The sequence below is a fragment of the Callorhinus ursinus genome, unplaced genomic scaffold, assembly GCF_003265705.2.
Source record: "Callorhinus ursinus isolate GAN/ISIS: 27379988/994484 unplaced genomic scaffold, GSC_fseal_2.0 scaffold8, whole genome shotgun sequence".
NCBI lineage: Eukaryota > Metazoa > Chordata > Mammalia > Carnivora > Otariidae > Callorhinus > Callorhinus ursinus.
In genome coordinates this window covers 14744675-14816763 of record NW_027397070.1, presented here as the reverse complement: position 1 = coordinate 14816763, position 72089 = coordinate 14744675, and the positions used below count along the sequence as shown (strand labels likewise).

The 72089-nt window shown below is 39.1% G+C and overlaps 1 long non-coding RNA gene across 3 annotated transcripts; it reads right to left on the bottom strand.

Moving 5' to 3' along the window:
* Positions 1–20354: 20354 nt before the first annotated feature.
* On the bottom strand, positions 20355–51562 carry LOC112821859 (uncharacterized). Of its 3 annotated transcripts, XR_003207568.2 has the most exons (5): positions 43326–44756; positions 42228–42360; positions 29104–29178; positions 23248–23323; positions 20355–20717 (listed from the first exon to the last, which is right to left on the bottom strand). It is a non-coding gene; the product is annotated as an uncharacterized lncRNA (long non-coding RNA). The 3 variants fall into 3 exon arrangements; XR_012378972.1 differs by lacking the exons at positions 42228–42360; positions 43326–44756 and adding an exon at positions 51349–51562; XR_012378971.1 differs by lacking the exons at positions 42228–42360; positions 43326–44756 and adding an exon at positions 50485–50513.
* Between the last annotated feature and the right edge of the window lie 20527 nt (positions 51563–72089).

Genomic DNA, 72089 nt, shown 5'->3' with positions numbered 1-72089 from the left:
GATTTCTTTCTTGTTTTCCTTCTTTCCCCTCAAGGAATCACACTCATCAAATGCTTATCTTGGTGCTGGCTAAAGTTCTAGACTACTGCTTTCTAGATATGGCTGGCTTCATGGGCATATTACCTGTGTGCAGAGCCCCTGGCTTCCCCATGGACTTAATGCCTTCCAGTCAGCCATCTTGAAATTTTTAACAATTTTATTTATACATTAAATTATATATTAAACATTAAAATTTTCTATAAGATTTACGTGATAAATTTTATGTATATATTAAATTTTACTATTACATATGAAATTATATTTATATATTAATTTTTATTTATATATTAAATTTCTACATTTATATACTAAATGTAGAATGACATTAAATAATAAGTAAAAAAATAAAACACCACAAGTCAAGATAGAGACTACAGAAGAAAGGAAAAGGTTTTATCTTAAACATGTTTACCAGTACTTTTTTCCTGCTTTTTGAACAAGGGGCCCCACATTTCTGTTTTGCACTGGGCCCACAAATAAGATAGCTGCCCTGTTTCCGGAGTGGATATTCAAAATCTCCTGCCTAGTTGGCCAGTTACCTACAATCATAAAGCAGTGCAAAAGATACGTAGAACTGTAGCGTGTCAGGTGAATATTGGCCTTCCTGCTTTCTGTTGAGTTGACATAGTTTCCCGTAGGAGCATGAAACATTATGGAACCCTTTGACATACACTGAACAACCTCAGGCCTGTGTCATCAATTCTGCTCCTTCTCCCCACACTTATCATCTTCAAAACGTCACACTGAATGAATCATGGAACACTATATCAAAAACTAATGATGTAATGTGTGGTGACTAACATAAAATAATAAAAAAATTATAAAAACAACAACAACAAAAAGTCACACTGCAGGAAATCATTCTTGTTCTGGACTTGAAAGTCAAATAAAAATACATCGTTTCCAAACAAAACGTAAAGTAAAAGTTCTACTAGAAACTTACAAAAGTCCTGGAAATCAGTAGCGGATTTCCCATTTCCCATAGAGACCATACCAATGTCAGACCTGTTGCATTTTCGTTTCTTAACTTCATGCCTTGAAGGATTTTTGGTTGAAGATTCTTGGGACACCAGATGCTTTTCTAAAGACAAGAGGCAGGGTGGGTAAAGGTTATAAATTTTTCATCTGGTTATAAATTTTTCATCTATCAGTCCTCTGATGAAGGCCATGGAGTTCTGCCTTCCAGAGGCACTGATCTCTGTTGGTATTCTTGCATGTATAGATTTAGGGATGTTCAATTAAAAAGCAATCACAACTCTGATTCTTTGTCTTTCTGAAGTGAGAAAAATAAATTTTTCCACTGCTCACCCTCCATAGAGGTCAAATATAATCTCAGCCTCCAATGCCATTCCTCACTTACATAAGTACTGACTCATTCGTCAGCCCTGATTCCATTCTGGCCCTGCCCAGGTCCCAGAGCTACAATCACACAGAAAAGTCACATTCTCATCACTCTCTATGTGTGTCTCAACAGTGACATTTCCTCACACTAATATCCCTCTTCCTAAAATATCTCCCCTCTCTCTTCTTCTTTAAGGTTTGAGTTCAAGTTCCCTTTCCCTGTGAAATTTTTCTCCTCTGTACTACAAAGTTTCCTGCATTACTCTTTTCAAACTTTCCATTTTAAAGCCATATATCTCAACGTCTTAATAAGACCCAATTTACCTGTTTCACAGCATCCATATGCAGCGAAAGCAGATTAGAAATTTTCTAGTTAGGTACATCTATGAAAAATTGAAATCTTCTAAATGTGACAAAAAGAACATTGGTTCTGAGCTCAAATTCTGCCTTTCCTACTTTGTAGTATGTGGTCTTTGAAAATCCATTCACCTCTGTGAACGTGTATGTGGAAAGATAACACCCACCTGATAAGGGTGTTATAAGCATGAAATTCTCCTTTCACTTATGACAATCAACTAGTATAATACCTGACACAGAGCAGGCACTTACTAAATAATAGCTACCAATATTAGAAAGGACTCCACCACTACTCACTTGATAATTCATCATTTCAATTCAAGTCAGTACTAAAAATAGGTAGTATTTTCTACCACCAATCAATTTTATGAAAGATATCTATTTATATATCTATAGATAAATATATATATTTAGTTTTTGATGCCTCAGAAGGTTGTTGAAGACAATAATATTTGTTAGTGAAACAGAGAATATGTTAGTGAGAACTAAAATGAAAACAACTGCCAAGAGATCAGAAGCGGATGTGTGGGCATGTTAAGCAAAGTCCAATATGTGCTAGGGTATCAAGAGTGACCTCATGGATTCTTGGTCTTGGTCCCTATAGCAAGATAGATATAAAATAATTTACATTTCTTCTGAGGATTCCTTGAGGACTATCTTGACTGCCCCATTCCTGTTGGCCAGATATTTTAAATCCCTACTGACCTGGAGCAGGTTAAAAATTATAGGACACAGATAAGATTTATGTGACAGCCTCATACATCATTTTCCTCACCTCAGTGACCTTAGTCCCCAGAATGCCATTTTTTTGTAAAGTGCATCAACACTCAAGAATTTAACAGGTTGTCTTCATTTTGCTTATTTCTCCAAAATCCGGCTCTACAAACTTTTTGGCCTTTCAGCTACAGAAATTATATCTCAGGGATACATAAAAGTGTCAATGTTACCAGGCAGTCTGATGATGCATGGCATACTTCCTGCTAGAGCAAAGGCAATGGAGAAGGTATTGCCTTGAATCAAACACTGACACAGGGCCAAAAATCGTGGCCGGTAATACATTCTCCGATGGAATAGGTTACAAATGTGCAGCGAGTTGTAATGACGCATGCATGAGATGCACACCACACACCAGAAAGGCCAGGCTGAGCTTTAAGATGAGAATTTGGAAGAATCTCTCAGAATTGTTCTCATGTCAGCTAAGTTAGAATCTGGAACTAAAATGCATTGCATCTATGTTTGAGGCACTCAGGGGCAAGAATAAGGAAACATGCTCCTCCATCATTTGGCTAATTCTTTATCCTTCAGAGCTCAATGCACCAATTATCCTCTTCAAGAAGCTTTTTGTGATTCCCCGCTGCATCCTTAACACCACCACCCAGCACAGCGACCACCGGCATCATTTTTGCCTCTGTCACTACAGCCACTGCCACCACTGCAGCCTGGTCTGCATGGGTATCCTGGGCATGACTCCAATGAGGCAATATCACACAATTTTTAACTGTCACTTGCCACTCCCTTCTAGCCTTATTTTTTGGTGTCAGGAACTGCTTTTGTTCATCTTGTCTCCCCAGTGCCTAACAAAGAGAGTTAGGAAGAGGAAAATGGGAAAGTTTTAAAATACATATGTTTATAAACCCAACATCACATCACTCATTACTGCGAAAAACCAGAGTAACTTTGGAGTCCATACATTTTAGTAATACAAAACTCACTTGCTCTCTCTGGTTCTAATTCTGCCACTAACTATGTGAAATTAAGGATGTGACTTCGACCTTCTGCTCCTTTTCCATAAATTTGGAGGACTAGTGTTGTTTACCCAAAGGTCCCTTCGTGTTCTGTGATTTTATAAATTTATACAAATAAGTACCCAAATATTCCACTTTCTTATTTCTCTGTTTGTCTCTCAGTTAGAAAACCAAAGGTCTGTGTAAAGGAGAAAAGCATTACAAATAAGCACCTACCCGGGGATCTCAGAGGTTTGTTCGGCTTTTGTTCACTCACACTGTGAAAGCGAAGTTGCTTTATTCTGCTGCCAAGCTCAAGGAGAGTTATAGGCACAATAACCTTGTTTGAATTTTAAGTGCTTTATCAATCAAATTCCCCCAGGGTTGATCTCATTCTAATAACTCACACCTTCCAACAAAAAGAAAATAAGAAAGACAAACAGACAGCATTACATGGCTCTCCTGGCTGTATCGTCACATATTCCTTGAGTCGGTGTGTTCCCAGAAAAGGGATAAATACAGTCCAGGAAATATATAAAATATGTGTGATAATAAAATAATAAAATATGTGCAAGTCTCACCTATCCATTTATTTGCCATCCAGCATTCTACCAAGGGGGGAGACTCTAGCCAGTCCTCACTGCAGCCCTTTCCTCAAATCAGAGAACAAACATATAGGAAGGTGAGGAGGAAAACAAAGGATGATATTGCTTTTCTGCTAAGCGTTATGTACAATGTGTCACCATCATTTTCTAATTTTTTTTCACTTTATTTTTGCTTTTATAATTAATGTTATTAGTAAAAGTTATTTCTTTTAAAGTTCCAGCCTATTTCACCTGGCAGATCCACTTGCCCTCACTGAAGAACCAAGACCAGCAGTGCATCTCAGAAGTTAGGAGCACAGGGGACGACTCCGGAAACTGTGCTGAAGACCCGTAGATCTCGGACAGTGAAGAAGTCAGCCCCTACATTGGGACTGATTGTGCTTTTCTCACGTGGGTATTCCTTTACAGATCTGCTCCTTCAAAGCTGATTTTCTGCAATATATTAAATAACTTAAAAATCCTACATGTAAAACTTTTTATGCATTCAGTTCCCTTATTTAAAATTGTATCAATAGTAGAATAAAAGTGATGGAATTAGGAAAATATCAGAGCTGTGAGACTTAATAAACTCTTCTATTGGTACTTGTATCATTCTCCATAATTTTTTGAAATGGAAAAATATGAATACGTTTCTGATAATAATGAGGCTTTAAATTTTTTATTATCTCATAAGACGGGGTGTTTATCATCCTATCTCCCAAAATAAGCAAAGGATCCTGCATGAAAATAATCCAGCAATACACCAGTGGTATGCTGGTCTACCCCTCTCTGATTTGTAGTATTTGCTGTAAATACTTCTACCATGACTAATTTAAAGCTAGCAATATTCTAATGAACAGCTTGCAAATACTTTGTTATTTGAAAATCAACTCTGCAAGTCGGCGAGAGCCGATACAAGCCAACTCCCACACACCAGTGTCACATAATTAAACAACCTAATAGTTCTTTTCAGAAAGTAAGCCATTTGTTCAAATAACGTCAATAAGTCAATCAGACTTTCAGTTGTCTGAATTGTTTCAGAATTTCTTACTTCTAGATTGTCAAATACTGACTTCCTGAAAATGTCCCCAAAACAACCTGTTGAAAGAGCAACATTGAGGGTATTCCTTACTGCAGTGCGGGAGATCGCTTCTTTAAACAATTTTTAGTAGCATTTCAGAGGGAGGAGAGCAAAGATAGGCCACGTAATGAAGCTTTAGGGGACTGGTTTAGGCAGGTTTTTTATACAGGTAGACAGAGGGGAACTTGATTAGGATAGATCAAGTTTTTGACATAAAAGTTTAGGATTGGTGAACACAGCAAGGCAAGGGTTTCAAAGTAAATCTTGAAGAATAAAGTCATTTGATGTTATCTAACATCCTGAAAAGAGATATATATATATATATATATATATATATATATATATATATATATACACACACACATATACACTCAATTTAGCCTCATCCCAATATATATATTATATATTAGATAAACATATATAAATATATATATTTATCTCCCCACACTCCGCCAATATATATATTGGGATGAGGGTAAATTGAGTGGTCTAGTGTTCAGACTAATTTGGATTTGGGGAATGTTCCTGAAACAAACAACAAAGTTATTTGCAATTTTATCTTCCTGGGCAAGAGTTTCGTGGATTCTTAAAAATCATGCTGTTGAGTTTGATCAAATAGGAAAATGATTTTCATGAACACAGCCAAATAATAAAGTTCTGTGTGGTTGCATCCCCAGCATCAAAGGTCCATGAGTCTGGAGGTTTCTCTGCAAGCAACTGGTGATTTTCCTGTCAAGATTAGGAAGGGGCCATTGGTTCTCCCCACACTCCACCCCCCACAGGTCATGGGAATACAAACAGCTGATGAATGCTTTGAAGACACCCACAGAAACCTGGCAAGTATTCTAGAGCTCCAAAATATAAAAGAACAGCAGAGTATAGGAAGGTTAGGTATTTGCCAGCCCGATGGAATTAGAGGATTTAAAAGTAGTCCTTCCACAGAAGTGTTGCAAAATATCTACCACTGCCCTTTCTCCTCTTTGTGATATATACTAATCTTTAAAATACAAATTTCTCAGCGCAGAGTCCTAATATTTTAGTGTGAATGAATCATTTTTTCATTTTGGTTCAATCTATATATCACTCAGTGAAAAAATAAAGTGCCTATTAACTTTCAGACTGTAGCAAGCATGCCGTCACCAAGATCAACACAATTTTTTTTAATACCTCAGCTAAGAGGGAAAAACGGGGGGTACAGAATATTATTCTCACGAGTTACAGAATCTCCACTATTTGTGAACTTCCAATTTTAAAACTTTTTCATACATATGAAAAAGGGAGGGCGCCTGGGTGGCTCAGTCAGTTAAGCCTCTGCCTTCGGCTCAGGTCATGATCCTGGAGTCCCGGGATCTAGTTCAGCATCAGGCTCCCTGCTCAGCGGGGAGTCTGCTTCTCCCTCTGACCCTTCCCGCTCTCATTCTCTCTCTCTCACTCTCTCTCTCAAATAAATAAAAGCTTTAAAAAAAAACGAAAAAGAAAAAGGGAAAAGCATGTCAACCTTGCCCTCCCTTACACAGTGGGCGTACACATTTATTTCAGAATAGGATATTGCATTATTCATTAGCCGCAGTTGCTTCCTTTTGATCAACAGGATGATCTATCAATACAAGTTTTTATGTAGACCTTGTTAAAATTGTATTGTATAACTTCAAATTCTTTTTAATTTTATAGGATTACATCAGAGAATATAACTTCTAAGATGTCTACTAAATCTTTACTTTTTTGAATTTTTAAATACTTTCCTTGTAGCCAAATACATGATCAATTTTTGTAATTGTTCCATAGATGAAAAAGTGATGCTTTTTCTCTGAAATGAGGATGCTTATTAATTGTATTCTTGAATTCTCTGTGTTCTTATTTCTGTAATAGGTGTATTGAAGTTTTCCACCCAAACAGTGTTTGGGTTTTTATTTTCTCGAATTTCTAATAGTTTTACTTGCTGCATAGAAGTTTTTGAGAGCTATGTCTTCCACATAAACTGCCTTTTATCATAGCAGTTTCCTATTTTTAGGTTTAGTGCCTTTAACATTAAATTCCACCTCTTTTGTTGTTAATATTCCAGTTCTGCTTCTTTTTCTTTGCATTTGCCTGATTTTCTGCTTATTCTTTTATGTTTAACACTCATTTTGCCTTAAGGATATGTCTTATAAGAATCATGTGGCCATGTTTTGGGTTTTAATTCAGTCTGATAGTCTCTCTTTTAGTGATAGAACACAGTGCATTTATACTCAGTCAAATGGCTGATATTTTGATCTTACCTCTTCCAACTTTCTTTATGCTCATTACTAATTTTTCATTGACGTTACATCCTTTTCTCATTTTTTTCTGATAAAATCTAATTATTACTCATTCTACTTTTTCTTTATTAATTTGAGATGCCTTCCATTTACCTGCTTTCGTAATTAGATGCATTTGTCTCTACTGATATTTGAAATATGATACCAAATGTTATCCCCACAAACATGTTCTCCAGCCAAATAAGAGTATACTTTTACACCACTTCCTGTGCCCTCCCCTTGCCCCATGAGATATTTGGTATGCTTTTACTCTGCCCCCTCCAACCCAATTCTTGCTTTTACTGAGATAGTTTGCTACATTTTAGTACTTTTTGTTCTAGACCATTGTTTGAATTTTCCTTGTAGTAGGTTCCTCCCATTGCAGGAGGCCTGTTTAAGCTCTTAACATGTTTCCAGACAACCTATCATTTTCTATTTAATGGATAATTTAAATTGGTTCTCACTGTATTTTCTCTTCATCTTCCCTTATTTTACTTTCAGATGTGGTTCATTTCTTGATTGGAGTCTTTTACCAGGTGATTTTCTGAGAAGGAACACATGGCAGATAACATAGTCGTTTTATATAAAACCAAACCTTGTTTATGAAAGGTAGGCATGTCATACCTGATGGAATGAGGTTTATTCTCAGATATGACACTGCATGTATGGACTCAGTTGCACAATCAATTTGCCCAATATTATTCTGGTAAAAAGAAGGACATATTTACTGAACCTATGCAAATAATTTTATTGTTATTGAAGTGTGTTTAGTGTTGAATATGAAATAGAAGTATTTCCGAATTTTGAGGGTCAATGAAAACCAGATACCATTAAAATATTTATTTCATCTAAAAAAACCAAAGTTTACTAAATTGAGAGCTACTAATAATTTATGAACAAATTGTTCATATATCCATTAAAAAATGGAACAGAAAAAATAATGTAAATGACATTTCAAATAATCACAATTTAACTTTCCTTATCAGTTTATTTAGTCCCATGTAATTTATTCTTGTTTCACTGGACCTTGGACCAAAGAGTCTGCCTTCCTCATGCTTATCTGCTTCAGGACTAGAAAGAGTCCTGAATTCCTTACTCAGTCCATTGGTAAACTCTGAAAATTGTCTAAGCCATGAAAGCTCAGAAGTTTATATCTGTTCTTTAAAGTATCCACAGAGTACCTGGTATGTCTACCCCATGAGGCTCTGAAACTGTTTTTCTTTGTTGAAATACATTTTACTAACTGGTAGCTTATAGAAGAGCCTTCAAGAAAATATCTAAAGGAAGCTGAAATTTGCTCAATAATGAAGTTGGATGGCAAGGGTCGACTGATTACAGTGACCAATAGTATCAGGATGGAGGAAAATAATATTCTTTAATGGGGTACAGTACAAAACTGTTTTTGTAAGAGTTTGATCAATGCTTTTCCTAAGAATAAAAATAATGTAAATCTCAAGTGTTTTCTCATAAAATGTACAATTTCTGAAAATTTTATATTAGAAACATTTTACCTATACAACCTTAACAAAGGAAGATGGAGCATGTCTTCTGATTTGACAATTACTCCCATGTAGTTCTTACAATAGCATCAAAACTAATTGTGAAATATGGAACATAGCAAACACTCCTAATTATTTCTACCATTCTTCTTTATAACGTAAGATAATAAATCTTTTTAATTTTCCAGGGTCCTCTGGTTTTCTCAAAGGTAATTTTAGGTGCAAAAGACATACTGATTTTATTTTTCTGTTTTTGGGGTCTGAACTTGAGAAGGGAAAATCAAAAGAGTTATTAGAGGAGATTTCATCACTTCATGAAGATAGCATCATGGATGCTGAGACTAGTACTTGGTTATCTAATAATCAAAGTCTCAATAAGGTATTTTAAGATACCATTCAACAAGGTAACATGATTGTAAGAAATTTTAACTCTTTCACAACTGAGAAAACTTTGTTCTTTATCTTTGCTTTTCTAAAAAATTATTAAGGACATTATAAAAGTACAGAGAAGAGAAAATTATTCTAATGAGATATGGAGTCTCTACTATCTGAATAGATTTCACAGAGGGTGCAGAATAATATTTTACTACCCCTTAATAGGAGTTCTTAGACTAATTTATCATTTTAACAGGAAGAAAGCTAAATTCTAGTTTTCCATTAATATGATATTTGGCAGTAAAAACTTCACAAGCTCCTTTTTGTTTCTTAAATTATCATGAATAAATTCTTCAAAACAGGAAAATCTTTGCCAAAATTTTAATACGTTTCATAGCTTCTTTTCAGACTTAGTTATTATAATTCAAAGCAAATAAAATTCTCTTTCCTTAAATTCTCTACAACTTGTTATACACACTCAGATTTTATCCTTCACTATTTTCTCTTATATTCTGGGACAAACTAACATTTAATTTAGGATAAATCACTTTCTTTTTTTCTTGAAAAACAAAAGTACATAGTTTTGTACTTTTGTACAACACAGTTGTATTTCTCTCTCAAGGCTTCTACTATAGTTTCAAGCAACCGTATTAATTATAACTTCTAACTAAAATAACTTGTATTTCACAGAGCAAACTAGAAGATAGAAAATTGAGAAATGTATAATACTTAAAGAATTTATCAGTCTACAAAATTAATGAATACTGGTAACAAAACTTTCTCCAGCTATACATACCCTTCACACCTTCAGAAAGTGGCAAAAATAAAACATTCATTAACATGAAGATCACAAAGATATAGTCACTTTTTGGTGTATCAAAATCAGATACAAAAGGATATGAACTTGAAATTATGTTTAACAATCAAGGTTTCAGTATCAATAATACTTACAAATTATCTGTATATCCATTGATTATCTTCTGGTTAATGCAATTTTTTTAAATTCCAAGGTTTTAAGTTGCCTACAGATCTTGGAAATGATGTTCAGACTGACATACTACAAAAATAATTACTGTAATAAAAATGTCCTCAGAGTTATGAAGACAAATTTATATTTTTATAATCTTAAGCATTATTACACCTGCAATGTTAGTTTATTTGGTTAGTAAGCCAAAGCAGGAAGTTTAGGAACTTCATATTATTCACATTAAACTAGTCTCCTCATGAGAAAACGTATCCAAATCATGTTTTTTATACATATGCTGTATTACACTGAACACTGATAAAGAAAATTAACCTAGTCTAACTTGTCAAGAGTCACCTTCATTATGTGAACTTGGATTCTTAATATGTCCTGAGCTAGCAGTTTCTGAAAGAAGGATTTTTTTTCCTCAAAAGCCTAGTACATTTACAATAGTAAAAGATTAGTCTCAAGGCCTGAGTCCTTTGTTTCATATTCACCATGGTTCTCAAATTTTTGAGAATTCTAAGTACTTGTTTTATGCAGGTTATATCTATTGCTATTCACCATATTAGCAGTTAAAGCAGCAATTTAAAAAATTCATTTAAGGGGTGCCAGGGTGACTCAGTGGTTAAGCATCTGCCTTCGGCTCAGGTCATGATCCCAAGGTCCCGGGATTGAGCCCTGCATCAGGCTCCCTGCTCAGCGGGGAGCCTGCTTCTCCCTCTCTCACTGCCCCCACTTGTGTTCCTCTCTTGCTGTGTCTCTCTCTGTCAAATAAATAAATAAAATCTTTAAAAAATAAATAAATAAAAAATAAAAAATTCATTTAAAAATAATAAACAGGTTAACATAAATAGCATTTAAAATTTTAAATGACTCTATTTTTTATATGTTTTCTAAAACCAAAAAATTAGAAGAGTGGAATTGTTTTACAGTTTTGAAAATATCTGGCTTAATTTTTTTTTTTTTAATTTTAAAAATATCTGGCTTTGAGAATGCCTGGCTTAAAAGAAGACAGCTGAACTCTCATACCTGCTTCTACATTCAATCTGTTGAGAAATGTTTTGGTTGACACATATGAAGAAAATCTGGCCTATACAGATCAGGAAAGAGAGGACCTCTCAGACCTCCCTAAGGGTCTTCCTCAGACCACTCTGACAACTGTAGCTTTAGAACATATATCTTAGGCATCATCATTTTTCCATCCTAATCTAGTACACATTTCATATATAAAACAAATAAATATTTCACAGAACAATACTTCCCTAAGGAAAAACAAGATTCATTTTTTTCATTTTCTATGAATTCTGGGAATATTCAGTTTGTATTAGCACTTTATGTATGTCTAAAAACCAATCAGAGCAGAGTTCCTTTAATTTAATAGACCTTGCAATCTAATGTTTTAATACCCTCCAGAAGAAAGAAGATATTTCATATTCACCCACAAGAGGTAAAGGTTTTTCTGAATCACAAACACACAAACACATAGCTTTTGGCCCAGTTGTATGACTTCAGCTGCAGTTCAAAAGTAAACCCAGAAACACAAAAACTCACCAGTTTAGATCTGAAAACTGCTGCCCTTCCCAATGGTCACACAGTGCTTTTCAATTGATCTGAGCTTACAAGGAGGCAAACAGAAAAAGATTAACAGATCAAATCTCTCATATCTCACCCTTCAGAGACTGGATCTCCATCATCCATTTGACAGAGATCACCAGTGGTCAGACCATAAAACCAAATTCCCAGCCATCGCCACCACCAATGGGGAATGATTTTATTGACCATGTTGGAACCAGAAAAAAGCAAAACCACAAAATCAATACAGGGAGGGAGAAAGAAAAAAAGAACGAGAGACAGAGCATCAGCCAAGTTAAACTTCTATTGCTGCTTGGCATTTACTCCAGGGGGCCAAGAAAAGACGGGCATGAGTAAGCATAAGCAGCTCATGAGGTGACTTTTCCAGCAAAGCAGGTCTTCCGGTGTGTGCACTTGGGCATTTCAGTGGTTGATCTCCAAAATTGTCACAAGGATCATTTTCAAGAAGGTAAAACCATGATTCTTGCACAATTTAACATGAACATTTGTCAGTGATTTTTTTTTAAACTCCTTAAATAAGGAGAAAACCACCAAAATATGTTTTTTAAAGGTTCAATGAGAATTCAAGAAGGTAACTATCTACAGGTAATTTAATAAAGGAATGTTAAGATAAAATTGCTGGGTAGATTTAAAAAAACCCGTTTAATATCTTACAGTACCCTACACTATATCCTTTGGGGTTATCTGTTGCACCACACAGAAATTACTTTCTCTCTCCCAAAAATCAGCACCTTGACCTCAGCCACTACAGACCTGTAAAATAGCTCAGTTAAAAGAAAGTCAAGCCCAACACTGCATGGAAAAAGCACCCAACAATCTCTTTTACCCATTTTCAACTTTTGGACTATTTTTTTCTGATAGTTGTTACCATGCCTCAATACATCCTTTTTCATGCACCCTACTGGAATCTGGTAAGCCCTTTCAGTGTGCAGAGTTAGCTCTCTTTTTCAAATCTGGGACATTCCGTGCTACTATTTAGTTATTGACGCTCTCTTCAGTTCCTCTTTCTCCTTCTGGAACTCCTACAATGAATATAATGGGTCTTAATGGATCCAACCTTCTTTTCCCTAAGGATTTCCATTTCTTGATATTTTTCCACAAGTTTCTATCTCAAAAATTATCTTCTCCTTCAGATCTGCCATTGAATCAATTCATTTCTACTTATAGGAAGTCTTGTTTGTGCTATACTTGAATCTCCTTAAATGCTCTGAGTTTTTTTCTTGCTTAAGTTATCTTCTGTCTCTTCCTACAACTCTGCTTTGCAAAGCAAGTGTTCTATTTGTACTGACTACTCACCTTTCTTCCACAAAGTCCCTTGGATCAGTTGTTATTTTGTTATTGTTGTTTATTGATTTCACTGGAGCTCATGTCTGATGCTCTCCAAGCCTACTGCCTGGAAAGACTCAGCCCACTCCTTCAGCTGATTCTTGGCCTGTTGTGGGCTGGAATATCTGACATATTTATACAAAGCTAATTTTGATCCTCCTTCTCCCAGTCTGGGGGACACAGACCTCTGCAAGCCAAGCTCTTCCCAAGAGCTTCTGCTTCACCCTAGGGGTCTTTAGTGTCGCTTCCCAAGTGCTTACCCAGCCCATAGAGAAGACAGGCCCCACCCATTCTCCTCACCTGGATTCCCACAGCCCAAGACTTCCCTTGGATCCAGCAACCCATCAGCTCCCCCTACCACGTGGCTCAGGAGAAGCAAATAGATTGGAGTTGGGAGTGGAGGCAAAGGAAGTAGGGTTTCACTCACCATCTTTCAGAATTCTTTACCAGATATAATTTCTAATTCTTCTTCTTCATTGATGTTGCCTGTAGCCCCCTAAACCTGCTGTTTGTGTTAGCCCGTGATGTTGTGTGTAGCCGTGGGGTAGTGGGGAGGAGGAGGTGAGTTGCAGGTTGTTCTCAAAATCAACCAGAAGCATGTAAAAATTAAACTGTGTTGAACTAGGAAGACTAAACTATGTCTTCGTTAAGCTTAAAAGAAGCAGAGTGGTCATGTCTAGACTCCCTACATTGCCAAATCTCAGGCTGGCATTAGAATTGGGTCACCCTCGCTACCAGTTGTGTATCAGTCAGTGCACTTGTTAATCTAGGTTCTTTAGTTATCTTTGTTGAATTTCTACACTTAAGGGGTAAGATATTTAAAGAAAGGGTCAAGTCTAAAGCCATACTGAGCCAGGACAGAGCTTTTGGTGAAATGTAGGAAAGTTAAAACTCAGGCTTGACAGAATGAAGAAGCTGTTCTGGATTTGTTCTACTGGAGTTCTTTTGAATTGCATGACTTTTTCTCATGTGCATCTGTTGCAAAAAATGGACCTGGGGATACATCATAATGGACAGGTCCTCATCCTGGAAGGCCTGGGTCCAGATGCCGTAGACCAGCACTTCTCCAGGCCTTGGAACAAACCCTTCTCGTCTCTGATTTTAGGATAGTCCTACTTGAGTGTCTTTCCTCTTTTTGCCCACTGTGTGCTGAAATCCAGCCAGCTGATTTAGTGTGTGGGCTTAGGGGACAGACACCAATAAGTTCTCTTGGCTATTTTGTCGTGGTCGTTGTGGGCTTTTTGTTTATTATGGTTTATCTCAACCACTGAGGTCTGACTGCTTTGGATTAAAAACATCTTATGATGCATTGTGGTACCATTCAGCATCCAAGGAAACTAGATTTAAGTTTAGAGTTAAACTTCCAGGATTTATAGGCTATCTGTACCTGAATTTCTCTCTTGCATATCACCTTTGCGCTCTGATGCAGTAGGAGACCAATCACTAATGATGCTCTACTTAATATAATAAGCCTCACTTTGTGAAGGGGGAGAATGACATATCCTTTAGGATTACATAAGGCAGCTCTAATGGCCCTAAAAAGATTTTATAGCTCCATAAAGAAGAGACAAATTTGAAGCATTATCAATATGATTAGAACCTAGAAATGGCTTCAGAGACTTTCCTGCCTTGTTCCCATTTGATGTCCACAATTATTCACAGATAAATAAGAAAGCAAACCTGCCTGAATATTTGAAGAGTGCCTTGATTCTGCTTTTTACTTTTATGAACTGAAAACATGGCTTGCTTTCACTTTGATTTGCAGCTTTACCATCTTTTTGCTGTTTATGAAGATACAAAAACAAAGAATATAAAAGTCGCCCATGGTCTCAATAACTAGAGTTAATCGCTGTTAGCATTTGCAGAATTCACTTTTAGACTTACATATACATATATCTAAAGAGCTCATTTATATCTATCTTTTCATTTTCTTTAATTATTTGGGCAACATAGAGATAGCTTTTCATTAACATAATCAAGTTTTTTTTCAAAATCATATGTGAACATATTATTTTCTAATTCTAAAATCCAATAGTGACATAAATATTAATGTTCTTTTACTTCCCATTCTTTTGCCAGTAAAACCCAAGAATATACACCTGAAATATCATGGTATTGTTTTTCATCCTGTCTTCTCTTTTATTTTTTTGTTCTTGTACTTCATTTGGGCACCAATTTAAAACAATTACTTGGGCCCCACTCTACACATGTGTCTGGCCTCAGTGCTCTCATCATGGTCCTTTAGGACAATCTGGCTTTTATATCCTTGCAAGTAACCTGTTTATTTTTCTTGCTTGAAAACTTTAAATTGTTTTTTATATTAGAAATTCACATTTTCACCAGCCTATATGTAGGACTCCTCAACTTAATTTATTCTGCCTGGAACATTTTCCTCAGTCTATAGTGTCAGGTAATTTTTTCAGATCCAGAAACTTTTCTCTATATATCTTTGGTTATACACTTAATTACAGTTTTTACTCTTCTCATTCGTCTCATTCTTAAGGGCACCAATTATTCATAGCTTCATATTCTATCTCCGAATCTATCATTTCTTTCTTATAGTTTTCTTTTTTTCTACATTACATAAAAGATTCTGAATTAACTAACCCCAATACAGATTTTAATTCTACAATGGAGTTTTAATTTCTATGGCTTCTTTTCTTAATTATGGCCATTCTCTTTTGATCTTCATCAAGTCCCCTTCAAATACTCTTTCATAGATTTTTTTTGTCTTTTAATAACTGAAAGCATGTACATCCTAAATTTTCTTCTTTTACTATGATGGTCTTTCATACATTTTTTTATAACAATACAGATTCATTACCCTTCCAGTTTCTGTGGGTTAGAAGTCTGACATGGTCTCATGGAGCTAAAATCAAGGTGTCAGCAGGGCTATGTTCCTCCTGGAGGCTCTAGGGGAGAACCCATTTCCTTGACTTTTCTAGCTTCTAGATGCTGTCTGCAATCCCTGGCTCATGGCTTTTCCATTCAGCTTCAAAACCAACACTGCAGTATCTTCAAACCTCCCTTTCACTATTTCACTGAATCTCCTGTTTCCTTCTTTCTGCTTTTTTTAATTTGAGTAGAGTTGACACACAATGTTACACTAGTTTCAGGTGTATGACACAGTGATTGCACAAGTCTATGCATTATGGTCATCACAAGTGTAGCTACCGTCTGTCCCCATACATCTCTATGACAGTATCATAGGCTACTTCTCATGCTGTGCTTTTTATTCCCTTGACTTATTCATTCGTAACTGGAAGCCTGTATCTCCCACTCCACTTCACCCATTTTGCCCAACCCCCTCTCCTCTCTGGCAACCATCAGTTTGTTCTTTGTATTTATACGTCTGATTCTGCTTTTTACCTGTTTATTCATTTGTTGCTGTTGTTATTATTTTAGATTCCACACACAAGTTAAATTATATGGTATTTGTGTTTCTCAGTCTGACTCAATTTCACTTGGCATAATACCCTCTAGAGTCATCCATGCTGTCTCAAATGGCACAAGCTCATCCTTTTTTATGACTGCCTAATATTCCATTGTGTACATACACCACATCTTCCTTATACATTCATCTATCAATGGACACTTAGGTTGTTTCCATATCTTGGCCATTGTAAATCATGTTGCAACAAATGTAGCGGTGCATGTATTTTTTCAAATTAATGTTTTCCTTTTCTTTGGGTAAATATCCAACAGTGAAATTATTAGATCATATGATATTTCCATTTTAGTTTTTTTGAGAAACCTCCATACTGTTTTCCACAGTGGCTGCACCAGTTTGCATTTCCACCAATAGTGTAGGATTCCTTTTTCTCCACATCTTCACCAAGACTTGTTATTTCTTGTCTTTTTTAATTTAGTCATTCTAACAGATGGAAGATGATGTCTCATCTTGGCTTTGATTTGCATTTCCCTTATGATCAGTGATGTTGAGAATCTTTTCATGTACCTGTTGGCCATCTGGATGTCTTCTCTGGAAAAATGGCCATTCAAGTCCTCTGCCCATTTTTAATTGGACTGTTTGGGGATATTTTTGGTGTTGGGCTATTGAACTTCTTTATGTATTTTGGATATTAACCCCTTATTGGATATATCATCTGCAAGTATCTTCTCTAATTCAGTAGGTTGCCTTTTGGTTTTATTGATGATTTCACACATTTTTTAAAAAGTACTTTGTAGCAGTGGGTCTTATTTACATTACATAGAACTTTTGTAAAGGTTATTTGGTGTTTTTCCCCCTTACTTATACATCTTGAAAGAGAAATTTTATCCAGGTCTGGTGATCGCCAAGCAGCAGGGGCAGTTTTCCCTTTGTTCCCACTCATGTTCCCAACTCTGACAGTGTCTCCCTCTCAGGCCTTCCTCTGAATGTGGATGAACACAGCCTCTCTACATGTTTATCCGAGAGACTCTACAGAACCTCAAATCCTCTAAATAGACTGCATTAATTCCTGAATAATCTGATTCTATGTAGGTCTCTTATGTGCAACCAGAGACAGTGTGTGTGTGTGTGTGTGTGTGTGTGTGTGTGTGTGTGTGTGTAAAACCTATATTGAACAAGTATGTTTCATGATGTACTAAGAAGCCAGCAGCCCCACATTCTCCCCTTTCTTTGGGGCTTGTTCTCCTCTGTTTAATATAAACTTTTAAATTGAAATGTAATATACATAAAATTTACAAATTTTAACAGCAGCTTGATGAATTTTTACATAATGGATATGCCCACATATGCGCCAACTAGATGGAAAATGAAAGCATCATCAGCACACCAGACACCTTCCTTGTGCCCTCTCCCAACCATTAATCCCACCCAAAGGTAATTACTACTCTGACTTATATCATCACAGATTAGTTTCACCTATTTTTGAAATTTACATAAATGGAATTACAGTTTGTGTTCTTTTATATCTAACTTCCTTTGTTCAAGATTATGTTTTTGAGATTCATCCATGTTGTAAGTAGTCAGAATATGTTCAGTCTCATGGCTCTAGTACAGTATTCCATTATACGAACATACCACATTTTATTTACCCCACCTCCTATTGATACACATTTGAGTTGTTTCCAGTTTGGAGATATAAATATGTTTTGGGGTACATATGCTTAGCCATAAGTTTTACATATACAGAGTGTTGGCAAATTCTGCCAAAGAGTTTTTGTAAGCAATGGATGGAAGTTTCAGTTACTCCAAATCCTAACTTTTAGCACTGTCAATTTATTTTTTTATTTTATCTATTCTTATAGGCCTGTAGTGATATTTCACTGTTTCATTTGCTTATTGACCATTTGAATATCTCTTTTATGAAGGATTTATTCAACGACTTTCTATTTTGAGCCTTCTTTTTCTCATTGATATGTAGATACTTTTTATATATTATGATAAAGTTAATAGCCAGACATATGCATTGTAAAATATCTTCTCCTACTCTGTAACTGACTTTTTACTCTCTTAAAGTATTCTATATTGAAATAATTTCTGTCTTCAAAAGAATTGCAAAAACAGAGAGTTCCTGTGTACACCTCATTCAGCATCCCCTAAAGTTAATATGAACATTTAAATAGTTTAATTATAGAAACCAGAATCTTAACATTGATATAATACTATTAACTTATCACAGATCTTCAGCAGAAGTTTACCAAGAGTCCCACTAATGTTCTACTCTAGAATTCACTGCAGAAACCAACATTTAGCTATCATATCTCCTAATCTTCCCTAGTCTGTGAAAGTTCCTCGGTCTGCCTTTTTCTTTCATGATTTGAAACTTTTGGAGAGAGTACCACCAATTGTTTCTCTGAATTTCCCTAAATTTGGGTTTGTCTGATGTTTTCTAATCATTTTTTAAAGATTTTATTTATTTGTCAGAGACAGAGAGGGAGAAAGAGAATGCACAAGCAGGGGAAGCAGTAGGCTCCCCACTGAGCAGGGAGCCCCATGCAGGATTCAATCCCAGGACCCTGGGATCATGACCTGAGACGAAGGCAGACAATTAACCAAAGGAGCCACCCAGGAGTACCAAGGATATGCGTTTTAACCATCTTCTGGAGAGAGACGCAAACTATGCAAATATCCGGCTCTTCATTACACTTTCACCCATTAATTTTAGCATCCATCAATGATTCTTATATGCAACCATTATGATTTATTTCTATATCTGTCCAACTTTGTGTATATACATGTATATTACAAATCATCAGATCATATTAACACCTCTGATATCTCTGATATCCACTATCTCTTTAGCTTTCTCAAATAGGCATGTGGCACAATTCTCTTCATGACTGATCCTCTTGACGCTCCCTCTCTAAGCAAAGCGCCCTGCCATCCCAGAGTAGGGGAGGAACTTATACCATTCTGACACACCAGTTTAGACAGAACTTCAGTGATCCCTTTGCAAAATCCTGTCTGAAGAGTCCAGGAAATGTGGAATGCCTTATAAATCTGTCTCTGAAGAGTTTCCATTTCACACTCACTGTTGCTGCTTGGCATCATGGTATTCAATCAAAAGTGAGGCACAGAAAAGCCCAGACAGATGGTGTATATATATATATATACATATATATATATACACACACATATATATATATCTTGTAGATTTTCCCAAGGTCCTGACTAGAGACAAAGGAATAGCTTCAGCCACATTAGAAAGCAACTGTGATCCAGGACAGAAGGAGTCTCCTGACTGTGACAGTTATTTGAGATAGAACACAGCACATGGGCAGTTGCTTTTTCCTACTACTTCCTTGGTGGTGATACACAGATCAAGGTTCTTTTTTTTTTTTTTTGAAGAGAGCATTGCTCTGTTTATTTTATTCCATTTTATTTTATTTTTTAGTTTAATTTTATTTAAATTCAATTAGTTAACATATAGTGTATTTATTATTAATTTCAGAGGTAGAGTTCAGTGATTCATCAGTTGCATATAACACCCAGTGCTCATTACATCACTTGCCCTCTTTAATGTCCATCACTCAGTGACCCCATTCCCCCACCCACCTCTCCCCCAGCAACCCTCAGTTTGTGATCATCCACACAATAGAGGCAATTCCCCCAGATGTTGCCAAATCAGAAAATCATTTTTATGTTTCCACGACATTTTGCCTCAGCAATGGCATGCACTTTCATAAATATCTCAATGGGAAGGTTAGGAGGTAAATCAAATGTAACTAGTTGATCACCATCACACGTTAAAAATCTCTGTATGTATTTCCCCAAACACACAAAACTTTTTTTAAAGGTTGTTTTAGGTTATTTTTAAGAAACATCCTCAAGATGGAGGAGTATAAAAGGAGATGGAAATAATATCAAAAACATGCATAATTAGCTAACCTTTATTCTCTCCTGGGTAAATTCATCAAACAAAATGTATAACTGTTGGGGTTCCTGGGTGGTTCAGTCCATTGAGTGTCCAACTCTTGATTGCAGCTCAGGTCATGATCTTGGGGTTGTGGGATTGAGCCCTACATCGGGCTCGGCACTCAGTGTGGAGTCTGCCGAAGATTCTTTCTCTCCCTCTTCCTCTGCCCCTCCAACCACTCACCTCTCTCTCTAAATAAAATAAATAAAATTTAAAAAATGTATAACCATTCCACTCTCTGTAAGTGGTTTCTTGTAACTTTTTAAATTAAAATAAAGCCAGTTCACTCAATACTGTACCACAAGTTAGAGGACAAGTCCCAGTGAGTATGGGTAGTCAGTTGAACATTTGGGGGCTGTCAGGATTCATAGAATCTCTGCTTACTGGGACAGTTTATCAACTTTTTGGCTATGATGGAATAAGCCTTCTTCCACACAAGCAACAAAATAGGCTAGCAAACATGGTTACCAGTAACGATTACAAAAGCCAAGAGTAATAAGAAAAACTCTTGTTGATGGGCAGTTTGGTCTTCACCTCTTCCTGATAGACTGAGTTGCTAAAGGATGAGCTCAAACTTCTGTCTCCTTAATTTTTACCTTGATAGACTTTCCATCCTCTCCTCTAAGCAACCCGTCCCTCATTTTCATCATGAGTATGACAGAGGAAAAACATCTTCTTAATTGAACACACACAGAGTAGATTGTATTTCTAACTGTATTCTTATGCACAAGAGCATGACTAAAAAGCATGATGTTCTAAATACAGATGCTAAAGGATTGATGAGCTGTTTACTTTCTCATATCATCAATTATCATGGCCAATAAATCAATTGTACTGATTGGCTCCCTACAGCACTGTGTAGGATGTATTTCTTCATAAATTGATACCTTGCCAGTTATCATTACTCTTTAATTATCATTGCATGGCCACTTTCCAGTGCCCAGTGAATCTGCAATGCTTCAAAAGTGAACTGGAATCAAATTTTCCTGTATCTATTTTTTTATTATTAATTCACTTACTTAACTAACATAATTTCCATTTACTAACCTTTATCCTAAGCACCCTTGTAGGCTTTGTGGTAATTATATCACAGTCCTTGCTTTCATGATAAAACAGAAATAAATATCATTTTAGCTAGTGTTTACAAAATGCTGTACAAGAAGCACGATAAAATGGCCAAGTGATACAGAAGTAGAAATACGTGCTTCCACCCAAGATTAAGAAAAGTTTCATAGAGAACTTAGTATCTGAGCTTATCTGTAAGAGCAAGTAGGTTTTGAAAAGATGATAATGGGAGATGAGAGGACACTACTAGTAAATGGAATAGAATGGAAAAAGATAAGACTATCCAAAGAATGGCAAATGGCATAATTTGACTGAGGGGGGAGGTACTTACAGACAGAAGATGTAATTTTGGAAATGTAGGCTTGAACCAAGTCAAGGAAAGCTTTAAATGCCAGCTAAAAGGTCTAGATTTTCTCTTGCAATCTCTTCAGCAAATAAAATCAACTTTCAAACTTTATTTACTTAAAAAATTCTGACTGAAAATTTCCCAGTTATTATACCTGAAATTAGTTCTTATTGCAAGAAAAAAAATTGTTTTCAAAATCTACGGAGTTCGGGCGCCTGGGTGGCTCAGACGGTTAAGCGTCTGCCTTCGGCTCAGGTCATGATCCCAGAGTCCTGGGATCGAGTCCCACATTGGGCTCCCTGCTCCAAGGGAGCCTGCTTCTCCCTCTGCCTCTCTCTCTCTCTCTCTTTTATTTACTTAAATAAAATCTTTAAAAAAAAAAATCTACAGAGTTCATGTCCTACAATACCAACTGGATGATTTTTTTAAATAAATTGTAATCTTGTAGTTTTACGAAGTACATTATATGTTAGACAGCGACACCTAATGGTAATATGTTATTTTACAGCCAATTCTAGGAATCTGGAAGAACACCCAACAAAAGGCAGAGAATGAAGTCCGGAGCGTCTTCCCAGCAGGAAGACTGCCCGGGACCACAGACAGGAATGTGATGAACTTAGCTAAGTTCAGTGAGAAGAGATACAGGGTGTTTGGGAAGGGCTCAAAATTTCCTGATTACTAAGTTCCCACAGCCCCAGTCTCCATCAGCACCTGGGACTCTCCGTGACCATGTTCCCTGAATCTGCCAGATGATGACCCGCTTAAAGCATTTTTGAGTAAGGATAGTTAAGAAAGTGAAAAATACTGTTTGGTTTTACCAGGTCCCCAGGTATCAATGCATCCATGCCAACAAGACAAACCCCAAAGGTCCAATGTTTGTCTAACACCACACACAACAGAAATTTGTGAGGACTGTCTTACATTCTATTACTGCTGTCTTTCTGAAAAAAGAAATAACGTGGCAAAGTGTCATAAAACGCCTTTGGTCCACTGATGTTACTGTTCTACCACCTTCCAATTCAAAGGCCACTGCAGTATCTGCCTGCAGATGGTCATAGATTTGTGCTGGAAGGACTTCTCTTCTGATTACACCCTTCAAAAAGAGTGGGGAATGATCTCAGCCAGAATAAACTCTCCTGAGTACACGTGCATGACAAATCCAACCTATTAAAGAGGCAGAGTCTGTCACACTCATACATGACTACGATAACACTCAGAGCACACATTCCCTTGCCCACCCTCTAATATTGGCAAACTCAGGAAGTAAATGCTCAGTTTTTTAAAAGAATGGGAACTTAGTTGTCACTTACTCTCTGCCTGTGTTTAATATGAAGATCTGTCATCCCTCTGACTAGAACTCCAGGCTGCAATCCAATGTATCTTAGACTGGAGGAGAAAAAGTAAAAGTTAATGCAAAACCCCTAGGTTATTTTAGGTTTTCAGTTTGTGAACCTCACAGCCTTCTACTCACACTTTCAAGCACTACAAAAAAAGAAACACAAAAGAAGCCTATTTGCTTATATGATTCTAATTGGTACACTTCATTTCAGCTTTTAGCTCAAGTTTTATAATTTTAGCTCACACAACTTTGAATTATTTTTCTAATTAAGATACAGCTTTCTGGATATAATTCATTTCCCTAAATGACATTAATTTAATGCCATGTATTGAATATCTGTTCTGGGGCCATCACAGACTTAGGTCCAAGGAAAAGGCTGACCAAAAACAAGCATACTTTGCTTCCAACATCAAGTGTTTGTTTTTCCTCTGCATTTGCATCCTAAGAAAATACTCTCTTTTTTTCAAGATTTTATCTATTTGTTTGAGAGAGAGAGAGCGAGAGTGAGTGAGTGAGAGAGAGAGAGAGAGCATGAGCAGGGGTAGGAGCAGAGGGAGAGGGAGAAGCAGACTCCCCACTGAGCAGGGAGTCGACACAGAGCTCAATCTGGGGACCCCAGGATCATGACCTGAGTGGAAGGCAGTTGCTTAACTGACTGAGCCACCCAGGCGCCCCTCCTAAGAAAATACTCGTATGCACATCACGTTTACTTAAATTTCTTAGTTCACTTATGATAGATTTATATTACGTAATGGCTAAAGAATACTTCCAAAATTTTCAATTCCTACTGTTGTCTATATTGTAATCTCCCAAGAACATATAAAAGCTGGGGAAACATCAGAGGAAGAGGAGGTTTCATATACTGGGTCTATCCTAAGGCATATGGCCTGAGAATGGACTGGTAACACAAATGGAAATCACATGTTGGGTCTGGAGGGCTCCTAGGAGAGTAATCAGGGTGGATGAGCCTCAACTGCTTCTCCCAGCCCCCAGAGAGATGGCACTAGAGTGGGTAGAAAGATCTGATGTCTCCCAAGGGGGCCCTGCCTTCTAATGGCCCTGCTGGGACAGGCCCCTTGGTGAGCTGTAAGGGGACTGGCAGGCAGGGTAAATTCTCCCAGAGAAGGAGCCTACCAGCTGCCCCCGTCCCCCGCGTTCTTTCCAGCTGGTTGGAAGTCAGCCTCCTCCACAAGACATATTCTAGAGAGACCGATTCTCTGTTTCTCTCTCCTGCTTCCCTCACCTCTGGCACAATAATGTTCCCAGTGAGAATCACAGAAAGATAGTGATGCCTTTTGTTCCCAAGTCTGTTCATTTCCTTTAGCATGAACCCCAAGCCCAATCTGTATTCTACTCTAAAACCACAGCTTCATAACATCCCTCGTAAAATTACATAATAAGCAGCTACATGAAGTCCATACCACATGATCATCCTGCATCTACAAGAACTTTGCAACCTTTCTTGGCCACTGTGTAGTGCATGTATTTCTTATGGAAAACCTATTGTATATTTTTCAACTCATTCTGAACTTTTCTGTCTTTCAATTAATGATTTTAGCTCATTCCCATCTTACATGAAAGGAAATATACATTCTTTGCCCCTTTCATCTAACTTTAGGCTTGTTATTTATTATTTTTGTTGTGGATCCATCTGTCCATAGTGGCTTTCCAGACACACAGTGGAGAGAAGCACCATCCAATAGAACATTCTGTGATGATGGAAATGCTCTATATCTGTGCTACCCAATTCAGTAGCCCCTGGCCCCAAATGACTATCGAGCATTTGAAATGTGATTAGTGCAACTGAGAAACTGGAATTTGTATTTTATCTTAATTTAAATTTAAATGGTCACTGGTGGCCAGCGGCTACCGCATGGGATGGTGCAGCCTTAGAAGCTTTTGTTAGGCTGGGGTTCTGGGAGTAGACACCCATTGAAATGCAGAGGCCTGGAGCATGGGCTGGTGTGGCTGAGTCTGGCCTGCTTTGTTGGCAGCTCCAGAGCAGAGGAGGGTCTCCAGATAGCAGAGAGGAGAAGAAAACTGCCATCTCAAGGAGGCTCAGTGTTAGTTTTCCAGGTGTCCTCTCTGTAGACTCAAGGCATCAAAAGCATTGAAATGTCTCATGTCCAGGACTCTGAAGATTTCCACAGCACCAGAAAGCCCTCTCAGGCTTCAAGGAATCTCTAAGTGTTGTCCTACTGCTGATCCTGGGGAGCCAGGCCCCTTCCTGGTGCATACTTGGCTTCCTGTTCTGGCTCCTAGCCCTACTCAAGTCTCTCAAACTTCAGGAGACAGTAGGATCAGGCTGTTCAACAGGAACAACATATAACAAGTAGATAGGCCAGCTCCCTCTCAAGTAGATCCAGAAGCTTCTACTGGCTTGGCCCTAAAGAAGACACAAAAATCTGTCATTTCACCATAATCTTTGAGGAGAGATGAGTCCTTCTCCATTTCTGTCGTTCAGTTCTTCCCCAGAGCACCACAGGGCCTTCCAAGTTTTCTCGTTCAGTTGTTATAATATTCCAGAAAGGAGTGGGAAGAGAAGCTCTCAAGCCTGTCCTATTCCAAGACTCACCTCCAGCAAATTCTCTGAAAGTGTTGCATCTTTGCAATGACTTTGCAAATGACTGCACCGAATGACTAGGAAGTACTAAATGCTAGGCCATTTTAGCCTGGGTCCCAGAAGTCTTTTCACCCACAGTTGGATGGAACTTTTCTGAAACTTAGCTTTTCTTACATCCCACTTAAGGTTATCTTTCCCACCTCTAACCACAGAACCACAGGTGACCAAACTCTGCCCTCTGTGGCACCTCCCCATCCATCTTCCTCTTTTATTTCGCTTTTTGGAAGATGCCCCATTTATTATGAACATTTTAGAACTACAAGGAGACTAAAGATCTTCTAGTCTAAGCCTCTAACCTTACAGGTGAGGAAAAAGAATCACAGGAAGGACAAACAGAAGACCTGCATGCTGCCACGCTCCCATCCTACACACATGGCAAAAATCACCAATCATTTAAAGAAATTTTTTCTACTAAACCTGGATGAGGCCTTAAAATCTTGCTCAACAGAAGGCTCCGGGCAGTCTCTTCATATTTAATCACAAACATGACTGGCATCACACATTAAGCTTGTTTGTGGATGCACTGTTAAATGATGTCAAAGAAATCTGTGGCAGAACGGAAACTGAGACCTGAACCCATGTCCCCTGTCTCTCAGGCCACTGACCTTTCTGCCACATCACAGTGCTGTCATGCTTTACATTTTCCCAGCAAATATTCCATTTGCGTGTAAATTTCCCAAAAAATATCTCATCGCGTTTTTGGCTTTTAGCTTTTTTTCTTCTTGATTAATACACTTACTGGGCTTAGAAATCAAAGCAATATAAAGGCACACCCTGAGAATTTGTGGTCTCTTCCTGCCTCCATCCACCCCATCCCTCCACTTTTATTAGTTCCTTGTTTATCCTTCCAGGGTTTCTTTGTGCAAATACAAGCAAATTGAATATATATCCTCATTTTCTGCCCTGGTTATACACAAAAGGTAACATATTATATACAATTTTAGCACTTTGTGCATTTTTTAAACTTAATATATTCTGGAAATGGATCTTCCTCGTTTTTGAGCAGGTACATAATCATTTTACCTTTGACATTTAGGTCGTTCGAACAAGATCCAATCTGCAGTACATGTCTTCTTAAGCCCTGCTTTTGTTTCCTCTAGGATTTGATGTCTCTCTCCAGGCAGTTCACATCTAAGTGCCACTTATGGCCAACATTTTTAAAATAAGCTTTATTTAAATCACCCCTCTGTTGAGAAGCTTTTTTTTTTTTATCACAAAGGCACATATACAGTATCATAATGGCGTTGATCAAAGTTGGAGTTGCCAAGTATAAACCTGGAGGCTTTGAAATTAATTTTGAGGACTGGTCCCTGGTTATTGGCCAACCCTGTCTGTTCCACTTTTAGAAAGTCAGGGACCCCTTTGGCTTTTAGGGCCTTGGCAGAGCCCTTTGGATCTGTGACTGCCCTAGAGTTGACCCACTTAGACTGGGCTCTGATTAAATGGACCTCAACATGCTGGCCCACACTCTTCTGTCAATTGCCTTAAGTGAGCAGGCCTGATCTATCAGAGGGAGTGCGGAGTCTGATCTGTGCAGCATCCTTGCACTTGCTGATCTTTTTTACCTTCTATATAGGTACAAATCACCAGTGTGTTTTCTAGTTCCTTTCAATTGCCTGATATTAAAGAATGATCCTCCTCTCCAAGGAAGCCAACATCCCTATAGGGAAACAAATACTGAGGAAATTATATAAAGCAAAGGAACAGATTGGAGGATACATATCCTCATTTCCTTCACAATACTTCCTTGGATGGCAAATTTCATTGGAAAATTTAGAAAACCAATTTAGGCACAGTGTGGATGGAGATGATGAATTGAAGTTTGCTTTATTGATGCCAGAAAGGTGGAGACACCATGTGGAGATTATTGCCTTTTTCCCCACCACTGGACCCTGGAGAGAGACAATCTGGGAGCCCTGTGAGGGGACCACACTGTTAATGTTGCTGTATTTGCATCCTGCAGGGCACCAGGATGAGGCAGGGACCGGTAAGTCCACCTAAATGCTAGACAAGAAAATTAGCCTTAACAGCACTAATCAGTAATTTATTTCTTCCTCATATAGCTGAGCACCTAATGATCCAAATCTTGGGAGGGAGCAGGGTAGCAAGAGTTCCTTGCTGGATGATCCATCTTGACTTTAGAAATTGCTATTGTTTTTACATGACTCTCAAGTATTATCATTAGGTTGTGAGCAAAACCAATTTTCTTAATCATCCCCAATCTCCTCAACCTTCTCCACTAGAATAATATCAACTAGCTGTAAAAGCGGGCATCTGAGACTTAGTTGAATTAGTAACACCTCAAAGTCATTTATAGCTGCAGCAATCAGCCTCCAATTTCATCTAATTAGAGAGCAAGATGATTTCCCTAAATCCTCACTAATATTTTGAGTTGACAAACAATGAAGCAGTCCTGATAAGGAGAATAAATGAGTTTCATAAAGCTGCCTCTCTTTTGCTCCCTTAATAACCTGACCACCATGTCCCATGTGCAAATTTAAGTGGCAAAAACAGAATATATGAGCATCTGTCACAACACTCATTAGCCAAGAAACCTCCAAAGAAACTCCCCTCCAAAGAAACTCCCCTGAATCGTCAGAAACACTTAAGCTCTGGGGCCACCATCCACCAGGAACGTTTCTACTGCTTTTATGCTTAAATTCTTAAACACTCAGGGACAGAGACAAATCTTGCTTGGTCCCTCATCATGAGACTACTTAAGTATTTACCAAAGCTAATTTCTGCCAATAAATTATGGCTCATTCCCCAAAGATGTTGTTTCTCCAAGATGCTATGGAGCATTTAAAAAGAGCGGTCAATAAAATTTTATGGGGAAGTGGTGACCTGACTAAGCCTGCTCTCACTTGGTAAATGACAACTTCTTTCATCTGAGACAACATTTGTAGATATGTCTACTTTGAGCACACATAAGGATATTAAAATAAACATAAAATTGTGGACACAATGTTGGTGAGTGTGCTCCACGGAACAAGATGGGAAATACACTGAATGGCAGGTGGAGAATGGAGACAAGAGCTGACTGAATGCAGAGAGGGATGTGAATGGAAAGAAGACGGAAGAGAAAGGTTAAGGGGGAGAGAAGCTGCTGAGGTTGGCTTGACAAATGGTGCGTGACCACTTACTGCTCCGCAAGGGGACCTGCGAGGTCAGGGCTTGGGGTGACTGAGTGTCCCGTGAATGTACCTGGCTTTGTCCCAAAGCTCTTCTTGCAGTGACCCTGGCAGGGTCCTTCTCCACCTCAGCTTACCTGGCAACATTCTGGAAGGAAAAGGGAGAACCTGTATTAGAGAAGCAGTAAGAAAAGGGGTGTCCAGTGGGATATTGGGAAATGCTGGGTTTCCTCTCCCTTAACAGGAGGCCAGGCAGGGTCCCCTTCACATCTGTCCTCAGCAAAATTAAAACGTGTCACCCACTCCTGCCATTTGCAACAAAAAGAATACAAGAGGCAGGATTTGCAAATTGCTTTCTGGAAACTTAAAAGTGTCCCGTAATTTATCTTAAAGTGAATAGCTCACTTTGAGGTGTGCAAACTTCCATTTCCCAGAAAACTAGAAAAACAACTAACCTCCTTGATTTTCTGAGGGCCAGTAGTGCAGCTTAGGAAGGCAGAGGTTAGCAAAGCAAAGAGGGCCTGTCTGTTGTTTTCTCTCTACCCATAAGTGCCAATAGCGTCCCAGCAGGAGTCTGGAGACCTGTTTGCTTTTCAACCAACAAAGGTGATGGCTCTTAAATGGTGGAGCCACATCTGAGCTCCATTGTGTGGGACTCTCTCCGGTTCCACACTTGTTCCCTGACCTCTAAGCCACACATCAGTCAGTCCTTTGTACTCTGATTAATCACTGAACTCTATTTTTCAAACTTCACAGATACTTGAGAAGTGCCCAGAAGCTAAAGAGCAAGTCAGGGGGTCGTGCCTTCCTCCTGCTGACAGGAGGCTGGTGGGCTGCCTGCCTCCAGTGAAGCCATCCCTAACCTGGGGGAACTGAGGACCCATTTAATAACTAACCTTGATGAAGCACCTTCACTATGTACCAAACAGTGTTCTCAACACTGCATGTGAATCAACTCATTTAGCGTGACTACTCTAGGTAGCTATCCCATTTTACAGACAAGGAAACTGACTGCTAGAGAGGACAAGTGGCTGAAGGCCTCACCACAGATGAGTGGGGGGTGCCTGTGTGTGGACTGTGGTTCCACCTGAACTTCCCTCTGTGACATCAAGCCACCATCTGTCTGACTTCTCTCTCTCCTTTCCTAAGCTTGCTGATAGTTTTAAGGTCATAGCCCCAAATGCTTGGTTAAAAAAATGTTGTAATATCATTGTCATCTTCTACTAAATTTGTACTTTTTCCCAAATGTTATTGTCTTTCCAGTATTTTATTCTTTTTTTACTTAAAAAAAAAAGACTCATGTGGTATACTATAGGATTTCCCTCTTTCCTACCACAGCCTATGCAGATAGACTTAACCCCAGAGACAGCCAGGACTAAAGGTTTGGGGAGGTTGTGTGCACGCTTCTAGGTATTTATCATATTGTATCTGTGTACTATTTGTATTTATTTATTTAAATACACGCATGAATGTGCGCACACACACACACCTTTTTAACATAAAAGGATTATACCCAAGATACAGTTCTGCAACTTGCTATTTTCACTAAACAATAGGTCTTGAAGCTCTTTCAAGTCCTCTGTGTATAGATATGTCGTTTTTCTAAGAGATGCAAAGAGTCAAACGTCACCTTACTGTCTATCCTATATAAAATAGCAGCCCACTCACCTCTGTCATTCTTGTCCCTTACTTTGCTTTGTTTTCTTCTCAGCTTTTATTAAGCCAAGATGTATATTGATTTATTTTCTAGCTCCCTCCACTACGAGAACAGGACTTTGTGTTTTTACAGCTACATCCCCAACCCATAGAGTAGCACTGCACCTAGGAAGCACTCAAGACATATTTTTTGAATGAATGCTGTGAGATTACCTTTCAAAAAGACTTTATCAAATTACATAACCACAGGAGTGTATGCATGCACATTGATCCACATAACTAACATTGCACATTATACGATTTTTAATTTTTGTTAATCCGAGTTTATTTTAATCCGCATTCCCAAGAACTTCTTGAGTAAATTACCTGTTCAAATCCTTTTTCCTTTAGCAATCGAATTTGATGTCTTCTTATTTATATGTAGGAGATCTTTATACACGTAGGCATGGATCTTTTGTTTCTTATGTGCTGAAAACATTTAGTCCTATTCTGCCCCAGTGCATCCCTGGTTAGGCACGACAGCTTTAGCTGGCTCCCCAGGGAAACCCGCTCTTAGGTGGAGACTGAAGTTCCAAGGACTTGACACCACCACAAATTGGCTTGTTCTGGATAACCTGGACCTTCCAGAATCATTCAGTCAGTATCTACCATTCACTGAGCCCTACCCTGAATAAAGAAGATTCCCTGGATTGTGCCTCTTCCAAGGCCTTGCTCAGTGTTGAATTAGCTGCTGTCCATCTCTCATCAAGTCAAGATAAAACATTTAAAGAATATGGTTGGAGGACACGCTGCCCATCCAGGCCTTCATCTATTCTATCCGGCCTAATTATCTGAGAGCTGAATTCTTGGCCTCTGCTCTCTTGGAGTCACACTAGCTGACCTCCACTTATCCAGCTTGCTGATTAACAGATGTTCCCTGTTCCCTCTGAAAATGCACCGAGGAAAGCCCAAGACCAGCTGAATGCTAGCAGCTAGCAAATCTGGGCATTTCCGACTCCCCAGTTATTTGCTTGCCGGGGCTCAGTTGTGTTTTCTCTCAAGTCTATTTATACCAGTTACTTTTGTTATTATAATTTACAATTGGATTAAATATTATATAAAGCGATCAAAATGGGGGTGAAAAGAGATCAGTTGTTTCTGTGAAAATTTAGTTGATTGCTTTGGGTACGCTCAGTAAATTAGGTGCTAAAACTTGTTGTCATGCTAGGTTTATATTAGACAACTGTAAAAAATTGGGAAATTTCCAAAAATGTAGAAGTCCAGAATCCTTCCTCATTCAGATCACATTGTAAAGAAAAACCCCTGGCTCTACATCAAAAATCGCTAAATGACGGCACCTTTAGTTAGAATAAAATGAATATCATATGCATCTTTTTTTCTGATGCCCTGCTTTAAGACACTTCTCTAGTAGCTGACCTACTCAAAGTGCTCTCTGTAGCTGTCAGTGGAAGCTTATTAGCGATGCAGGACAGCAAGCCCACCCCAGACCTACTGATTCAGGATCTGAATTTTGATTAGTTCCTCAGGTGATTGTATGCACACTGCACTCTGAAAAGCCCCAGTGTTTTCCCTCTGCTTTTATAAGGGGCATTAAAATAAATCCGTGGAGGTGAAGAATTTTCTATGCACTGCTCAGCCCGTGTCAAAAATGTATCTTAAATTTGATGCTAAGAAAAGTTTTTAGAGCTGATAGTGTCTTCCTCACAGACAGTAATAATTATAAAATCAAGCTTGCCTTCCTTTTTGCTTTGACCACAAGGAAGCTCATACACAGAGCTTTTACTCTGCTATGTCATCTGTTCTTGTCTTCCTATTTTAATTTATAGTTCTCCTAGTGTGATAGTTTTTATTATGTTTTATTATTTCATTGTATATGTTTCTAAAAATTTATTTACTTTATGCTTTCCTTAATATCATTTATGGAGAAAGTGGGAAGATGGAGAGATAGATACTCTTCAGTCTAGCACTGAAGAACCAAATTTAATTTGATCCCTACCTACCTTCCTGAACTCAGCTCCTGTTGCCCCCATACATGAACAGCATATTCTAGCCCAACTATTGACCGCTTTCCATTAGCCAAACATTCTCTTCCTTTTTTCTTGAACTCTCTGATCTTTCAAAGTTCAGCCCAGATTTTACACCTCCCTTTTGTTTTTTTTTAAAAAGATTTTATGTATTTATTTATTTATTTGACAGAGAGAGAGGGAGGCAGCGAGAGAGGGAACACAAATAGGGGGAGTGAGAGAGGGAGAAGCATGTTTCCCACGGAGGAGGGAGCCCGATGCAGGGCTCGATCCCAGGACCCTGGGATCATGACCTGAGCTGAAGGCAGACGCTTAACAACTGAGCCACCCAGACGCCTCTACACCTCACTTTTTAATGGTTTCCCCTGGTCATCCTGGAGCAGAGATTCTTTCCCCTCTAAGCTCCAAAGAGTACTCTGTTGGTATCCCCCAATAGAAATTCACATTTAACCAAACATTGTGTCCATTTGCACAGGTGGCTTGCAAGAGTACTTTAAGGAGAGGGAACCCATATCCTTTGGGTACCCTGAAGTGCCTACTGCGTGGTAAATGCTACCTTAATGAATGAATAAATAAATGTGTAATAGAACAAATTAAGTACATATGATGAGAATTACATTTGGTTTAAAAAAAAAAAGATTTGACAGAAGTAGCCATTCTGACCAGTGAAATAACCCATTATTTTTACATTTTCTGCTTTACTCATCATCCAAAGGCACTCCTAACCCAGGATCTGAAAAGTTGGGCATCTGAAAAGTTTACTCAATATTTGTAAGACAACAAGCATGAATGATGTGAATTTTAAGTCAAGCCAAGTGGGTGTTGAGATGGGAAGTAGAGTGAGTCAGATGTCCGTGTACAGAATTTGGATGAGTGATAGAAGATATTTCCATTTTTCCACACTGCTCACCTGGGGCTTCTGGCACCATTTCTAAAGACTCCAGGGACTTCAGCCCAGATTTTTAGGGCCAAAAGTTCCCCAGGGACTGTCTTACAAGGATCTGCCAGTGGCTGAGAGGCAGAGCAACACAGCAACAGACTGACAGGCTGGCATCCAGCCAGTCAAGAAAATGGGATGTCTGAGTGCGAGCCAAAAGCTGAAGGGATGAGCCTCTGGCAAGGATCCCTACAAGACTCAGACTCCCTAAGCAGAGAAGGAATGGCCCATACGAGTGCAGGAGAGTGGCCCATGCCATGTTCGCCAGTCTGGGACATAGCAGTAATTAACAAAGTCAACTAACTTGGGGGACACAGGGAATAATAAAGTTGATCAATTCTCTCTTCTACTGAGATCAGTATAGTACTGTCTGAGAGAAATATAATTCAGGCGGCAAAAGTAATTTTAAAATTTCCAGTAGTCACATTAAAAAGTGAAAAAGAAACAGGTGACACTAATTTTAAATAATATGCTTAAAATAATAACAATAAGCTATATTTAACCTAATATACCTAAACTATTAGCATTTCAATTTCTAATATGTAAAGTATTATGAGTAAAATGTTACATCCATTTTATATACCAAGTCTTTGAAATCCACATCTCAATTTGGACTGGCCACATTTCAAGCACTTAACAGGCACCTATGGCTAGTGGTTACAATATTGGACAGTGCAACCTGGGTACCAAAAATACAAAAGTGATGAATTAAGCACCAATAAACAATGGGAAAGGTCCTGGTTCAGTAGACCAAAGCATCTGGCTTATATGTCTACTCCATGGCTTATTAGTTAGCTCTTGGCACTAGAAAGGCCATCTAACCTTGCTGAGTCTCTTCTCATCAGGAAAATGTTGATGAGTAATCTCTACCTTTCAAGTTTGTTGGGATGAACGTATGCAGAGTACCATGTGCGATATAGGCCTGTGGAGGACATTCAATAGTGACAGTGTACTGATAACGTACCCAGAAGGACTATAATGCCAACTGCAGTGAGAGTGAGAAACCCATCTGAAGGGACATAGAGCCTCGCATTTTTCCTGGTTTAAAATCACAATAGTAGAAGAGAAATGTTTCATCCTAATTTTCCTAACTTTAAAGTACCTTATTCCAATAGATTGTATTCTTTTGATGAAAATATACAGATTGGAGGAATCCACATGTTGTTACATTATCATCTTCAAATCAAAGAGCTAAAACAGTTTGAATATGCCACAGAACAATATTTGGAGAAGTTGGAAGATAAATACCTTTCACCAAGAAATGTTTTACCTCATACTATTACTCACACAAAATGATTTCATGATCAAGAAATTTAAAAGACAGTGTCTAGGGATGCCTGAGTGGCTCAGTTGGTTGAGTGTCTGCCTTTAGCTCAGGTCATGATCCCAGGGTCCTGGGATTGAGCCCCACATCATGCTCCCTGCTCAGTGGGAAGCCTGTTTCTCTCTCTCTCTCTCTTTCTCTGTCAAATAAATAAACAAAATCTTTTAAAAAATAAAAATAAAAATAAGTAAAAGACAGTGTCTATTGTCAAGTGGTTAAATAAAATACCTGCAAATGTTCAGTCTTCTTGGGACCCAGGTCACTACTAAACTTAACAACTCATGTGCTTCATTGTCCTTTTGTCTTTGGTCCTTCATGGGTGTAGCTGGGGTCTTGGGAATTCAGTGCACATTTTTACTTATTAAAAAGTAGTATTAGAAAATGTCTCAGAAGAAGGGGAAGTGAGTAAACATTCAGGAAGTAGGCAGTTATTCTGGAAGTGGAGAGTTTCTTTATGTAGATTTTAATTAAAAAAAAATATTGTCAAGAGACAAATTGTGAAGAGACAATTTCCTGGCCTTAAGCAAAAAGAGAACAGAATCAGTCTGGTAGGTAGAAGCGGGGCTTGGGCAATATAGGAATTCACTGTCCTCCAGAAAACTCTAAGGTCAAAATAATTACTAGAGAGCCTGGGGAAGAATATATGTTATGAAATAAAGACACAGGGTGCAGAAGAGCAATTTCTCAAATCACTGCTGGGGGAAAAAGGGAATAGTTTTCAAAGGACAAGCAGAGCAGGAAGGTAAGAATATGAAACTAGAGGGGAGATACCAGAATGTCTTCCTGGAAGGCAAGAATAATTAGAAAATAGCAATAGTTTCTCTCTTCAAAACAGAAACATCACTCCTGGGATGCACCTGGAAGAAGCTGGGTCAAAGTCACTGTGGTCCTTGGAGAGGTCAGATGTGAACTGTGGCTGACTGCTTCCACATAAGTGAAAAAGAGGGGCTGATGGACACTGAAGGCAGAGGGAACAGAACAACATCATATGTGGTAAAGCAAAGAGGACTCTCGCTTATGAAGCCATTTGGGACAGGGTTCTTATAGGCTGACATCGTTCACTAGTAATTGTTAGATACCCATTGCATTCCCCTCTCCAGCTCTCCACCCTTCATTTTTGCTTTTTTTCTTTCCTGGTTGCCATTGACAAAAATTCAAGCACCAGCTCTTGACTCCTAAGAATGAGGAAATTCTACAGACCCAACATATCAAATGGTTAGATTAGAAGGTACTGCTGATGGGGGAAAAAAGACACCTTGGGAAAAATTCCTTCCATTTAGCAAAATTCAAAATAGTATTTCTATAAGATTGATTATTTGCCACCTGCTTTTTTTTCTTTAGGAAGTTTTGAATGACACAAATTTTCCGAAGGACTTGTAAAAGTTGTTAGCCAGGTTTGGAACAAGTTTCACCACATGGCTTCTTGAGGTCAAAAGCAGTAAAGTGTGGCTCTTACAAAGGAACTCCTCTCTCCTCGTGTTGTTTGGCACAGGTCACCATTCGTGCCTCTGCAGCCCCACAGGATGAAGCCAAGATAAACTCCCCACGCAGTCTCTGCCGTGTTTATAATCTACACGTACTACAATGTCATGCATTTCAAAATTGCCCAGGGTCTTTTTGGCAAGTTATTATCTATCAGAACATCGGGAATCAGTAGAGGAAGACACCACATAAATCAGTGGCTTTTAAACATTTTTTTAACTTGACCCCACTGTACAAAATGGTTTTTATATCTTGACCTTGCACACACATTTATAAAATAGACAAAAATATTCACAAACTGAATCAAGAGAACGATGAAACAATACTTTCTTAACCTGATACACTCTGAAATTTCCAATCCCAGCTCTATTTCATTAAAAAATAAGTAAAACGAACTCATTGCTGCCCACTATATTGATCCCTGCCCTTTAATAGGTCATACACCTGTTTGGAAAACACTGGCCCAAAGGTTGTGATTGCACTTCCCAAGTTGCAAGGCCTTCCACAATCTGGTCCTATCTCCCTGTTTTATATGAGTTCCCACTTCTAATACAGCTTTAAAAATAATATGATAGCTTCCTTTTATTGGGCACCTACACTATGACAGTTTCTGTACTAGAGACTATATATATATATATATATATATATATATAATCTCTAATACTCATAACCCTGTGATGAGAGCATGATTTCCTCTCAAATGACAAATGAAGAAACCAAGGCTCAGGGAATTTGATCAAGTGAGTGACTGAGCTAGAACTTGAACTAAAATGGGTGTAATTCCAGAAGCCCTTCTCTTTCCACAGGAACACACTGGCCTGTAAGTAGGTGTGTCTCCCTACTGTCCCTCTGATCATTTTGCCTGGAGCCCACACATGTTCATGCTGTTCCTTTATCTGGAAAGACCTTCCAGCTCCTGCCTCTGGTATTTTACATCTGTCTACTCATATTTCTGGACCCAGCTCAAACCCTGCTTTTTCTTAAAAAAAACCCACCCAAATGACATCAGTCCATGTTTTACTCCCTTCTAATTCTGGCAGATAGTAAATCTTGGAGGTTAGAGCTCAAGCACTGGAACCAGACTGGCCGTTTTGAATGCTAGTTCAGTCCCTTAGAGTCTGGTAATGGTATTAACCGTCTGTGTCTCCATTTTGTCTTCTGTAAATGGAGATGATTATTGCTCCTACCCTCTAGAACTTGTGTCAAGATAAATGAGTTAATAGACATAGAGTGATTAGTATAGAAGCTGGTAGATAGTAGGTTCTTAATAAATGTTATCATTACTCAGTTGCACCACAATGAGATTTTCTATCCCTTATTTTCTCAATATGTATGTGTCTTACTTCTCTGACGAGAATGTAAGCTCTTCCTGGGTAGGACTGGACCACATTTCTATGTGTAGCTGTATCCCAGAGTTACATAGAACCAGGCATGCCATATGCATTTAACAAGTCAGAGTTAAGCATTTCAAAACTGGCCAATGCCAGATGAAGAACTTTTTTTAGCCAAGGAACAGCCAGTGAGGACCTGCTAGCCTTCATACTTCTGAAGGTAAATACTGGTGACCTTCGGCGATCATTTTGTTTTGGGAAACTCACCAGGATGGTTTTGAAGCTACCCACATAGAAGAGCTCTTGGGGAGATCTGTGGTGCAGATCCTGCTGTGCCCTGTTCAGGGACTAAGCAGATACATATTTCATAGATTATGTACTGAGACTGGGAGATGCAAAAATTTACATCTCTTTATTTTTCCCAAGCTGATGTTATTTTAGCCCTTGAACCTTTATTTCTACTTCATTGACTCTTGTCTCTTCGAAGTTAAAGCTGTCATTCTAACTGTGATTCTCTCCCCCTCACTTCACTTTCTCTCCTTCATGACCAGGGTAGTGTAAGTTCCTAAGCCCAACTGGGGCAAGGATGGAGTGAGAAATAGGACAATAAATTCTGGAGATTTTTGCCACCTGCAGGCTTTAATGAGCCTATGAACATGGCTCTAAGAAGTCAGTGTTTTATATGGGCCCCTGCAGAAAATAGGACATTTTAAATTCACTCAATACAGCCAATTTCTTTGCCCATGGTTTTCTTTTTAACCACACCCAATTTGATCCATTCTGCAAACACCTGCCCCCCCCCCGCCCCCAATAAGCACTTTGCTGTAAGGAAGTGACCGTTACAGCAAAGGCACAGACCTCCAGCCTGGCTGACTTTTGCCACTAGTCATAATGGAAACACTTTTTTCTCTTGTACATAAAAGCACAAAACAGCAAACACAGAAAAAGTCACAAAGAGAACTCTCACAGGAAAAAGCATTAAGAACATCTAAAGAAAATCACTTATCTTACTGTATTTATTATTTTTTCCAAGAAGTAACAGTATGAGATCCCTTAGATATCTGCCTGTAGGGAAAACATTTCTGTTCCACTGACAATGCCCTTATTGATTTTGATGGCACCCAAATACTGCCCCCCCCCCAGAATTTCACCTGATAAATGCTGGTCCTCAGAACATGGTTCTGCACTCTTAGTCCCATATTTGTTGGTCTGGTTCAAGGAAGATTGGTGGGTAAAAAGGAAATATGGACAGAAATGACAGCTCCCTGAGAAGCAGCATATTTTTTCTAGAAATTGACTTGAATAGGTTTCATCTGAGGGCTAAATCATCCTCAAACTCTCCTGCTCTATTGATGGCTCAGAGAAAGTTCTAAAAGAGCCAGGACACTCACTGGTTACTCAGAATTCTTGGAGTTATAACCTTGTCTGACTGATTGCCTGATTTCACTCCAAAATCTCTCAGTGTGTTATACTACATGTGCTTATGTTGGTGCAAATAGAAATATATAAATCAGTGTACAATCAGCCAGGTCTGAGGATTTTACAGCATCCTTTGAAATACTGGTAGCAGACTAAGATTGTAAAATCATATTATTGGTAGGTACTGGTGTCATCAGGGTCATGCTAAATGTGAATTTGGAGAAATTTCTTTTAGGAACCACACACCCACTTTGGTTTTCCTTCCAAGACTGATTCTTCCAGGTTTCTTGGGACATGTCTGAAGACCAGATCTACTACCACCAGCCACAAGCTCAAGTGGCCCATCTGTTTGGCCTATTGCAAACTGAGCTTAGCTGTCCAATGGGGCTTAGGACAAAGACAGATGTTAAGCACTCCATGTTGGTATTACTTATGAAAAATATGTATGTTAAGAAATATTAAATAATGTATTTCACTAAATAATTATTCAGTGATAACAATACAGAACCAAAGAAAATAAAACTTAGAGTAAAATCTTTCTGATGTACCAACTTTATCTTGATGTCTCTTTCTCACAATCTCCATGTAATTATTTTAAAAGTAAATTCCATTTCCAATAATAAATTAATGTCATCTTTCCTCTACCCCGCTGAAAGTTATAAAATCAGACTGACCTGCTAGTCAGTTTTCAGGGTTTCTAAATAACCCACCTGTTCCTTCTAGAATAGTATGAGTACTTCCTCCTGCAGTAAATTTTTTTCAGCAAAATCATACTTTCAAGATTCTTCTTGTCAAAGCAGAGCTTTCCCTTTGAACTTCCTTTCCAGGAATTCTACCCAGGGATGAACTGGCACCAGTGTCTACTTTAAGCCAAGAGAAAACTATCCTTAACTTTTATAAACCAGAGGCTTATTTTCACAGAATAAGCATCATTTGATATGGAGTCAGAATACATTATGGGGAAAGAACTTTAAAGAGGTTACACTAATCTATTCACTAAAGTTTTGGAGCAGGGGGCTGGCAGCGGGGGTGGGTCCTTTCTTCAAAGGACCTAATTCAGGGAGTCGATGAAATATGGGTAGCCAGAAGCTATAGTCCTGCGCTCATGGGAAGTGAAGGAGGAGAGCTGGGTGTCCTTTCTCATCTCACCGGGTGCGGTGGGATACGGTCTGTCCTAGAACCCTGGCCTAAGCAGTTTAGCTCCCTGCAAGAGGTCACCACACTGTGATGAGAAGGAGAGTGATGAACCACTCCAAAGGCTCAGAGACTACACTTAAATCAAAGACAGGTATTCCCCAAATGGCACCAGGGCCCAGAGATTCCAGGTTAGCTTCAACCTGCTTGAACAGGAGCATGTTTGTATGAATGACAAGAATGATGTCATGTCACTCCCTGGTGTTCAACTCTCCAATGGCTCCCTTTGTTCTCATGATAAATCACCAGGAAGTTCCAGATCCTACTGAACCTGCAGGTTTAGCCTTGACATAGCTCACAGGCTCCCTCTCAAGGGGCCTCCTTCTCCATCTTTGTGCTGCAGCCACGGTCACCTTTCTGGTGCTCCCACTCAGTTCCTGCCCCTCTCAGGACCTCCTCTGCCTAAAATGCCTATCCCCCACCCAGCCCCTCACCAACTCCAAAATCATTTGTGTCATCTTTTCCTGGAAGCCCACCTGATCTTCCATCACCCTACACTTTCTCTTTAGGCACTTGATACGATTGCTATTAAATCATAATTTGTCTAATGGCTAAGTCTCCTGCATTAGACTGGAAGATGGATGAATGAAGGAACCAGATCTGTCCTGAATTCTCAGCACCTAAGACAGTGCCTGAGTCACAGGGGGCGCTTTGCTGAGTGAATACCTGAGAATGAATGAAGTTGTGCAGGAGAACATGGAGACACTTCAGTTAGTAACATGATGCATTTCTAGCATTCTGTAAAACCCCTGGATTAATGTTTCCTAAATACCCATTGTAATTATAGAGAGAGATTTTATAAATTATAAACAAAATAGATCTCTTATAGAATAATTTTAGTCTATCTTCAAAGCCAAAATGTAGCACTTCTATTAACAATTGTGGGAGGCAAAGAGAAAAATATGTAGAAGGATTAAAATACTGTCCCACAATTCACGTGCTATGCCTTTCCACCATTTAATTTAGTGGATTAAGTCAATTTTAACTTAGTGGATTTTTAAAATTTAGAATTCCATGTGTGCTATTTCCTGTTTTGTTAGTGTAGGCAGCCCTCCTGGCTGAAACTGAGCAGAAAAAAGCATTTGGGCCAGAATTCATCATGACCAAGGGACAGGGCTAGGACAGGTGTCAGAGTGATCAAAGATAATTACCAAGTAGATATGATTGATCCTGATTTTTTTCCCAAAGTGTAGTTGAGTTCCATCGAGAGCAGCACTTCTCAAACTTTCATGTGCATTTGAAAGGGAATCTAGTAAAACTGCAGATTCTGATTCAGTAAATGTGGAGTGAGGCCCAAGATTCTGCATTTCTAACAAGCTCCCAGGTAGCCTATCTGGTTAGTTCAAGGATCACGGTTGAAGCAGCAAGCAAGGGCCTAGAACAGATAGGACTGGTCACAGGTTGGCACAGGTCAGACGGCACAATCACACCCTGAAGCAAAGGATTCTCCTCACTGAGACGTAGTGTCAGAAAGTGCCAAATGTAACATATTTTAGAGGCCGGTTAGGCCATTTGGAAGGGTGAACGGCAAAGACCATCTGTCACCAGCAGAGGGAAGCAGAGGGCAGGGTAAGGTGCACAGGACTCCCCCAACAAGCCAAACACCTCGAGGGCAATTCCAGTAACGCTCCAACAGAACCTAGGTGAGCCAGCAGCGGGAGATGCAGGACACCGCGCGTCAGCAGTGTGGAGCGAGGTTCACACGGATCAGAATAAATTCACAGAACGGAGCACTTTGTAACAGTGGAAGGAACACCCATCACTGAGTCAGGAGACCCAGGATTCAATTCATGCAGAAGCTGAACCCCTTTGGGCCAGTCATTCACTCACCATCAGCTGGATTCCTTCGTCAGGAAAACAGAAAGAAGTGTGAAGCATGGTCTCTAATGGGCATTTCCAACCCTCACATTCTGTGATGAGTGCTTCTTATTCAGACTTTGAGGAAACTGGAGGGGTCCCTATCCTAGAAGCAAAGGATGGGGGAGTCAGAGTGAGGACAAAGCCCATGAAGAAATGGCTGGTCACCAGGAGACAAGGCCCAAAGGGCACGTGGATGGGCAGTGATTGGTTTGGTCTAAAGGCCAAGGCTCTGTTGATGCTATGGGTTCTTTGTCAGTTTTTGTTTATTTTTCGTTTGTTATCAAAGATTATATGTAAATTGGTTTTAAAAAGCCAAAGAGGGGGGCACCTGGGTGGCTCAGTCAGTTAAGCCTCCAACTCTTGGTTTCCACTCAGGTCATGATCTCATGGGTGGTGAGACCGAGCCCCACATGGGCTTGGTGCTGAGCACAAGTCGGCTTGAGATTCCTTCCCTCTCCCTTTGCCCTCCCCCTGCTCACGCTCGCTTGCTCGCTTGTGCGCGCGCTCTCTCTCTCAAATAAATAAAATCTTTTTTAAAAAAGCCAAATAGGACAAAAAGTCTTATAACCAAGAGTCTCTTGTCCACCTATCCTCCTCATCCTTTTCCCCAGAAGCAATGTCTTCTAATTATTTTACTGTTTCTTCTCCATATTCACCTCCCTATTTCCAAATAATATGTACAATATAATCTCATTACTTGACTCAGTAGCCTTTGACTTTTTACTATGGTGGATTAGGATATGAATTCAATCATACCATCTCTTCCCTTTCACTATTCTCCAAATATAGCATATCCTACTTTTTAGATTATATCTCTAATCACTGTTCCCATTATGACTATATATTATTCAATTAACCTACTATGTCAAGTAAAATACTGTGATTATACTTGATTTTTTGTACAACTATCTGTTTTTCCTGGAATTAATAACTGTCTTATTTTTTTTTATTCGCTTCGTTTCCTTTGACCAGCTGACTACATTTCCCACACTCTCCAACAGCTCTGTAAAATGTCTCTTTCAAAGACAGTGTTCCACATTGGAGAAATGTCAGGTTATTCTGTTTCACCTTTTTTGTATTGGATCCTGTTTTGTGAATTCCATCCTTCTTCCTGGGTTTTTTTCCTATTTTAGTGGAGCATATATCTTCTGGTAACATCCACCAATCCTCATGCCACTGCCTCTCTGGACATTGTGGTTGTCTAAGACACATTCTCTAGTAGCTTTCTCAGGAAGAACTCACAGGGCCAATGCCTCTTAAATTATGGTCATGACAACAGGTCTCCACTCTTGCATTTGAAGATAAGTTTAGCTGTATTAAACACTCCTTAGCTTACATTTTCTTTCCTTGAGTATCTTAATTATCTTATTCCATTGTTTTCTGGCATAATACATTGCTCTTGAAGAGTCTGATGAAAACCGATTTCCTCTCCCTAACACATGAATTATCTTTTAGCCTAGATACCCCAAGGATATTTGTCTTTCATTCTTTCAAATTCAATATGCTTCTTAGACTATGTATCAATGATGGTCTTTTTTGGGGTCAGTTTTCCCAAGTATTTTCCCTTTTAATCTAAGGCTGGAAATCATCTTTTACTTCAAGGAAGTTTTCTTGAGTTACAGATTTTAGTTTTTGTTTACTTTTTTGTTTACTTGGTTTCCTTCTTTGAGAATTCCTATCATATGTGTATTAGGCCTTCTTTACTTATCCTTTTATCTGTCACTTGCTCTCAAATCCTCTCTCTTCATTTCTGATTGATCTTCAAATTTTTTTTCCCTTTCCCTATTCTGTTTCTCTAGAACAGTATCCATTGTGTTTGTTTTTTGTTTGTTTTTTGTTTTCCTCCTAATTTTGTCACTTCTGAAATTTTTCTTTTATTTTTACTTTTGTACTTTTGAAAGTTATGCTATTTCCCATGTAATGTTCCTTTTCTGCAATTATATCACTCCTGAGTTTTTCTTATTCTGATTTCTGTTGTGCTTTAATAATTTCTATCAATTTTCTTTATCTTGTTTTGAAACGTTGGCTTCTATTTGTCATCCGCTCTGTGGGTATATTTTTCTAGAATGTTTCACTGAATGAGGCCATTATTCTACTTCTTAGTCTCCTTCTTTGAATAACTTTGTATTATTTCACTCACAGCCTTTTTCTGGTGCTCATTTTTCAGACTGATGAATTTTACTGAACTTTTAGGAAGCAGGGATGAGTTGGTAGCTTTTGTAGTTTCATGTAGAGTTCCTTCTTCTGTTGTTTTAGAAGAAATAAATGCACCGCCTTGAGCTTTCTGGGATGTGCCTCCTCTGCTCCCCTCTCCCATTTTCATCAAAATTTCTCATTCCTTTGCCATCATTCTTTCTATTCTCAATTTGGATTCTACTCTTATTAGTTTCTCCTCAGCGTAAAACTTCGCCTCTGTATGGAGCTTTGGGTTTTTAGTTTCTAGAGCTGGTAGAACCCAGACTATGCTAGATGCTCTCCTGTAAACTGCAGTTCAGCTCAAGTCACAGATGGAGCTCAGACTCCGCTATGGAAAGTCTAAACGTGTCTTTTCACCACCCTTCCCTGTGGGTCAGACAGGCATGGTGCTGGTTCCCCTCTGTATCCTGTTCCACTCCCAGGGTTTCTTAGCTCTATGTCACTTTTAGAGGTGACATCTGAAAGGGAAAGTAACAAAAGCATAATTTATGAATCTCCACACAAAACCTGACAAAGCAACTCTTAACCTTGAGTTTTTAGGTTCTTAACAGTACTATTTCAAAAATTCAGCAACTCATTGGATCCACAGGTTTGGGTTTCTATACTAGTTGTTCTATCTGAGTACCTGAGTGTAAGGGGAGTTTGTGATCTTGGGCTTCTATAATCCACTATTTCACCATTTGTGAATAGAATAAAGAACAATAGCCACAGAGTTATTGAAATGATAAGATGAGGTGATGTGGAAGTTGAAGCAGATGAAACTGTGATTTAACCTGCTATGTAAAAAATTATTTATAAACTGTAAAATAATACAGCATTGCTAGCTATTTCAAAATGGATTTATGAAATATGTGAAAACCTATGGTTTTGTTTAACTGCATTGTTTTCACCTTATATGCTATGTATTTCTGTCTTTTCCCACCAAAATAAAGCTTCATAAGAGCAAAGATTTTTATCAAATTTTGTTCACTACCTAGTACAGTGCCTGACACACCTTAGGCACTCAATAAATACTTAAAGGGCTGGTATCCAAGATCTATAAAGAACTTCTCCAACTCAACAGCCAAAAAACAAATAATCCAGTCAATAAATGGGCAGAAGACATGAACAGACACTTCTCCAAAGAAGACATACAAATGGCTAACATACACATGAAAAAATGCTCCACATCACTGGCCATCAGGGAAATACAAATCAAAACCACAATGAGATACCACCTTACACCAGTTAGAATGGCAAAAATTAACAAAACAGGAAACAAGTGTTGGCGAGGATGTGGAGAAAGGGGAACCCTCTTACACTGTTGGTGGGAATGCAAGCTGGTATAGCCACTCTGGAAAATGGTATGGAGGTTCCTCAAGACATTAAAAATAGAGCTACCCTACGACCCAGCAATTGCACTACTAGGTATTTATCCCAAAGATACAGATGTAGTGAAAAGAAGGGCCACATGCACCCCAATGTTCATAGCAGCAATGTCCACAATAACCAAACTGTGGAAGGAGCCGAGATGCCCTTCAACACATGAATGGATAAAGAAGATGTGGTTCATATTTACTATGGAATATTACTCAGCCATCAGAAAGGATAATACCCACCATTTGCATCAATGTGGATGGAACTGGAGGGGATTAGGCTAAGTGAAATAAGTCAAGGAGAAAAAGACAATTTGTCATATGGTTTCATTCATATATGGAACATAAGGAATAGTGTGGAGGACTATAGGGGAAGGGAGGGAAAACTGAATGGGAAGAAATCAGAGAGGGAGACAAACCATGAGATACTCTGGACTTTGGGAACCAAACTGAGGGTTACAGAAGGGAGGGGGTGGGGAGATGGAGTAACCAGGTAATGGGTATTAAGGAGGGCTCGTGTGGTGATGAGCACTGGGTGTTATATGCAACTAATGAATCGCTGAACATGACATCAAAAACTAATGATGTGCTATATGCTGACTAATTGAACATAATAAAAAAGAAATAATAAATACTTGATGAACAAACTAATCATTTGTGCTAACTTTGCCTTAAAGCATATTATGCAAAAGATAAAACAAATGGGCAAAAATTACATTATTCTTCAGCTGTTGTTGAATTAGGACGGTGTAACATGCTCTGCCAACACATTTCCTTCACCATTTTAGTTTGCTTTGCATTCTTGCCTAAAAATACACACACACACACACACACACACACACACACGCACACACACGCACACCCCCCGTGCTGTAGCACAGGGACTCCACAACACCCAGAGTGCCAGAAACATCTACTGCTGAAAACGTGGCAGCATTGGCTTCATGCCTCCACCCTCTGGTCCAAGATATAAAAAATTTGAAACAATGTGGAGAATAGCTGGGCAGAGAACAAGGAACAGCATTGTCCTTCTCCCGCTGTTGTTTAGAGAAGTCTGGCAGTCTGTTTTTAAGTAAATAGACTTGCTCTAATGGAGCAATCTGTCAAAATAAGCTGGGCTGCTTAGAGGGGACAAGAAGGTGCAGCGCCGCTTCTCTCTCCCCTGGGAGTTATTTATTTGCAGAGGATGACAAATGAGAGCGAGGCGGAAGCCTGCGGTAATGACACTCAAAGCAAGAAATATAATAGCGTGTGGCTTAGGATGGGCTCATCCTAACTCAAAGTATACATGGGTTTTGTGTGTTTAAATAGCCAGCCTTTCCATTTGCATCTCAAATGCTCCAGAGAAGGAGCAGACAAATGCAGAACCATCACCAGGTGGCTTCTAGTTAGTGGGTTTTGCAAGAACGGGGTTGGGGGGGGCACAATGAGCAGATTAATGAGGAGAAGCTTAGTCTCTGCAGGTTGTCTCCCTCTTTACTAATGGAGGGGAGACAAAACCATCAATTTGCTTCATCACCACACAGTACTTGACAGATGAGTAACATATTTACATCGGGAGGTATATGCGGCAGGGGGTGGGGTGCAGAGGGGCGTGGGGGGCAATTACCAAATGCTTACATGAAAACTCATATTTTGGACGTTACCCACAATATTCACTACTGGTGAAATGACACAGTGAAAGGGCCAGGTGTAGGTTAACCCTTTTAGTTTGTGCCAGATCCTTGAATTCTTTGGAAAGAAGGAAAGGATTTAATGTAAACTACAAATGCTTTAATCAAGTGGCTTTCTTTGCGTACCATGAAAAGCGTTTTGAAACATTCAAATAAAAAAAAAATTCCCTTATTTTCTGAAAATATAACCTCTTAAAACACCAAGGACGCTGCCAGACCAAGTCCCATCAAGTAACAAGGCACAATAAGAAGCTTAAAAGGGGTACGGATTAAGTTACATTTGTATGAATAAGCTCTTTTTTTGTTGTTCAGGTCTCAATCCTTAAATGATCCTATCTTGTTCATGGAAGGTGTCTCCTCATTTAATTATACATTTATATCCTCAGTGTGGGTCCCACTGGGATCCGAAATGTCCCCAGGGCTCACCAACCTTTGGAGACAAATACCTACATCAATGGTTATAATTCAGTTTGCTGACCCATTGTCCCCTCCTGCAGGACCCTCCCCTCACCCCAACCAGGTGTTGCTGAGATGCCTAGGCCCCGTGTCACATGTGCAGATGAGAAGCCTGCACCTGCTCCCCACACGTGAGCACAGCCACTGCCCTGCTGCAGGCACCTTCTATGGGGATGCCATTCTTGTCCCGTTGGTGTCCCCAGGCTCCCAAATCTGCAAAACACACCAGCTGCCTAAAGATGCTCATCAGCTTCAGGCCTCATAGGTCAGTGCCATGCTGGTTCTACAACAAAAGAGTGAGAGGGGCTCTCATTCCAGTGCCATGTCCCACTTTGTTTCCTGGGCCTTGAAACAGCCTGACGGAGGCCCCACATCTCACAAAAATCTTTCATGAAGACATCTTCACCCACTTCTGCCTTCTGCTTCTCTACCTGTCTCAGATTGAGACCAAGTCCTGGGGAACGGGTAAACACCATTCTTCCATGGGGCCCAGATGTCTTCCTTCCCAGAAATATTGAAGTACCCATGCAAATTAATTCCCTGAGGCCTTTCCTCCCATTTTACAGACTTGCCAAGACATATTTGAACCTTACCATCCCGCCTTACTCTGTCTCTCACACCCAGGCACCAGGTCCTGTAAATTTTTCCTTTACAAATCTTCACCCTGACCCTTCCTTTCCTTCTCCTCTGCCACCATCTTCATTCAAGCTCTTATCTCTTTACTCCTGGCTTACCTCAGAAGTTCACTAATTAGAATCACTGCTCTGCTAATTCAGCCTAAAGCTGCTCCTAAAACAATAATCCGCCTTAAACACATAAACTTTTTGCTATAGTTTCTGACTTTTGATTGGCCATACAAATCAAGTATGTTACAGTGGAGAGAATGCTAGCCTTGGAATCCATCACCCTGGGTTCAAATCTTCTCTCTGTGCTTGAATAATTTCCATAACTGTAATTGCTTAAAGCCTAAATTTCATCACCTGTAAAATGTGATATTAATATGTGCTTCATAGGTCTATTGTAAAAGAAAAATTAAATCATGAACATGAATTTTTTTTTAATGTGAACTACAAATGTGAAGAATAATGTTATAAATTCAAGTGCTTCCCTTAGAACTAAAGTCCTCCATAAGCTGGCCACCACCCACTCTTCCAACCTTTTCTCCAATTACTCCCATTTCCAGCCCTCCTGCCAGACTCATCTCTCTGTTTCTTATCCTTCAAATGTGTCTTTCACTTCTCGATAATGCTAGTTGCTATAATAGATAAACCAAAATGTCATTGCCTTAATATGAGAGCAGTTTATTGCTTGCTCATTTAAAATCCAACACAGGTATTCTCACTTGGCATGTGGTTCTCCTCCAAGTGATGATTCAGGGATTCAGGATCCTTCTATGGCCCCACCATCTTTAACATGTGGCTTCCGGGGTCACTCCAAAAGGAAAGAAAACATGGAGAATCGCACAGGGGAGGTTCTTATGGGTCAGGCCTGGAAGGGGCTCAAATCAGAGCTGGGTCACAGAACAGCATCAAATGTGGTGGAGTGGAGTGTCCGATAAGAAGAGGACACAGATTTGGTAGACAGCCGGCTACTCTGTGCGACCACTTCAGATACACAACTAGAGAATATTGCCCAGAATGTATTCCCCAGGTATATCCTTCAAAGACCAGTTTAGACCTCACTTCATTCATGAAATCCTTTTAGAGCAATCCAGCAGATGATCTTATTCTCCAAACTTGAACTCCTGACATACTGATTATACTATCCTTTGACTCATTAGCCTCCTTTTTGTTAAATCACAAAGATGTTTATCAGATCCCTTTCTTCTCAAACTCTCTGCAACATTTAAATCTGACAGATTTAATGAATCCGTCAGAATCAATGAATCTTGATGAGACACCTCTCTACATTGATGTCCATGATTTTAGACCTTCTCCTGCCCCAGTGAGCTCTATTGCCGGCTCAGTTCTTTTTTCCACTGCATAACTGTGAGAGTCTCCCAAAGCAGCATTCCTCTGGTGAAAGTGGCTGGGAGGTTGTGGTTGTGGTCAGGCCTCAAACCTCAACGTCAAAGCCAGGAAGCTTCCTTTGAGAAAGAAGCCGACCCCCACTCAGAGATCTTCCAAAGTGTCTAAAGCCTCTTCAGCTGTTGAGTTGCATGATGTTAACAATTTAGACATCGAACATAATAAAGTTTATACCTGTTGGTAGCCAATGATCCATGGTAAGACTATAGAAACAGTAGTAATTAAACATTTAAGAAAGTAAGGTGGGGAAGAATAGAAGATGTAAAATTGTCCACTTTCTGTAGTGTTCATTAGTCAGACAGTAAAGTTTATATAATGTTTTCTCCCCATCGATGACAACATGTGTACTATTCACCCTTGTCTGTTCTTCATTGCTTTGGGAGAACAAATGAGACTCTATGAGATGAAAATAAGAGTATGATTTGGAGATGGAAGAAAATTAAGAAGTTGGATTCATCAGTAATTGCTTACAGAACTCTGAAATATGAAAAAAAAAATTACCAGAATTCCAAAAACCCACCTGTAATTGTAAAATAGCCTCCAGTTCCCTCTCCTCTCCTTCACCCCCGGAACTCAGATGCCCAGAACACACAGGACAATTTGGAAATCCCTACTGTGAAATCTCTAGAGCAGCCCCCAAGGGTGCAGGTCATTGCTCCCCCACCGCTCGGAGCGGCACCGTGGTGAAGCCTCCGGGTTCTCTGGGAAGAGGCGCTGGCTCGGCCCATCCTTTTGAAGAGACACAAGCCTCACTTCTCGTTCCGCTGGCGACAGCATGGAACGGTGTAAACTAAAGGCTCCTTCACATTTATTCATGCAGCTCCGCTCCTGTCCTGTTGACGTTCCCCGAGCAGGTGTGCAAGTGCCCAAAGACAATTAAATTATGATTCATACTCCAGGACGCCTGCTAAGGCAGGCTGCCTGGCCGTGAGCGAAAACATATTTTAGCAGGAGCTGATCTTTCCCTTTGGTTGAGGACCAAGTCAGACCAGGCACGGCTTTGAAGTTATTTCTGTCTCGGTGGATTAGAGATATCAAAAGCAGCAGCTCCACAAACCTTTTAACAAATATTTACAATCCTGCACTAAACAACCTCTACCGTACCTTAACCTTTACCGTCTTGTGAAATGCTTGCCAAGCTCGCCGCCAAACTCCCGCCCTTGCCAGAGCCGGAGAGAGGGCCGCGGCTCAGAGGAAAGGAAGTACGAAACGGCAGGGCATCCGCTCTTCCCGGCGCGCAGGAGCACGGGGCCTGGCGGCGCCGCCGGGCCGCGGAGGGCTCCCTTCCCGGGCCCCCACCCACCTCCGAGGGCCGCTGCTCTGCCCCTGAGGGCGAGTTCGCCTTCTCAGCCCGGCCGGGCGGAGGGACACCCTCTGTACTCACCTCGGTGAAGTCTTGCGGCTGCCCTGAAGCCGGTTCGCCCATGTGGCCAGGGGCGGCCGCAGGCAGCGCAGGAAGGACACAAAATGCTCGGGAAACTACAAAGGAGGTGGTGAGGCGGCTGGAGGCTCGAGGCTCGGGGTTTTAGTCGGTCAGAAGACAACAACGCTTTGCATAGTTTTTAATAGGCCTCCTTCCGTGGGAACTGCTCATCCCAGAATTCTTTAGTTGCTTCCTAAATGCTGTAGGGATTAATGAAATGGATGACCGACGTTATTATTATTATTATTATTATTATTATTAATTTTTAAGACTCCTCACGGTAAGCACGAAGACCTCACAACAAAAATAGATGGGGGACCAAAAAGATACCTGAAGGAAGCCATGCCGCGTTGATGGTAGGGAAAGAGCCGGGGTCCAGCCCCTGGCTTATCTCCACCCCGACTTCTCCGGGCGTTATTCGTGACGCCTTCCCTATGGAGTCAGGCCCAAGTCGTTGAAGGAAACTCACAGCATTGGCGAGGTGCCCCAGGTGGTTTCAGTCAGCAACAGAGGCCTCCATCTGAGAAATTACCAAAGGCAGAGCTTTAGAGAAACGGATGGCGGCTGCCGGCTTAAGAGCCACCGAGGTTTTGTGGTAAAGCCCTGTGACGTGCTGCCCGCAGCCCCCCAGAACTTAACCGTGAGACCCTGAAGGAGCACAGCAGAGGCCTCCTAGCAGTGATAAAGGCAAGAAAGAGCACAAAGTATGCGCTATACTGGTAATAGGACCACCAACTCTTACCTCCAGCTGCTGTAGCCCGGAAAATGCAAGTTGGAAGCAATATGAACTCAGAGGTTTCGGGGCGGATGTCGTGGCCCGGCATTTCCATTCATTCGCTCATTCATTCCTTCGTTCATTCATTCATTCAACAAATGTTTATATTTCAAGGCACTGGCCTTGTGAAACAAAAATAAACTACACATAGGTCTTGCATCTAAAAGCTTACACTAATCCCTACGCTAAGTACACAAATAGCTACGGTACAGGTTAGAATGGGTCATTATGTAGTCGCAGATAAAGTGTGCATTGTCTCAGGTGGTGAAGAGAGATGATCTCCGTATTGGGGGAATTAGGAAAGATTCTGCGTGGGAGCTAAGGGATGAGGTAAAATTAGCGCAGGCAAAGGTGATGTAGAATGTATTCTCAAGGAAAAGCAGTGCGAGCGACGGCATTGAGAAGGGAAAGCGTGGACTGGCTTAAAAAAATAAAAGCGAATGGGTCCATTTGACTGGGCAATAGTGAATAGGAAAGGAAATAGCTGGACAGGTGATCAGGAAAGTGGGGTCGTCAGGAAATGGAGGGCGGAGTGTGCCCGCTCCGGGAGTCTGATTTTCAGGATAAAGTCAGGGGAAGTCACTAAAGATTCCTTAGCAAAAGAGTGACTTGGTAAGATGGATACTTCAGGAAGATGTAGTTTTAATAGCCAAGAAAACTCTTGTACACCGGACCAGGTTTATGATCAAACTTTGTAGTAGCTGCTATTACAGTAATACTCGGTAGCATCAACAAGCAAGGAGATCATCGGTTTTTAATCCCAAACTCTGTCTTCCTGCTGCCCGGAATACTCTCTCAGGCTACCAAACTTTCTGTGTGCTTAGGGTGTAAAAACTCATGGAAAACAAGTCTATGCCAACTATAATTAGGAAGGTCTGCCTGCTGGAGGGAGGGGCAGGGCAGAACACAGTGAAGAGTTAATGATGATACTTAAAATGATTCTTACCCACCATTACCAACTAGGGGCCCAAGCTCTGGGAAGCCTTTCTGAATGCCCTACAATCTCCTCACCTCATATGGATTGACGAGACTTCTTTCATAGCCCAAAACTTCCGGGTACATATTCTGAATTTACTCGGATAATATAAAGTTATTAATGCACCACCTCGTTCCTGAAAATTGGTGAAAATATCTTTTCCTACAGGGGTATTTTCCTTGTTAATTACATATAAGTAATGGTAATAGCACACAGACATTGTGAGTCTTATTTTTAGGCATTAAATATATGATAAACTCAATACATGTTATTTTCATACACTTTAAGAATAAGAAATGGGGGAGGCACCTGGGTGGAGCAGTTGGTTAAGCATCCGACTCTTGGTTTCAGTTCAGGTCATAATCTCAGGGTCATGAGATACAGCTCCACATGGGGCTCTGCACTCAGTGTGGAGTCTGCTTGAGACTCTCCCTCTCCCTCTGACCCTTCCCCTCACCAAACTGTCTCTCTCTCTCTCTCAGATAAATAAATCAATCTTGAAAAAAAAAAAAGAATACGAAATGGGAACAATGGTCATCACTGTAAAATCTAGCTGACACCTATTGGTTATATGCAAATGTGATCATCTTTATTTATAGAAAATGCTTCCACAATACCTACAGCAGTTCATAGATATTTGCTTTTAATTTCAGAATTGTTTTATAGTTTAAAATTAAAATAGGAACTTAAAAATTAAACAAAGTTTTTTCTTTTAAAAAATGTAGAAAATACATCATTAATTTAGCAAAATTAGAAAAAATATACATGAGCAAAATAAATAAAAATCTTTAATCCTTTAATCCCACCATTCAAAAACAATGACTATTAATATTGCATATATTCTTCTACATACATATGTAAGCAGGAGCCTATTTGCACATTACTTTGTAGTTATATACTGAAAAATATATTGTGAATATCTTTCTAGGGAAAAATAGTTGTGATATACAGTACTTATTAATAGAGAAATAACATTTTATTGTATAAATATACCATAATTTATTTAACCTATATGTTTTGTATGTTTTGATTGTTTCCAGTTTTTCCACTTTAAAGGCAGAACTTTTATGGGCACGCTTTCTAAATATTTGCGTACATTTGTAATCATTTCCTTAGAACAAATTTGTATAAGTCTAATTTCTTCGTCAAAAGATAGGCATATTTTTAAAAGTTTTGATGACTTGACAAATCTTCCAGAAATCTTAGGCCAATTAAATTTTCTTCCTGCAATGAATGAAAGTGGTTATTTTCTTGAAAACTGGATAATATAATTATATTTTATCGTTCATTTGAATATCTTATAATGTATATTATTCATGTGATTTCTTTCTTTTTGAGTTATGTTATTTGCCCATTTTAGAATTTGTCTATTTGGAATTCTTAATTCTTATGTTTAACAACTCTTCATATTTATGTTACAAATATCTTTCATATGTTTCAGTTGACCATTTTTATACTGTTTTTGATATAGTTTAAACTCTGTACATGGTCAAATCTATCCACCTTTCCCTTTTATGGCTTCTGGGTTTAAAAAGTCTAGCACACTCAAGATTCTATAGATAGTGATCAAAACTTTTCATACTATTCTTATGAATTTTTGACATTTAAATTTCTTTAATCCATTTGGAATTTATTTTGGTATGTGGTGGCAAAGTAGTGGTTTGTCCCCGTGTGTTTTGCAAGTAGCTATCCCAACACTATTTGGTAAAATTTCCATTCTTTTTCACTGTGTCCCCCCTTCATTTACGTACAAAATTTTCATAGATGAATGAGCCAGTTTAAGGATTTTCTATTTTTTTAAATCATTCCTCAGCCAATACTATGCACTTTAATGATTTAGCTTTATAATACCTTGTAATATCTAGTATGGTGTGGTGAGATCCTCACGACTGGTTTGTTTTGTTATGTTCAAAAAGAAATTGAGCTAGTCTCACCCATTTATCATTTAACATTTTTCAATATGTTATGAAAATTTTCAACCATTTAAAGAGGCACATAGAATAATAAAATGAACACTCACATGCTCACCATGCATCTAAAGGTTCTTCTGAATTTATTTATATCCTGACTATGTGTGCAAATATATACACTTGTTTCTAACTTTTAATTAAAATCATTCTTTGAGGGTGCCTGGGTGGCTCAGTCAGTTAAGCGTCTGCTTTCAGCTCAGGTCATGATCCTAGGGTCCTCGGATCGAGCCCCATGTCAGGCTCCCTGCTCAGTGGGAAGCCTGCTTCTCCCTCTCTCCCTCTGCCCCTCCCCCTGCTCATGCACTCTCTCTCCCTCTCTCTCTTGCTCTTGCTCTCTCTCAAATAAATAAATAAAATCTTTTTATAAAATGTTTAAAATCATGCTTTGAATATTATGTTTCCATTTTTTGTTGATGTTCAATATTATGTTTGTGAAGTTTATGCAACTGATAGATATATATATCTAGCTCTTTCATTTTCATTGCTTCATAATATTCCAATGTATGAATGGAATATATCATTTAAATTATCTATCCATTGCCTTGTAAATGAGGTTTCATGTGCTTTCTTTTGCTATGAACATTTTTGTCCATGTCTCTCTGTATAGATATGTGGGAATTTGTCTAGGAAGGATACATACTTATGAGTAGACTCACTGAGTTATGGGATGTATACCTCTTCAACTTTGTACTGGGTATTGTCCTGGTACTCTCCAGAGTGGCTGTATGGTTACTTTGCTACAATTAGTGTGCAAGAGTTTCCATTGCTCCACAGCCTCTCCAGAGTTTAGTGTTTTCAAGTTTTTAAATTTTCATCAATCTGATCAATTTCTTCTTCCACATGAACTTTAGAATTGTGTTGTCGAGTTCTAAAATACCTAGCTCAATGTGATTTTTAATAGAATTTATAATTCCTGTATTTATTTGGAAAAAGTAGTACCTCTATATGTAGTGGAAACTCTTCCCATCTCAGAATATGATTTTTCTTTCCAGTATTTTCTTTTGCCTCTTTCTAAAGTTTTGCACTTTTTCATAGTCGTGACCATTGCTTAAGTTAATTCATATGCATTGCATATTTTATTGCTATTGTGAATGAACTTTTTTCAAAAGTTGTTTGTTTAAAGTCAAAATTTATTTTATTCTTTTATTGACTTTGAATTTAAGTAGATTAGTGCCCCAAAAAGATGGAAAATATGTTAAGAACAAATAGCTGAGCACATCCATAGCATTATCTAAAATGTCAAATAAAAGGTCAGCACTGAAATTAAATTTCAGTACTATTATAAACACTGCTGGTCCCCTTCATCTGATCTGCCCCACTCTCCAGGAGCCCTACTTAAAAAAAAAAAAAAAAAAAAAAGTCATTTTCAATGGTTCCTTCTCCTAGCAGGCTAATAACCTCGAAATGATCTAGAAGTCATCACATGAAGGAGTAAGCAGAGAGTAAGCAATTCCCATGGGACCCTCCTCCCTAGGGCACTTTGCACCATCTTGCAACATCTTACCAAGTTTCACTAGCAGTTGTAAGGACAGTGTTTAACCCTTAGCTATATGTTCAAAACTCAAGGACACAGGAAAAGGTAGGAGTACAGATGGGGTTGTCCTACCTCAGTGCTCCTCAATACCTCTGTGAGAATCCACTTCTTCATCGACAGGGGTTATCAAGCTCCTGCTCTGGACCAAGGGCTGGGCCCAATGCTGCTAAGTTAAGGGAGACAGTATGAAAAGAGCCTAAGGCATATTTCCTGTCCTCAAGGAGCTTACAGTTCAGCTGCAAAGAGAATTCATGTGCAAAGAGAATTAGAGAACGGTTCAGTACTTCTAAAGAGTCTCTCATTTTTCACTACTACTCTCAGCAGTATTCGATGATAGAAATAGATGGATAGATAAATAGATAATATAAAATATCTGGGGTATTTTAGTTTCTGTGTTACTCTGTGAATTGGAACAATGGAAAACACCACAATTGGATAGAGGACCTACTTTAATGCTGTTGTATCTCCTGAGTGAGTGACAGCCAGGTACAAAGGATGCCATTATTTCCCTGTGGGCTCTAAGTGTGTCCCACCTGCTATCACCACTCACTGGCCCTCCAGCTGTGGGTTGTTCTGGATTCCTCCCCAAAGATGTTGAGTCCCTAGCTCTGTTTAAGCAATCTCTGGTATGAAACAGTAAACTAACCTGCTTCTCAGAACTTTGAAAGGAGTAGAAAAAAAGTCCAGAACCTTGTGTACTTGGGATTAATTTTACCTCTGTTTGGAAAAAAAAAAGTTCCTCCCTCCAGCCCATTGCCTTAGAATGACACTTGGAGTAACATCTAGTGAGAGAGAGATTAGTCTATTCAATTGTCTTGCATTATGGTGTACATCATTAAAGACCTAAATACAAAAGATATATACACAGTCTTGAAGATTAAAAGTAAATTGCAAGCTATTTTTGTTCTTCAGAGGGAATTAATAGTATCACATTCCTTAATCTTTTGTAGAGGATTTACAAAGTAGTTTCATAAATATGATCTCTTTTAATTCCCACAACAACCCAGTCGGGTAGGTTGAACAGGTAATATTATTCCCATTAAATCCATGGATCTTAAGGCTAGAAGGGACTTGAAGATCTATCCTGCAGATAAGAAAACACGTTCAGAGCAGCCAAGTTGGCACAACTGGTAAAGATGGGACTAGAAAATCTCATTCCGACCACCAGACCTGTTGCTTTTCTGTAACATCATGATCCCACATCTATTTCAAGTAGGGAAAACTGAAAGGGATCATTTAGTCTGCAGATGATCATGAGGGAAGGAAGAACAAAGTGTTCAAGGGTTTCAAATAGTAGAATGTCTCTGTCTTATAAGCACATCAACTGAGACTGCCACATTCAAGGTTATGGACGTGTGAGGTGTAGAACCCCTTATACCTGGTATATGTGCCAGTGTGCTAGAGGAAGCAGCGGCAAAAAGCCCCACAGTCAGACTCTCCAACTCCAAGGGAACATCGGTTTCCAGTCAATGCATCCCACCTGGCTTTCTCAGGGGACGCCTAGGTCTGGAATTTCAGAATCTTTGAGAAGGAAGGTCGTCTCTAAAACTGACTGTGCTGCATAGGGCTCCAACTTTAGTCCAAAATCTTGAAATCTCATTAGAACAAATTCCACCTAGAAGGAAACCAACTTGTACAGTTTCTCCCCAGAATCCAAGCCATTGGATAGTTCCAAAGCAAGGACAAATTTCCAGCCCCTGCCTCCTCAGACCAACCCTTGGGTTAGCCCATAGATGTGCAGGCAAGACTAGATAAGGTGACAACCCAACTGGGAAGGGGGAGAGGGACCATTTATTTTATAAGGAGACCCCTGTGTCTACCTTCATATTGAACAGCTGACATGGGAGACGCAAGGTGAGAGAGGTTGCCCAAGGATTGTATCGCAACCTCCTTACCTCTTGTGAGGCAGGGTAATGTATGGCCGCCTAGCTAAGCTCTTTACTTGGCAAGCCACCAGGCATTTGGAACAGACAACTGGGTCACCATGCCCCTGTGACATCAACACTGTTCAGACACTGGAGCAAGTAAGACAGGAATTTGATCCAAAGATTGGTTTTGGACAACCACACTCAGACTGGAAGGCTGAGCCCCTGAAAAAGATCTGTCTCGCCAGCTGGCCAAAATAAATACATGCAAAAAGAAAAGAAAAGGGGAGAAAAGCAGATTATGAAAAGTTTTTCCAGACGTGCAATTCTAAACCTTAAGTCCAGATATGCACTTTAGAAAAAAAAAATGCCCTAGTCTTTTAAACTATTACATCTCTGGGAACAACTTTATTTTACTTTAAATTTCCTTTGATTCAGAAAATTGACAGAGAGATCAAGGAACTTATATGCATTTATGAAGAGGTTTATTATTCAGAGCATTAAAGCACATTAATACAGACTGAAATGCATGTCAGTTGATTATGATTAATACAAAACATGCGTGAATACCTTCTATATCCTGGTAGTTAGCACTGACTTTTTGTTGTAAATTACTAAAATCCATGTTCACATTTTAAAATGTTTCTTTTTTGAGAGGTTAAATTCCCCCCCGTGTTATTTATTTATTTCAACAAACACACATCAAATACCTACTCTTTGCTGTGTAATTCATTACTGAATTCAAGACTCCTCGGTTTTTATGCTGTGGCAAGGAAGAGGCAGAAAATGAACTTTCCCATGGGGAAATAGCTTTGAGACCTGACTGTTCACAATGCTAATCACGCAACTTAGAAAAAGTACATATTGAATTTGGAAAGGTTTTAATACTCCCATTAAGATGAGATGGGTATAGTTTTGTTTCTGCTCATAATGAATATTATCATCTTCTTGTATTTTGAAATGGTAGCATGCATTGGTTGTTTTCAATCACACAGTCTCAAAGACAACCTCAGAGAAACAAAATTGTCATGAATAATATATTAATTATGTGCTAGAAGTTTAACAGCAACGATATTAACTAGTAAGTAGACCCTTAAAATCTTCAATGATAAAGAAATAATCATTGAAATACTATAATACTATGGAAAATGGAAAAGATATTCCTATAATTAACTGCTGTATTCCCCTGTTCCAGTACTCCGGGGCCTAGGAGAGCAGAATATTCATAGCCCGTATTAGCATCCATATCCTAAACAGCTTTTTAATTGTTCTTCTTTGGTTAAATTATGTCGCAAAAACCTCCAAGAGAAATGGGAAAAAAAAAAGAAAGAAAGAAAGAAAGAAAACCACAGCAATGAACAAGACATATAAAGTTCCCAAATTCCTTCCATAGCCTTGCTGATACCTTGCCCATTACCGAGCATGCTTTCAAAGCAGCCACTCTGACCTTTCTCATGAGTATCTTTTGAGAATCACAACTGTCATAAAAGAAAAGAGATCTTATTAACCAAGAAAGTTCATGTTCCACATAAGCCTCACACATTAAATATTGCATAATCCATTCACTAGGGAGCAGTAAAGATCAATATTCTAAGTACGATGATCTTAGATAAGCTTAAGTGAATGTTGTTTTTTATATTTGAATAATAATGACACACTTCAAACCCTAAATTATGAGTAAACATTTTAATACAAAGCACATAAACACTTTCCTTATCTTTGACAATTTATTTAAAACTGTTAATTATGCCTTTGAGCCTGACCCATTTATACCCAAGTTATACTATAAATGAAAGTCAAAGAGACACCTTTATCTGGGTTCCACACAGCATAACTAATTTTCCATATCAAAGAATATTTACACTTCTTTGTGACAAATTGAGATTGATTGGCAAGGTGCTCAGGAATATCAATCTTTATGTAACCTGCCCGGGGTTACTGTTGAATACCAAATTTCTCTATGCAAATAAATAGCTAAAAATATCTTGTTTTGAAAATTCTCAAATCAAAGAAATGTGGATTATAGGGGATGAATAAAACAAAACCTTCAAAAATAAATCCACTCCTGTTGTATTGATGCTGGATCTATATGCTTCATATGTTTAATTATGTCTCAGTATCTGCTTACCCACATCAAGCATGTCTGGCTCTGTGGTAAAGCTCAGATTCATTACATTTCTTTAACAGCGTCTAGCACAGTATGATGCCCATATAACAAGAACCTTTGATGATGGTTACAAACCCCCAACAGAACCCCCAGTTACCACAAGAGTATCTTCCAAAAAAAAAAAAAGCACCTTTTAACAAACTTATAATCACCAATAACAACAGATTTTCACACTGACTTGTTACTATTCTTAGGTATTCTTTCAGTCAGAAGGAAACTCTTCTGAGTAATGCAGTATTTCTCTAACTTGAAGGCACAGACAGAGCACCTACAGATTTCTTTTTCTTTAAGATTTTATTTATTTGACAGAGAGAGAGAGAGAGCACGCGCGCACAAGCAGGGGGAACGGTAGGCAGCGAGAGAAGGAGAAGCTGGCTCCCCACCAAGCAGAGAGCCCCATGCGGGACTCAATCCCAGGACCCTGAGATCATGACCTGGGCCGAAGGCAGACGCTTAACCAACTGAGCCACCCAGGCGCCCCCACCTACAGATTCTGATTCTGATTCTCATTCTGATTCTCATTCTCATTCTCATTCTGGGGTGAGGCCCAAGATTCTGAGTTTTTAACCGCTCCCAGGTGAGGCCAGTGCTGCTGGTCCAGGAACCACACTGCGTGTAGCCAGAACAGAGAATTATTTCTAGGAAACCAGTAAAAAGCCTCCGTATCCTACTGGAGCATGTCTTGGATTTTCCTATAAAGATGCTCATCCCAAACACTACCTACCTGCTAAGCTAAATTAAAGAACAACTTTCATTGCTGTGACAACAGATCATTCACGTCGAAAATATAAAACATTGGGATGCCTGGGTGGCTCAGTTGGTTAAGTGTCTGTTTTTGGCTCAGGTAATGATCCCGGGGTCCTGAGATTGAGTCCCACATCAGGCTCCCTGCTCAGCCAGGAGCCTGCTTCTCCCTCTGCCTGCCGCTCCCCCTGTTTGTGCTCTCTCTCTTTCTCTGACAAATAAATAAATAAAATCGTAAAAAAAAAAAAAAGAAAAAGAAAATATAAAGTACTAACAGTCTAGCCCTCATTTAAAGGAATTAAACATATCCTTCTCACACTGAACTGTTTATCCATTAATCAAACATCAATAAAGTGCCACTGTCAGAAAAGGCAGAATAAAAAAGGGCACAAACCTTGTATTTAAGGAGTTTGCAGTATGGTAGGAAAGTTGAAACATCTTAACATCTTCCCCCAAACACAGTTAACTATACCCCCACATAGACAGGAATCAGTGTCCCCCAACAAGTGGAAAGCTGAGGGGGAGTTGAGGAGGGGCTGAGGAGAGAGAGAGCTCACAGTTGTGTGAATCAGGACTACCGGAAGGGGGTGGGAGTCACCCTCCGAAAGATGAGCTGAGCTGAACATGCAGAGAGTTGGAGAGTGAGGAATGGTCCCACACAAAGGCACAGAGAGAAATTTGGGTGTTTTTGTTAACATTTTTATTTCTACAACCAAAATATTTGACATTTTAGAGCATGTTTTATTAAAAATGTTTTTTCAGGACTTCAAAGATTAGACTAGAACTTTTTAAAGCTCTAGAGTTCACCAAGTGGGGTTTCTGAACCAGCAGCATTAGCAATATCCAAGAACTCCATAGACATGCAAGTTTTCGGTCCCCACGTGGGACCTACTGAATCAAAAACTCTGGATCAGGGCCTGGAATTCTGATGAAACAAGCCTTCTACAATAAAGTTGGAAAACCACTGGGCTTCAGTATAGATAGGAATCTCTCGGGAGCTTATTGAAATGCAGAGTCCTGAGCTCCACTCCAGAGATTCGGATTTAGTATAATTGAGGTAAGGCCTCTAATGTGCATTTTTAATAAGCATTCTAGCCTATTCTGACCCATGTGGACCACAGGCTCCACTTTGAGAAACAGAGAGTTATAGTCTCAGAACAGGGTATAAAGGAAAAAAAAAGCTGTGAAGAGAGTCAACACACAGGGAGAAAAGAAGAAAAACAAAGTAAGACAGCTCTGTGTTTATCAGTATGAAACCAGCCAGTGAGGAAAGGGTTTGATACTGAATGCTCTGGAAAAAAAAATTAGATCCAGAAAGCTGATACCTAAGTAGCTCACACATTTCATAAAGTTTGATGGACAGTTCTGCGAGGATTTTTTCAATAGCTATAAACAATTCTTTTATAACAGAGGTCTCTGAGTAGGACTTCTCTTGACATTACAAGTGTAGAGAAATCACTTCAGTTCTTCCCTGCTTGATGCCCAAGATAAGCCATTGCTGTTTTTAAAAGACTGTCATTTATTGCTTGTGGGTCACAGGAGAGCTGAATGGCAGAAATTATTCTTAAAGCCTTGTCCTATTTAGAAAGCTGGGTCAGCATTAGCCATTTCTTCTTAGAGCGTCCTTTCGTTTTCTCATAAACTTTCAGGGATAAATATCAGAGAGACTTAGTATCTAGAAAATAAAGTTCTAGTGTAGTAGAAGCTGCAGCCTTATAGCATCTAACCTAGTGAGGTTAGATAGTAGGTGTTAAGGTTGAACTGTCCTCTCTAATCTTCCTCATTTTAAAACAAAATAAAACAAGATGAAATCAGAGAGGGAGACAAACCATGAGAGACTCTTAATCATAGGAAACAAACTGAGGGGTTGCTGGGGGAGGGGGCTGTAGGGAATGGAGAATCAGGTAACTGGGTGATGGACATTAAAGGGGGCACGTGATGTAATGAGCACTGAGTGTTATATAAGACTGATGAATCATTGAACACTACATCTGAAACTAATAATATATTATATGTTAATTAATTTAATTTAAATTTTAAAAGGGGGGAGGGGCACCTGGGTGGCTCAGTCGGTTAAGCCGTTAAGCGTCTGCCTTCAGCTCGGGTCATGATTCTGCAGTCTCGGGATCAAGCCCCACATCAGGCTCCCTGCTCAGCAGGGAGTCTGCTTCTCCTTTTGCCCTTCACCCTGCTCATTCTCGTGCTCTCTCTCAAATAAATAAATGAAATCTTCTAAAAAATAAAAAATGGGGGGAAGCCAATAAATAATAAATAAATAAATAAATAAATAAATAAATAAATAAATAAATAAAACAAAATTGTATTGCCACTCTGGGTCTTATCGTCCAAACAGAAGATAAAACACGGAATTCCTAAAGTCCTCACAGGTGTTGAGAGACAGTGTTTCCAGGGCACAGATCTCCCGGAGACCTGCACACCCCTGCCAGGTAACTTCTCTGTATTAGTCGGAGCCTCAGGGTCTGTCATCCCGTAGGCAGCTTAGATTCCGGTAGAGAGCCAAGGCCCTGGAGTCAAATTGTTCAACCCCTTAAGTGATGTGTGACTTTAAGCAAATTACCTAATCTTTTTCCATTTCAGTTTTCTCCTCTATAGAATGGGCGTGTTAATCACAATAACTTCATGGAGTGCTTGTAATAATTAAAAAGAGATAATACATATACAGTATTTAGAAAAGGTCTTGACAGTTTGTAAACACTTAAATGTTATTATTACACATATTTTACATGGCATATAACAGATCTAAGGAGACATGAAGATAGCACTTAAAATATTAAAATACAGGTATCACTGAAATTTCTTTGAGAAGTGAATTATTCTAGTCAAAAATACTTTCGATCAGAATCAAACAAAACAAAACAAAACAAAAAAACCTCAAAGAGAGGAGCTTAGCCTTTTTTATCTGGTTTTCTTGGTATCTTCATTCCGAAATATTCCTGAAACAGCATTTCTCAAATTTCTCAGGTTGCCTGGGTTTGTATTATGGCTCCTTCCTTAAATGTGAGACCTTGATGAACCACCTAATATCTCTGGACCCAAATTTCTCCATCTGTAAAATGGGCTAATGGGCACCTGCTGTGGAGGGATTCTCAGGAACAATGTTGCTGTGTTATGGTGGTGGCGGTGTTTGCTGTTGTCTCGTGGCCCCCAAGAACATAGAGTGAATGCTGACCTCTATGGGTCTGTGGCACATCCCCAATCAGCCATTCAAAGGGGAGAAATGTCTCCAAAGTCCTGTGTTTCACTGTTAAGATTCATGTGAATTTTTAAGGTTCTATTCCATGACATAGCTGTATCTTTTCATGTGAAAACGCTTAAATTGCTTTCCTGTTAAATTAATTTCTCTCTCTCTCCCTCCAGCACTCCCCAAGTAAAATTGGTATTCTTTGGCTACCCACTTATTTCCCCTGTGGTAAAAACATCCCAGGTTCAGAATCCTAGGAGAAAGTTCTATTCAAAACTCACATATTCACAATCAAGCTGCAATGAGAAGTCTAGTCTATTAAGCTATTTTCTGGATTGCCAAGGATTTTCGGTTCTCAAACATTCTTCCTCCGCCTTGACAACTCACCATCAAAGATCCAATATAGTAAACGTACAGTATAGGAATTGAAAGCAGGAGATGCAATACAAGAGAAGCCAGCGTCCCTCGGAGATGAGAATGTGCTGCAGAGCTATTACACAGCTCATACATTATTCAGGGTCAATTGCATCCAGAAAAATTGTGTTGAGTTGTCTCCCACATTTCAAAGGCACAGAGTTGTACCACAGAATTTGCAAATTTTCTGAATAGGGCTCCAAGACTTGAATAAAATCATTGTTCTGTTATTTTTAAGGAAAGGAGACCTCATCTCTAGATTTTGTGTAATAAATCACCTTAACTTAGACACAAAAATTCTTACCTTGGTCTTCAAATTCAAAAGAGAAATTTGTTCCTAGCTTATAAAGCAAACATACCAAAATGGCAGTCTCCCGGTCTAATAAATTCAGAATATTGTGATTTATAACAATATTATAATTTATATTTATTGTAATTCACAGTTTTAAAAAAACTTACTACTGTGTAATGGTCATAATGCCTTAAGTTCTGAAGTTAAATTCCCAATTACCTTTTCTTTCTTTAAACAGAAGTCAAGCTAAGTTGATTCATAGACTTATGAAGGTCTCCTTTGGGAAGGTTATAGAAAAAAAGAAATGTTTCATGCAATATAACTAGGGATTTATTCCTTAGACCTTAGAACCACATAAATAAAAATCATAATTTAAACTGTCAAATTATATATATAATATAAATATATGTGTGTGTGTGTGTATATATATATATATATATATACATGTATATAGTGGCAATAAATGGAATTGTCTAACGTAGTAACCAATTGAAGTAAGATTAAGGAAAATTTTTCTATCTGGAATGTAAATGATGCTTTTTCCAGTTAGTGATTTATTCCTTGTAAGCGATGGTTATAAAATTACGAGTATCGGGCGCCTGGGTGGCTCAGTTGGTTACGCGACTGCCTTCGGCTCAGGTCATGATCCTGGAGTCCCAGGATCGAGTCCCGCATCGGGCTCCCTGCTCGGCAGGGAGTCTGCTTCTCCCTCTGACCCTCCCCCCTCTCATGCTCTCTATCTCTCATTCTCTCTCTCTCTCAAATAAATAAATAAAATCTTTAATAAAATAAAATAAAATTACGAGTATCATCAGCATAGACTTCTAGTCAGTTTAGATTCCTTTATTAAAATTTGTGTCATGAATGGACACAAATATGTTGAGGCAAAGTTTTCAGTGATTTTTTTTTTCTTTTCATCAGAGGCTTTGTAGATCTTTCTACTTGCAGAGAAGCATCTCAAGTAAAGCAAAATCACCATACGAGTACATTCAAACTAATGCTTTCTCCTTTTGCAAATAAATTAAAATTGTAGGGCTGGGAAGATAAAAGACTTCAACTGAATCATAGGTTTAAAAAGCAAATTTTATATTTTTCTTAGAAATTTAAGTGACTATGATCACTACACTATATATTTTAGAAAATGATTTTTTTTTTAAGGCTAAGTTTTTTCGAAGAGATGGTCATGGTTCAAACATGGACCGAGACGCTTTGTGGGCGGGGCCTGCCTGACGAACGGGGACCTCTAAAGGGGACGTGCCTGACACCGCCACATTTAACTCAGAGTCGTCTGTGGGCACCCAGGGAAAAAGAGCAATGTGCATCTTTCCTAGTCTTAACTGTTGCCTCAAATAAGCTATTTAACCTAGGGGGAAGGGGACATAACTTTATATTTTTCCTACTATAAAATCTAGACATCCTCAACGATTAAAAAATAAATCCAAGAATGCAGGAGCCTGGAAAGTGCAAAATCAAGGTTCTCTTAAACCTCCCACATATCCTCTACCAACAAACCCTACACCAGCAATCTGCTCTCCACAGGTACTCACTGTTAAGGGCTGGTGTAAAAAATAATTTACAACTTTCATGAAAATGCAATAGATATATTTTGTATATGTACAAGTTTACAATAAAATGGAATTATACTATAAATGTTCTATATGTCCACATGGGAAGCCAAATTATCAGTAGAAGGTTTCTTTGCTAGAATAGAGTCTGAAAAGAAGCAGTTAAATTGCCTCAGTGGTTTAGTGGATTAAAGCTATAACAGTGGTATGCTTCATTTACTTTATGGCACTTTACCAACTAATAAGAAGGTCAAGGGATGCCCAAGTGGCTCAGTCAGTTAAGGGTCTGCCTTCGGCTCAGGTCATGATTCCAGGGTTGGGCTCCCTGCTCAGCGGAGAGCCTGCTTCTCCCTTTCTTTCTCCCTCTGCCTCTCCCCCTGCTCATGCTCACGTACTCTCTCTCAAATAAATAAATAAAATCTTCAGGAAAAAAAAAAGGTCAAAAGATCAGAACATTCCTGTCCACTCTCTAGAGCACCCGTTTGGCAGACAGAGCTAAGAGCACACATGTAAATGTTTGCAGTGGGACCATTCCCTCCCTCTATGTTAGGTTCAGTGCACACCATGCCCCCTTGATTAGCACAAACTTTCTCACAGAAGAATCATAATTAAAAATTTGTTATAGTCTCTTATTCATTATCCTTGATTGGGTTATAACTTGATTATGTCATAGCATCAGCCAATTATAAAAATTACAATGATCAGCCTGGGATGTTGACACATTATGATTTCAGACATTTCGCCCTCATCACCTTGACAGAGTTGTTTTTCACCTGTTATTTTTACAGAAGGTTGATCTCAGTCATTACATCTGGAGATTTTCTAACATCATCTTCTAAAGTTATTCATCTTTTCTTGTGATTTTGAGGGTGCTGTGCATGTGTGTGTGAGTTAGGCACTGTAAAAGCTGTGGAGGCTGAAGACCTTTCTGCTCACAGGAAGTGTTAAGTAAGAAGAGCATTGATGTCATTGCTTTGACCTTTGAAGAGTCTGGGCTTGCCTAGACTCTCATGGGATGCTCTTGCTTTATCATAGAAATGAATAATCAAATGTAGCCATAGAGTGTTGGGTCATAATGTCCCACAGGACACAATGTTCAGGCCTGGATTTTATTTAAGTAAGCTCATCAAATATTTATGAAGCACCTGCTGTGTGCCAGGAACTGTGGTAAGCATTGGTGATAGAGCAGTGAACAAGGGAGACCTAATCCTTGCCTGTGTCGAGTTTCTTACTAGTGGGGAAGACAGCCATTAAAAAAGGATGGACAGATATGAGGCATGTTCCAAAGAGTAGGAGGCAGTGCTGTGGAAGGGTAGAGCAAAAGGGTCTAAGCCACCCCCCGGGGAGGGGGAAAAAAGTCTCTTCCTGAGAATAAATTAGCCAGGCAAAAGTGGGTGAGGAGATGAAGAGATGTTGGACATTGGGAGCTTGGCATGGATGGTCATAAAATGCCTGTTATTTTTGGAGACCAATGATTCTAAGACATTGACTAACATATTTTATGCCATTAGAGAATCTCTCGGAGTAAGACCTTGTTATTACAAAATGCTCAGAATATAGACTGAGCCTCTCAAAGCACATGATTATTGCTTCTGGTTCTGCTCGGCCTGTCTGGGCACCAATCAACTTCTGCTTCCGGTTCTTTCTCTTTCCCTCCCCTATCTCAACAGGCACTATTTGTTTACCCTCCCTCTGATCACTCTTCCAGATGCACTCATCAACCACCAGTACTGTGGATTACAGCATGTCCCACATTGTAATACAAGTTAACACTGGCATAAAGGGAGATTCTTTTAGGTAGAACAAGGACAAACTTTTCATTAGTTACACATTTATTTCTACAAATTCCTTCTTGTTAAGTAAATTCGATTAATACTAGCAAGTCTATTTAAAGAAATATATAGAGCAAATAAAAATGAAACAAAGTTTGGGTAACATCATTATACCAGAGGTTCTCTAAGCTATTCTTTAACCTTTCTGTACCTCATATTTTTCTTCTACAAATGGGAATAACAAGACTGCCTCAGTGACAATGGTGAAACAAAAATGTCCTTAAGCCATACCTGAGTTTCTGGTACATAATAGGTTTTTAACAAATGATGATTGCCTTTTTCTAAACTTTCTTACTACCTACATATTGAACTTTCTACTGTCATTCCTAGCTGGCTTTAATATTAAAGATAAAATGTAAGATATTGTCCATTGACTATATTTCAAATTAAAAGTTCAAGATAACCTCACTACTATCATGCATTTATCTAGGGCTAATTTAGATACACAGATACATAGACACGTTGACATAGATATAAATACATCCAAATATATGCCAGTACAAAAGAAATGTTAAAGACTGAAAATCCTTTTTTTGCACTAACGATCATTAGGCAGAAAGCTTTGATGTAGGTATGATAAAGATTAATAGACTATGAGTTAATCTTGTTTTACTTCTCTCTAGTGAAAAGAACCAGGAGGAGAAGTGGCTTTTTTTTTTTTTTTTTTGAGAGGGGATAGAGAGAGGCAGAGAGAGAGAATCTCAAGCAGGCTCCAGGCCCAGCACGAAGCCTGACACAGGGCTAGATCTCAAGATCCTAAGATCATGACCTTAGCCAAAATCAAGAGTCAGGTGCTTAAACAACCGAGCCACCAAGCCACCCCAAGGAGCTGTGGCTTTTAAAGTAGAATAGAGATTGACTCTCAGCTCCACCATTTACAGCTATGTGATCTTGATCATAAAATCTGATCTTTTGGAGCCTCAGTTTCCTCATCTAATGAAACCTACTACCTTGCAAGACTGTTGAGTTGATAGAGACGGGGTATACACTTTGCTTAAAGTAAATGCTAAAAATCATGATTATTACAGTTATTATTTTCAACTTTGACCCACAGCCAAACTATATAAATACCTCATTGCAGAAAAGATGCTATTACTCTGACTCCATTCATGAGAAAAGAAAAGCTCTACATTCATTTCTTTTAAATCTTCGAAACTGTATCAGAGTTTGGCTATACGTTACAGAAGCCATTCTCATAATTTTAAGCTGAAAGAGATTTCATACAAAGAAAGTGGTGCTCATGTCATTGTTAGAAGGCCTAATGAAGCAGGTTCTAGACTGAGCCATCAAAAGAGCAAAACAAAATTGGCCAAGCCTGGGGAGTCTGCTCTGCCATAAAGAGAAAGGTAGAAAATCAAGACATGGGCACAGCAGCTATTGGCTCCAGGAAAATGTACAATTCACCCAGGATCAGAAAACCAGAGCCATCAGGGTTGGCTGCAGAATAACGTTGCTAGATAAGACACAGGATGCCCGTTTAAATTTGAATTTCAGATCAACAACAAAAAATTTTAGTGTGTGTCCTATACAATAATCAGAACATACTCAGACTAAAAAAATTGTTGTTGATCTGAAATTCAAGTTTAACTGGGTGTCATGTGTTTAAGCAGGAGTCCTGAATTACCCCTTCTTTATTTGAAATTAAAATTCAACCAGGTGTCCTATGTGTTTATTTGCTAAATCTCGAGTTCTGCTCTAGAGCCACCCATAGCCTACTGTTTTAATATCAGCAGAAGGGTGTCTTGCATGATGCTGCTTCAACTCAGTCTCATGAGATTACGTCAGATTGGCAGAAACTAAATCACATCAGCAACTCTGGCTGCAAGGACATTTGGGAGACATAACTCTTAGCTTTTCAGTCTCTGTATTATGGCAGGCATGCGAGAAATGCAAAGGAACATATGACAAGCAAACAATTCACCACAATAGCTACACAGTAATATTGATTCATTGCATTTGTAATTTCTTTTATTTTAACAGATATATCTTGAGCATCTCTTCTTTTTTAGTCAGTATAACTATTAGGGATACAGCACTAAACAATAAATAAATAAATAAATAAAGTCCCTGTCCTCATAGAGCTTAGATTCTAGTGGAGGAAAAAAAAAAACACACTAAATTACAGAAAATAAAATTGAGAGTAAAAGCCACTTGTAATCCTACTACTCTTCTTCTAGCTTGATGTAACAAAGAAAGGAAAAAAAAAAACCTCCTTATTCTTTTCTCCAATTTTACTTCCCAAGGATTATCATCAGTAAAAGTTGTGTGTGTAGGCTTGCACATGTATTATAAATAAGTTAAATGTGATCACTAAGTTCCATGATGGTGGGAAGGATACGCCTCAGTTCACCTGCTGAAGAGGTCAACATTACTCAAACTAATAAGAAAAAGACAAAATCCAGATATCTCCTTCCTCTTCCCTTGAGGTCCTCTGTGCCTGATTTAGCTCCCATAGCTTTCTGGAAGTCACTTTCTTCCTTGGTCTTCATCCTCTCTCCATCCTGCCTCTATCCTGCTGTGTCTCCTTTACTCGCCTTGGATCTTCTCGGGAAAGACAGACTCACTTGGAGTCCGAGTGGAGCACATACAGCACCAGGGCGAACCTCTCTGCAGAGCCTGGATCAATTTTCATATGTCCAGTTTTCATCTGGTGACGATAAAATGTCCCCAGTCCATTATTGTGAGGATGGAGGGAGATGAAGGGGATAGAAACTTTTCTGTCACTGTCCCCACCCCACCTCCACCTTACACCCCACTCATAGTTAAGTCTTAACTCCTCATTCTGGCTCCTTTGTCTAGCGCTAAGGATTTTTCATGTCTGACTCTGATTACATAAGCATGGTTTCCTGCCACCATTTCCTCACAAAGACTGCTCCAACCACTCACCAAACATGCTTTATTTTCCCATTTCTATCTCTGTCCTGACATCCAGTCTGTATGGAGGGCCTTTCAATCCAACACCTCTGCCCACGGGCACTGACCCCTGGTCAGGCTCCAGCTTCAGTGCCTCTTCCTCGGTGATGCTGCCTTAGATTCATTCCTACAGAAGCTGACCCCAAGACCAGGATTTGAGGACCAGAGGTTTATTTGGGGGGAGGTGCCAGCAAGCTGGTGTTGGGGAGGAGAGAGGGAGGCAAGAAAGGGGAAAACCAACAAAGGGTATGTACTGAGGCGGTTGTACGGTGGGCAATGGAACGGGGTGGGGCGGGGAGGCTCATGCTGATTGCAGAAGTCAGGGAGAAGGATCCCCCCTAAGTCAAGAAAGCTGAAGTGTTTATTCCCCACCTTCCCTCCATGGTTGCTGAAGGTGGCTCCTAGTGACGTGAACACCCCTGTCGTTCTGACCTGGCTCATGTGTGGACTGAG